Source organism: Sphaerodactylus townsendi, unplaced genomic scaffold (genome assembly GCF_021028975.2).
Source record: "Sphaerodactylus townsendi isolate TG3544 unplaced genomic scaffold, MPM_Stown_v2.3 scaffold_26, whole genome shotgun sequence".
NCBI lineage: Eukaryota > Metazoa > Chordata > Lepidosauria > Squamata > Sphaerodactylidae > Sphaerodactylus > Sphaerodactylus townsendi.
In genome coordinates, this window is record NW_025950429.1 from 685,012 (window position 1) to 749,452 (window position 64,441).

Genomic DNA, 64,441 nt, shown 5'->3' on the forward strand with positions numbered 1-64,441 from the left:
CCTCCCTCGGACCCAATCTCGGAGCATTAGGAGCTGCAGTGGGCACAGCAGAGGCCCAAGGAGATGGGCAGAGAAGAGTTGGCTCCAGCCGGTCTCTCTGGAGTGGGGGGAGCCCCCATCAGGGGCCAGCTTAGAGCAGAAGCGAAGGAACCTGGAAACCAGCCTGGAACAGGCTGAAGGGGAAACGCCTTGGGAAGGTGGAAGGATACTGGACTCCCCCTGGCTGTAACTGGAGTCTTCTCCACGGCTGCCCCATCCAGAAAGACCCAGGTCGCCAACTCTCGTTGGAAGGCCTACCTGGGCTTGCTTGAGAAAGAACCCTAACTCCCTCCCTCTGACAAGCAGCGGGGGGGTTCTCCAGGCAAGAGCTTTCTATGCCTTGGGGATAAAGGCCGGCAGGCCAGCCCCGAGGCATCTCCAAGGGTTGCACTCCCACTCCCTCGAGTAGCAGAGCCCTCCGTGTTTCAAGGACATGCTTGAGAGTCTGGGGGCTGCATCACACATCCCGCGGATGCAGGACAGCAAAGAGGTTACCCACAATCCCAGTGCTTCCAGGCTTTGAAGGCCCTGTGCAGCTGGGCCTCTGGGAAGGAACCAGGCTTCCAGGAGCAACTCTGTCACGGTCAAGCAGGCACGTCTGGGGACAGGGGACACTCGTGGCTCTCCTTCCCCCGCTGACCCCCCCAAACTTGCCTCCTGCAGGACCAGAAGCGCCATCTGGAGTTCCTTGAGGCCATAAGAACCACCTGCCAGGGAGGGCGGAGAAGGCTGCCGTTCTGCAAAGAGGTGGTGGGGGAGGCCATCAAGGTGAGTGAGGGCCAGCCTGCTGGTGGGGAGGAGCTGGGGGGCAGGCCCCGGGACTGAGCTGTGAGTGGGGGCTTCGCTGTTCCTTCTGACCACTGTTCCTGGCTTGGTCTTCAGGTTGATCTGAGATTGCAAATGCCTTAACAGACCAGGTGATCGGGAGCAACAGCCGCAGAAGGTCATTGCGTTCACATCCTACATGTGAGCTCCCAAAGGCACCTGGTGGGCCACTGCGAGAAGCAGAGAGCTGGACTAGATGGACTTTGGTCTGATCCAGCTGGCTTGTTCTTATGTTCTTATGTTCTTACGTTTTGAGTGTTTAAAATTATTATTACTACTATTGTTTTTGTCTTTTGTATGCTTGTACGTGTGTGTTTGTCTTGTCTTCTCTTGTTTTAACCAAATAAAGCATTTTTTTAAAAAAAAATTGTGCCTGATGTGAATACTTTTTCTGTTCCAGCCAGCACCCAGTGTGTGTTGTAAAGCAGGGCGGCCACATCCCCTTTCAAATAGCCCTCCTGGGAAAATAGCTGAAATTATCTCTGCCCTCACTTTGGTCCGTACCCAGGGCGGGGGTGCTTTCACTGCCCGCCCGCCCAGATTGCTTCACCGATCTCAACTTGTTGGGAAAGGGTGGGGTAAAAGTTATATAAATAACTCAAGATTTTCAACCTCCATCTGGCCAAGAAAACTTGCTCTCGAATCCAGATGTCGAAAGTCTGGCTGGGCTTGCTCAGTGGTGATGGCAAGGCGTTCTGTTTATGCTCAGACACATTGTTAGCCAGTAGAAAATTAGGCAGAAAACAAGATAAGTTGAAAAATTATCCCAGTAACATCAAGGAACATTCACTGAATGTTTAGAAAAGACTCTGTGCCGGGAGTCCCCAATGCATCGTGCCCAGCAACACCTTTGTTGGTGCACACCAAGTGTTTTGAAGAAGGTGGGTGGGGCTTGGTAGTGCTGTCACCCAGCAGGCCTCGTTGTGATTGGCCACTGAAGATCCGGTCAGCTTTGCACATTCAAAGATGTCTTTTCAGAGGCAGCTGCCACTCATGTTTGTTTTATTCTCTCTCTCTCTCAATCCACTTCCCATTCTTTCCATCCTTCTTCTCCCTTCTGCTTCTGCTTCCTCTGTGTCTTTGGCTCCGCCTCCTGAAGGAGCCATTTGGCGGTTTGTCTCCACCTCCTGCAGGAGCCATTTTGGCTCAAGTGCAGCACACTAGATCCAAACTCCAAATGGGCCCCCAGGCTTCAAAAGCAGGGCAGTCTTGCTCTAGCTGTTCAGACAATAGCAGGGAATACTTGAACTGAGGTGTGGAAGTCTTGGCACGGTTTCCTGTGGCTGCTGTAAAGCCCCCAAATGCCAACCAACCATTACAATTTCCAAATGCCAACTGGGCCTAATGTTTTATTGGCAATGGCACGCGTTTACTATTAATCTTAGGAAATGAGAACTATTTAGAAATTACAAGTATTAGAAGAAAAATCAAGTATGACAACATTTTCTGTTTCCACACATTGTGAATGGCCTTGATGGGGCGGGGGGGACATGAAGCACCTGGCTTCTTAACTTTTGCTGTGGGGCTGGGCTGTATCCTGGAGACTCCTTAAAGCAAACTGCACCTGGGATGCACGTGCCCTGCGTCCTTGCCTCAGCCGTGCCCAGGAATGCCCCGCCCTGGAATGCACGGCCACGCCCCCGTCATGCCCCGCCCAGACCCATTGGGGCTACGCCACTGTTTGAATCCCACCACCATGGGAACCTGTTACTAAAATTTTTGGATCCCACCACTGATAAAAAGGATTGGCCAGGAAAGGATCAACAACCAGCTATAAACAAAACTGGGGGCGGGGGGGATTGAGCGGGCAAACATAGACTTCCCTAATTGCCTTGTGTTCTATAAAAAATACCGAAGGCATAATCACAAATGAGGACAAATACTGGATTTGTGTCTCTGTCTCTTCCACCCCCAAAGGCAGATGGACTCTCTGCAGGAATGTCAGAGAAATCCATGAACCTTTCCTAGGAGGACTTTCCTACCTGCCATGATGAGCTCAAATAAACAGTATGGAAAGTCCTAACCAGACCAAATGGCCAGTGAGGATGGTGTGTGGTGTTGTGATGCAAGATTGTTTACTGCCATCACTATGGAAGCGCCCAGACTTCAGTGTGGGGCTAAGCAGATCTCCTCTGATGTCTGGAGTTAAACAGGGCTGTGATCCCACAAGCTGATGCTTGGATGGACAATGTCAGAAGTGTGCTAAAGTTGTGCAGTTCCGAGGGGGAATGGGTGCAAGCCTCCCAAGCCAGCTGACAGTTTTTTGCTTCACCCTGGATAGGAGTTGAAGGAAGAGGGTTGGGCCCTCTTCCTGGGGTGGTCTTGAAAGTCCTGTCTGTAAGATGCGCTTCATCTATCAGGGGGAAAAAAAGAAATGGATGGGTGGGACATTGAGGTGGTGAACCTTCAGAGGACCCTCAGCAACACTCAGCTGACAAATAAAGACCGCCTGAATCCCTTGCAGCTGGGAGGGCTCTCACCTTGCTCGACCTCCAAACTTAACACAACACACGATTTGGCTAATGTGGTTCACCCATGCTGTGGCAGGAGGGCTTCAGGCTGGAGTCTTTGCTGCTAATATCCATTTGAGGACTTTCCTACCTGCCATGATGAGCTCGAATGAACAGCAAGACCAGTCCTAATCAAGGACGTGAATGGCCAGTGAGGATGACCCAACAGAAGTATTGTGATGCAAGATTGTTTTACTCGTCATCGTTATGGTAACACCTACACTTGAATAGCCTCAGGTTAGCCTGATCCCCCCCAATCCCCAACTATACCCAGGCATCTCTGGAGCCATGGAGACTGGTCCTGGCTAGTACTTGGATGAAAGGATTTCAAGGAATACCAGGACAGAAGTGCAGGAGAACGAGGCAATGGCAAACCACCTCCAAATGTCTCTTACCTTGAAAACTCAACCAGGGTTTGCCATAAGTCAAATGTAATTGACAGCAAAAGAAAAATTTTAAAAGCTGTGAAGAAAACATATGCCATATGGCACAAGCATGTGGAATTTTTTGCACTAAAATAAAAGAGAAAAGCAAGGTAGATCTAATGCTCTAGAGTCTAGGGGCACATCGTGGTATGACAAACTAATTTACAGAAGACCAGAAGCCACTGGGAGATATTAGCCCACAACAAGGTCCCACCATAGAGGGGAGGAGGCATCTGAGATTGCACCAGCTTCCAAAAGGAGGCTCAGATTCCAAAGGGGCACCTTAAGAAAAATGCAACGCTTAGACCACTGGTCAGAGAGGGTCCATGAGCCTTTCCTTGGAGGACTTTCCTGCACCATGACGAGGCTCAAATGAACAAAACCGAGAGGCGGGATGGGAGTGACAGCTCTGAGGAGAGATTATTACCCGTGGGAAGCCTATAAAAATTATATATATTAGTATATTTTGCTGAAGAAGTAGTAAAAAAACGCTGCTTGTCCTTAAAGCGTTTCCTGTTTGTTTTTGATATGAGTACTTTTAGAGGTGTGCTGCAAAAAATCGGATAATGATGGAATAGAGCATATATATATACTTTGGTGTATGTGGATGACTGAAAAATAATTTTGTTCTTATATGAATCATGAATTTGGAAGTATGAAATATGGGTGACCGGATATCCTTTTATGGATTATGGATTTATGTATGTAATATGATGATATATGAAATGAAATAAGATGACAAAACTGGATACATAATAAAGTAAAAAGAACATTTTTATTTCACATCAGCTTGGGGGCAACAGTTTGTTGTAGTTTTGAGGTAGTGCATGTTGCACTCAGTTTGTGTAGGTGTTCAACAGTGTTGGATAGTGTTGAGGTGAATTATGGTGGGGACCCCTTTGAAGTGGTCGAACGGTGACCCTTTCCACAGGGGTTGCCTAAGACTTTTTTTTGCATCAGTGTTCTCCATCTAGAAAAAATGGATAAATGTGTTAGGGTTAGGTGTCCACCACAACATGAGGAACTGTATTAAAGGGTCAGTGAGCATTAGGAAGGTTGAGAACTCACTGGCCTAACCCCTCCTCCAACCTATCTAGGGTAGCACAAAAAACTTTCAGCTGGCTTGGGAGGCTTGCACCCATTCCCGCTCGCAACTGCACAACTTTAGCACACTTGACATTGTCGATCCAAGTACTTGCCAGGACTGGCCATAGCAGCTCAAGATATCCAGAGGGAGATCAGGCTAGCCCGGGGCTAATAGATACCAGCCCACAGCAAGGTCCCACCGTAGAGGGGAGGAGGCATCTGAGATCACACCAGCTCCCAAAAGGAGGCTCAGATTCCTAAGGGGCCACTGGAATGATGCACATTTGCTCTGTCTCAGGAAGAAAGAAAAATAATCCGGACACCCCCGAAGGGTGACATGGACACCTAAAATGAAATTTTCTTACAGTGTCACCTATATGCATGTAAAAATACCAGAAATTGCAACTGTGGAAGCCAAAAAAGCTAACAGTTTTGAGAAATAAGATCTCACTCCAGAAGGCCAAAGGAGAAAATTCCATCCCAGTATAAAAGGGTTGGCCTGGAAGCAGAGGAAAACAACAGAGCAAGGCAAACAGGCAAGGAGACCTCTTTAATGCGCCTTGCATTCTGCAAGAAAACCAAGGCTATGAAATCCCATACAAGGAGGAATGCTGGATTTCTGTCTCTGGCTTCCACCCCCAATGACAGAGGGACTCTCTGCAGGAAGGGCAGAGAAGTCCATGAACCTTTCCTTGGAGGACTTTCCTACCTGCCAGGATGAGCTTAAATGAACAGTATGGAAAGTCCTAACCAGACCAAATGGCCAGTGAGGATGACCCAACAGAGGTGTTGTGATGCAAGATTGTTTACTGCCATTGCTATGGAAACACCCAGACTTCAGTAGCCCCGGGCTAGCCTGATCTCCTCTGATCTCTGGAGCCAAGCAGGGCCAGTCTTGGCTAGTACTTGGATGGACAATGTCAAGTGTGCTAAAGTTGTGCAGTTTCGAGGGGGAATGGGTGCAAGTGACCGCCCATTTGGGAGGGGGCATCCAACTCAGGTTTTGCCCAGGGCTACAGTTTGCCTCGTTACGCCCCTGGGGGGGGGGGGCGAAGCGGGGGGGGGGGGCCCTGCTGGGTCACTGGCCGAGACTGACAAACGGCGGAGTCCCATTGACAACTCCAGCGGACACGCCCCTTCGGGAGCCTAATCTGCATAGGTGCTCGCGCCGCAGCCAATGGGGAGCGCCGTAGGTTGGGGGCGGGGCTTGAGGGGCGCCGGTGGCTGGGATCGCCGCTGTCCTGCCAAGTGAGTCCGGGGCCCGGGGCGGCCAGGTGAGGGGGGAGGCAGGTGAGCCGAGGGTGGCGGCGGCGGCGGGGCAGGTGTGTGTGTGTGTCGGTGTGTGTCTGTGTGAGAGACGGCCCTGGTGAGCCCGGGGGTGCTGCATGGTGGCCGGCGGGGCCGTTCCCTGCTATGGAGGGAGCTGTCTGGAGACTTGCCCGGACGTGTTCCGCCGCCGTGGGCCTTTCCGGGGGGGGGGGGGTTGGGGCGCCCAGGACAGAGCCCCCCAGCGCTGCCCTCGCTTGGCCTCGGCCGGACTGAGGTGGGCGGGGGGGGGGGGGAGAGACTGGGGCGCGGGGGCTGGCTTGTCCCGGGCAGGCGATCCCAGCGCCGCCCACGTGGGTGTCTCTGCCGCTCGGGCATGTTCGGGCTTGCCGGCTCTGCCCGGCGCCCCCTACCCTTAGCCCAGACCCGTCCCGGGGCGAAGCGGAGCAGCCCGTCCCCGCGCGGGCCCTCCCGTTAGATCCCGGAGGTCTGGCCTCGCCCCCCCCCCGCAGGTGCCCCCCGCAGAGGGTCGGTCCAAAGAGGGCTTGGGGATACCCGGGGGGGGGGGCGAGGGGGGCAGCAAGTCTCGGGCTCCGCTGAGAGGATCGCCGGCTTCCACCGGGCCTGGGCGCCCCCGCCGGGCTGCCCTCCTTGGGGTCCAGATTTGGGGCGGGGGTGAGATGAAACACCTGCTGGGAAGCCACCTTAAATAGGACTCCGGAGAGAACGGAAAATGCCATAAATGAAGACATTTTGACTTGGTAGGAATGCCAGTGAGTTCTGCTACAGGAATAAGAGCCCTGCTCTCTGCATCTCCACCTTCAGAGGAGGGGGGGGGGCATTTTCTGTGGTGGCCCCTTGCTCTGGAATGCCCTCCCCTTCCAGGCCCACCTGATGCCTACTTTACAGACTTTCTGGCCATTTATGTCCAGGCTTGTAATGAGGGACTTTATCTTTCCAGCTTTTAAAATGGTCCGTTTCCATATTGTTTGGGGACTTAGTGGCTAATTTGATGTGGTTTCTGTCCCGTGGCATGTTGTTTTTATGGTGCCAATTTATCATTTTAATTGCAAGCTGCTTCAAGCAGGTCTCCAAAAGGCATAGAAATGTCTTAAATAAATGCACGTGGACTCCATCCTGCCTTGCAGTCTGTTTTATTGGAGCCTGCTGGTTAAGCCCCTTGTATCCTTGTTTCTTTTGTCTCATGATTTCAAGGAGCTACATTCGCAAGCCGACCACTGCAATTTTCAATTAAGAAACCACTAAGCTCGGAATAAATTAACACGATGGGATATGCGCCACTGCTTATGTTGCTGCTTGTCACACAGGTATGAATCTGTTGCAGGGACATCTAGTTCCTCCACTAAAGTATTCCAACTCGTGAATGTGGGCAGGAGCACTGAAAACTGCCTGCCTGCCTGCCTGCCTGCCGCTATGCAGCAATGCACAGAGACCACTTCCAAATCAAAACACAATATGTGGAACTCAGCTGGGAGACTCTTGGCTTTTGTTTTTTTCTAGGATGTATGTTTCTAGCTTTTGTGCCTGCAGGGATGGTTTTTCTCTTACTGATCTCTTAGCCTAGAGCAGTGGTCCCCAACCTGTTTGAACCCATGGGCACCCTTGGATTTCTGATGTGGTACTTTGGGCGCAGCCACAGAATGGCCCCTAGACGAGGTAGAGCCAACCACAGAAATGACCATTACACATAAACTGGAAAAATGCATGTTCAGGTCATAGTAAGGAGAGCGCATTCCTGGATACGCTAAATGACTGTGGCTTAGAGCAGATGGTTGTGGAACCAACCAGGGGAGAGGTGATCCTAGATCTAATAACTATCTTAGAAGGTCACCAGTAATGAAAGCTTGGTGGGATGTCTTTCCAAAGTCCTGCTTCCATCCATAATCCTAATACACGTTAAATGTTATCAGTTGCTGACATGCATTGAGGCAGAATTCTTGCAACTCGCTCCTATAAGATGATGTCTGCTAGTGAACCAATGTGTGCTCTTCCAGTTGGAGAATCTGGGCTTCCAGGTTGCACCTCTGGCAGGGCAGAATTTTATATCCATTGGGTTCTGCCAGGATTCCAGTCTTAGGAACATGGCACTTTAGTTTTGGAAATGTCCGTGATTTGTTCAGGAATGTGCTTCACACAGGAATCCCTATCTTCACTTAAAGGCCTGTCACTGAAGACCATTAAAACTTCTGTGAGAGATTTCTTCTTGATCTTGCTGAATTCCGCAGCAGAGTGCGGAGAGTCCCTGCAGTCTTTATAGCCTCTGCTGGGATGTTGCTTGCTGCAGGCCTGGGCAGCTCCTTGGGATTTGCTTCTGGAAAGCCCACTGGCATCTAGCAGCTTTTTCCCAGCCCAAAGAGCAGGGCTTTGTCAGGGGAAGGTCTTGGCAGCAGTGGCATAGTGGCGAAGAGCAGTGGCGAAGAGCAGGTGCACTCTGATCTGGAGGAACCGGGTTTGATTCCCAGCTCTGCCGCTTGAGTTGTGGAGGCGTATCTGGGGGATTCAGATTAGCCTGTACACTCCCACACACACCAGCTGGGTGACCTTGGGCTAGTCACAGCTTTTCGGTGCTCTCTCAGCCCCACCCACCTCACAGGGTGTTTGTTGTGAGGGGGGAAGGGCAAGGAGATTGTCAGCCCCTTGTGAGTCTCCTGCAGGAGAGAAAGGGGGGATATAAATCCAAACTCCTCCTCCTCCTCCTCCTCCTCCTCCTCTTCCTCTTCCTCTTCTTCTTCTTCTTCTTCTTCTTCTTCTTCTTCTTCTTCTTCTTCTTCTTCTTCTTCTTCTTCTTCTTCTTCTTCTTCTTCTTCTTCTGTGCCCTGTTATTGGACCTACAGGGTCACTGGTTGGCCACTGTGTTGGATGGGATGATGGACTACTAGATAGACTCTCACTGGTCTGATCCAGCAGGGTTCTTTTTATGTCCTTCTAGGTGCTCTTTCTTCTGTACCAGGATTTATTTTCAAAGGAGTTCTCAGTTTTGCTAAAGTCTGGAGCGTGAAATACATCTTGGTTTTGTTTGCTTTTTCTGTCTATCTCTGCAGAACCAAGGCTCTGCCTGTCTGGCTTGCAAGCCAGCCTACTTAAGTGCAGCTCATTGGGCCTCTAATGAAAATATTAGGTGTTTGTTGGCTTGGGAAATGTACAACCATCTCTGTAGAGGCCTACTTTAAGTGTCTCACAGCTAAAAACATCGAGGCATGATAAAGCTACTAAAAGCAATCCAGTTCATAAAAACAGCATAAACCACAACACTGATCGAACAGTCCTCACAGCAGAAGTAGACCACATAAGAGAGAACCTCATGCTGTTGTTGCCTTCTTTGCAACCTGGTTTCTTCTGTGCCCATCAAGTGCAGTGTTTGTTTTAGGAGTCAGCTGTGCTGCAGAAGGGTTATAGGTCTCCCCACCACCATCAGTAACTGGCTCTGGTGTCCCATACCTCAGTTTGGTTTGCTGTCTAGCACCAGGTCCTGCGCCAGCAGGATAGATGTTAACAGCCCGCTCTACAACTACAGCTAAACCATTCGGTCCACTGGTACACAGTTTTCTCTCCATAGCTTACCCGGGCACCACACCCCCTCGCCAACCCCGTGGAATGCCAAGCAAGCCAGTACCTGGATGAGCACGGGCAGTGCGCCCCCTGCAGGGCATGTGGACCTGGACTGGAGCTTTCCAAGGTAAGCTGAGTCTTGCAAGACTACAGGCAAGGTCTGTGGGGGCTGGATCCTGGGCACAGGACAGCCCCTCTGCACTGGGGTGTTCCCAAAGTAGATTGATCTGGAACCTCTCCTCCACTGGCAGGGGCTTTCTAGGGTTTCAGGAAAACCACAGAGGTGGGCCTTCTCCCATTCAACTAGAGCACATTCCCTCTTGAACGCACATATTTCAGAAACCATATGGGAATGCCATAGATGAAGAGTTGCTGAGAATAAACACAGCTCGTTCCCAAAGAGTTCAGCCTCACCACTGAATTCTGGGCATATTAATCAGCGGCTTCGAACCAAGTTGGCCAAAGCCCAGAGCAGCTTTGGTTCACTGCCAGCTCCCCAAGGCCTCAGCCTGAGATCTTTCCCACTGCTCTTAACGGGCTCCTTGGAGACCAAACCCAGCCTCTCAAGGCCTGCCTTTGGACAAGGTCCTGCTGGATCACCCCAGAGTTCCATCCCCACCAGCCTCCGACATTGCAAAGGCAGGCCTGCCATTGGCTCCCCAGCAACGAACATTCAGAGAGGGGCTCCTGCACACCTGAAATTTCCAGGTAGCCATCATGTGGGTAGTTTCTGGGCCTGGCCAGCCACCCCTCCATTAATGTGCCTGGCCTCCTTTGGAATTCAATTGCACTCTTTTCAGCTCAAGAACAATTCCAAGTGCTGATCTGGACCCCCCCAGAACCCTCTTTGGCTTCAGGACCCTCACATCCCTGTGTCCCAGAACCACTTTCCTGTCTAGCTGAGCGTGCCTCTTGGTGGTGCCAAGCCCCAATGCAGTGAGACCTTTTGTGGGGCTGCCTTCCATTGAATCCCCCTTTCCAAGGCCCACTGACATGGCTCAGCTCTGGAAGCATGAGTGGGCGCACGACTCTGAGTAGCTGTTCCATTACTCAGGTGCTGGGATGGCATTTCTAACTCTGTCCAGTTGCTCCAGTTGTGGCCTGAGAAAACCTTCAGCCGCAGAACTCAGGAGGTGAGGCAGGTGGAGGTCCCTCTTCCTCCTGCCCCACACTTACTTACTTACTTACTTACTTACTTACTTACTTATTTATTTATTATTCAGCTTTTATACCGCCCTCCCCTGGAGGGCTCAGGGCAGTTTACAACGGAAAACAAACGACATCAAATAATAAAATAAACAAACACCGTACATTCTGTACTGGTGTACATTAAAACAGCGTTCCATCCTAAAATACATTAGACAGCGTACCATCCTAATAAAACATTTCAAGCAGAGGATAGTGCCCAACAACTAAACTCCTCTAAGAGAGAACAGTAGGGCCCCAGTTGTCAAAAAAGGGAAGGGGAGGGAGGGGGAGGGGGCTTCAGCGGCTGGCCCCAAAAGCCCGGCGGAATAGCTTGGTCTTGCAGGCCCTGCGGAACTCATTAAGGTCCCACAGGGCCCGGACAGCTGGCAGAAGAGCATTCCACCAGGCAGGGGCCAGGGCTGTAAAGGCCCTGGCCCGAGTGGAGGCCAGCCGCGTCATAGAGGGGCCAGGGACCACCAGCAAATTGGCCTCTGCCGAGCGCAGAGGCCAAGATGGGACCTATGGGGCCAGACCGCGCAAGGCCTTGAAGACGATTCGGAACTCAACTCAACTTGACTGTGCCTGCCCTCTGGCCCCTGCCGAATTCCCTTTCCAAGCTTGGGTCCCCTCCCTCCTTGTGACCTAGAGCTCCTTCTGGCCTGGCTTGTCTTCCTACATAGCTGGGAAGAGGGCAGCAGTTGTGGAGGGTGGGGAGGAATGGGCAGGCCGTGTGCTAGCCAGGGACTCCGTGGGAGCTGCCACTTGGGATCCCTGGCTCTCAGGGTCTGTTTTCATGCAGGGTGAATGGCCTCTTTTGACAAGCGCCTGGCTGAAGATGGTGCACAGCTGCTGCACGTCATTTTTTGCCTGCGATGGCCAGCTGTGGCATCACGCTACAGTCACCCGTTCAACTGGACTGTTCTGCTGGATCTGCCATGTCTCTTTGCAGGAGTGCGGCTATAGTGAAGGGGGTGATTCCCAGTGTCTGCCCTGCCGTCCCAGGAGGTTCAAGGACAGCTGGGGCCATCAAGGCTGCAAACCCTGCCTCTCCTGCAGCCTAATCAACCGGATCCAGAAGGCCCCGTGCACGGCCACCTCGAACACAGCCTGCGGCGGATGCTTCCCTGGGTAAGAGCAATGGGAGTCACACCGCAGGGAGCTGCACTGTAAACATGGCTGGCATTCACTAATTTGGGTGCCAGTTTGCTGTAGCGTTGGACTCAAAGCTATGGGGCCCAGGTTCAAATCCTCACTCTGCCAGGCTGGGGTTCTGCGGCACAAAAGACAGTGCGGATAGGGATTGTGAAGATGGAAAACTTGTTAAATTCCAGGTGGTGGTGGGGTGGGGAGCAGTTTGCTAGATGTAAATTGCAGCCATTGGCTCGCTATCCCCGCTTGTGACTCCTCAGTCCAATCCTCAGCAGAGTTATAACCCTTTAAGCCACAGGTGTCAAACTCGTGGCCCTCCAGATGTTATGGACTACAGTTCCCATCATCCTCTGCCAGCATGATGCTGGCAGGGGATGATGGGAACTGTAGTCCATAACATCTGATGATGGGAGCTGTAGTCCATAACATCTGGAGGGCCACGAGTTTGACACCTATGCTTTAAGCCCATTGACTTCCGTTGACTATGAGATTGCAACTGTAAGCAGGTGTGTTTGATGTGGCTTACTCCCAGAACAGAACAGAGCCCTCGGGACTGCATTTTGTGAGCTGGAGCTTCACCTGCCAGGATCACGGGTATCCCTGAAAGACAGTTTGCGTGACCAAATTGGTGGGCTGAAATCAGTAGTATTTCAGAGTGCAGTTGCTTTGACGTGTAGCCCTTTCAATGTCACTCACAGGAGGTGGCGATGGCCACTAACCTGGGTAGCTTTAAAAAGGGCTTGGACAGATTTATGGAGGAGAAGTCGATCTATGGCTACCAATCTTGATCCTCCTTGATCTCAGATTGCAAATGCCTTAGCAGACCGGGTGATCGGGAGCAGCAGCAGCAGCAGAAGGCCATTGCTTTCACCTCCTGCACGTGAGCTCCCAAAGGCACCTGTTGGGCCACTGCGAATAGCAGAGTGCTGGACTAGATGGACTCTGGTCTGATCCAGCAGGCTAGTTCTTATGTTCTTATGTTCTAAACCATGGCCCCAATCCCACTCCCTCTGCTTTGCAGGTTACGTGCGGCTAGGGCACAACATTCTTCATGGCTGGGTCTGGACTGCCGAACACTTTAGAGGGGAGGCACACACAACAAGATGCCAGTGGGGGTGGTGGGGGTTGTGGCATAAGCAAGGCCGGGCGATTCCCTTCCTCTCCTCCCTCCTGTTGCTGAGCTGTCCATCTTTCATGTGTGAAACCTCCACGCCTGCCCTGGCACAAGGGAGGTCTTGTCTCGTCCCATTTAGCAGACCCGTTCAGCATCTGCTTCCTCTCTCTTTGCAGCTTCTACAGCAAAACCCAGATCGGAGGACTGCAGGATCTGGAATGTGTTCCCTGCACCAAGCAGACTCCCCCGTCTGAACCACAGTGTAGGTCCACAGCGTAGGCTTTTTGACTGGCTGTCCTTCCTAAGCTGCTAAATCCCAGAGTAGCTGCATTCGTCACAGAGAGAGGCAACATAATATGATGACTGCTTTGAAAATAAATTAAAAATGCGTACCCAGAAAAGCTGGATATTGGAACCTGTATAAATTATTGCTTTCTTTGGTCAAGTTTATTCTGGTTCTGCTAGTGATGGGGAGGAGTTCTGGAAGACCCAAACAACTGGAAGTCCATTCCCACTTCACACCAAGTTTTTGAGATTTCCCCGGGCAGAAGAACCTAGGACAGTGGTGGCGAACCTTTGGCACTCCAGATGTTATGGACTACAATTCCCATCAGCCCCTGCCAACACGGCCAATTGGCCATACTGGCAGGGGCTGATGGGAATTGTAGTCCATAACATCTGGAGTGCCAAAGGTTTGCCACCACTGTCCTAGGACAACAGTTGGTTTTTTGAAAGGAGCGATTTCTACAATCCTCGATTCCTTATCCAGGATGAGGTTTTCTGCTTCCCCAGAATACCTATAGCTTTTAAAAACATATTTCTTTATTAGCACAAATGATCTCTCTTGAGATCTCCTCTGACTTTTAATGTGAAGAACACCATAACCTGGGCTAGCCAGTGGGAGGAAATCCTTCTGATGGCAGCAGTTTCATCTATCAATCTGTGCTGGCTTTCGGTTAATGCTGTGTAAAGGAAATAGGATCATTTCCTACATGGGGGCGCTCCTTGTCGCTTCACAGTGAGAATGCCCACACTCTCTCCCCCTAAACCTCGCAGAGACACAATTCAATTTTTTTACAAAGCTGGAACTACACAATTGCATATGACATCATACTCTTTCTGCCAAGCCAAAATGATTGTTTATATGGTTATGGGTGCAGTCCAGGGGGTAAGTGTCACTGAATCAAGTGGGACTTACTTCTGAGTAGGCACATTGAGGACTGGTGCCTCCACGTGTTCATCTGCATGCATCTCGCTGATCCTGTGACTGTCATCTTTGCAGGCCTCTCGAGAATTAGCCAGAAGGTAGAAAATCCTGCCAGGCCTCCACTTGACAGCAGCCCCCTCGTGGTGCTCACCAGCGGTGCCCTGGTCATCGTTGTCTTGGTCTCCTTCCTCTCTCTCCTCTACTGCCAGCAGTTCTGGAAACACCAGTGCCAGCGCGGTGAGTCAGCAGTGGGCCTCTGCCACCTCTTAGTTTCCTGGGCTTTGCTGAGATGGGCAGCATCCTCCTTTCTCTCCTTTGCATGGCTCTGCTGCACCTTGGCTGCCTACAGAGCCCCTCAACGGAGCTTGCCCTCCTCCTCGTGGAGGGACCAAAGCAAACCCAGATGGCACCTGCTGCTCTTTAATGTTCTCCATTGGAGCAATGGGCTGAGTGGCTCCGTATGCAGGCAGCCAGTTTCACCTGGATGAGCTGCTGCTTGGAGGAGGACTCCGGCAGCCTCCATTGCCCACCTTTTCCTACATCATCAGCATCCACCTGCGGGCCTGTTTGCTGCCGCTGCCATTTCCATGGCGAGGCAGCTGGTGCTGGTCTTGGGACTGCAACCCCCTCCCTCACCCCACCCCACCCCCTCTCTGGGCCACTGGCTTCCAGGCTCTGGTGAGCCAAAGGCATCAGGGTGGGGCAGGCACCATCAACAAGAAGAAATTGAGCCTGCCCCCCTCCCTCGCCCCCCTCCCCACCAGCACATGCAGGCCCTCCCATTTCCCCTGGCAATTCTGATCAGCCAGAGGGCCTCTAACCAGGAGTTCCGGGCATCCTGTCCCCTGGGTCTGTCTCCCCCAGCATGGGTGTCAGAATCTGCTGGGTGTTGGGGTGCTGTTCCCACCATGTCCTGGGCATTTCCCCCTGTGGGTCAGGGGTGGGGTCAGCCACACTCCCAGCCTTGCTGCATGTGCCCCCTCCCCCCCAGCTCCCCCCCACCCAGTGAATGTGGGCTGGGGCTGCCAGCAGCAGCCTCACCAGCGAGGGATCTGGACGGAGCCTGCTGACTCTTTGGAAGGGTCCCCTGGGCCCCTTGGCAGGGCTTCCCTCTGCCGCTCACCTGACTTGTTTCTGCCCACCATGGCCCAGGGCAGTGGTGGCGAACCTTTGGCACTCCAGATGTTATGGACTACAATTCCCATCAGCCCCTTCCAGCATGGCCAATTGGCCATGCTGGCAGGGGCTGATGGGAATTGCATTCCTTAACATCTGGAGTGCCAAAGGTTCACCACCACGGGCCCAGGGTATTCCCAACAGCAGTGCAGACTGCAGCACACGCACACACACGCACACACACGCACACACACACACACACACACGCCCCTTCAGTAGGACCTCGGGCAAGTGCCCTGCCTGCCCTGCCCTCCGTATGACTCTGAGGTCATGTGTTGGACTAGGGCCTACAAGCCCTCCAGCCAGGTCTTCTCACCACTGTGGAATGCCTGGAGGTTTTAAGCAGGTCGCTCTCAGGAATCCTCCCTCCTTAGCAAAACAGGAATTAAAAAAGACCTACTCTGCAGGGTTGTTGTAAAGACTTGATGATTATAAAGCACTTCAGACAGTTCCAAAGATCCTATTCTTTGCAAATTAAAAAATAACTGAGCTAGAGATAAATTATCTTCCTTTCCTTCAAGCTGTTACTATGCACAAATGATTAATAGTTGGGGCAAGAGAAAAATGAACTGTAGACTAGAAACCCTTATGGACTTTTTTGTTAGTCTAAACCAGGGGTAGGGAACCTGCGGCTCGAGAGCCGCATGCGGCTCTTCTGCCCTTGCACTGTGGCTCCACAAGTCGAACCACCGGCCCCATCCTTGCCCGCCCTGCAGGCAGCAGGGCGGGAGCACCAACTGCCCACGGTCGGCTGGGCCGTGCTGCGGGCTTCCCCTCTCATCCGCCCCATTCGAGCGGGGCAGGCGCTTTCCCGGCAGCCGACGAGTCCGAGCCGCTGGCCCAATCCTTGCCCGCCCTGCAGGCAGCAGGGCAGACGCATCCATGCGCTTCTCAGAATGAGTGGAGTAAAAGGTAAAAAAAAACCCAATATATAGTGTTATCTTTATTTTAAATGTCAAAAATTATTTGCGGCTCCAAGTGTTTTCTTTTCCTGTGTAAAACGGGTCCAAATGGCTCTTTGATTGTTAAAGGTTCCCTACCCCTGGTCTAAACAAACAAATTCCTTCCATGCCAGACATTTCACTGGCCTGTCATGCACTTGTGGTCTGCCCTGCTGTGAACATACATTTCCTTTGAGGCAAATTCTTGGTTGCGCACACATTTCCCCCCCTTCAGAACTTGATGTGAAAAGCCCCGCAGCTTCCAAGACCTCTTTGAGTGTGATTTTTAAAACTTTGTTAGCTGAAAAAGCAGAGAGCCATTGTGTGTTCTCAGCCCGCTGTGGCTCTGCTCGCCCCTCCCCTTCTCCACCCACCTAGCAGCAGCTCCTCCCACACTCAGCCAGCAAAGCGCCCAAGGTGTGTTGTTATTTTTTTAAGAGGCAAAAAAGTAGCAGGCAGCAAGGCAAGCAGCAGGTAAGGTAAATTGCAGGTGGCTTAGCTCGGGAAGCTTCACAGTGAGAGAATCTGTTGTTAGTGTAACCTCTATCTGTGGGTTTTGTGGGGCAGAACTTGGAATGAGTTTGCAACAACAATTTTTTAAAAAAAACAAAATGGTTTACTTTCTTAACAGATAACATCAACATTTAACATCACATTTCAAGGTCCTGTTCAGGTTGCATTTTCAAGTCCTTATGTTTACAGTCTACTGATATGCCAAGTCCAATTCTTCTCTGCAAGTGGGTTGGCTCCTGAAGACTCCAAGGGCTTGATGAACAGGATTCAACGTGATGAAGGTTTCCAGGAGAACTCTCACCCATTACAACCACAAAAAGAAGCCCTGAAACAATAAACTCCAACATTTACAACATAGCAAAAATAAACAACTACCTTCTTAGTAGTTCCCAACAATATTGCAGTTACCTTAACAAGGTGTTCAGGGCTTATACCAACCAAGGTCCGAGTCTGGTAGCCTCGTCTCCTCCAACTACATGAGGTCTGCTGCAGCCTCTGGCTGCTTTGAGTCTCCACCCCTTTCTGGGTCAACCCATTCAGAGCATGGAGGTTACATTAGCACTGAAAATGGAGGAAAACCCACTCCAAAGAAAAGAGTCGCAGGGGAAACCTTACATTTGAAACAGGCCCCTGACTCCAGTGTGCTTAATTCCTTCTGTCTCCTTTGCCAGTGTTCCTGCGGAGACGGGATTTCTCCACTCAGAGCGTGACGTTTCAGGCTTCTCCAGGGCCTGAGCAACTGCTGGATCCCTGCTGCTTGGGCATCAAGCGCTTAAGCCCTGCACAAGAACCACTGGAAGGTGACTCCCTAGCACTTGAATCCTTGGGCTTTGAGTGGGGAGGGCAAGACACCCCTGGAGTTCATTTAAGCTTGTAAATTCACAGACTCCTGTATGCTGAGGGAGCTGGTTGACAGGCAACTCTCGCAGATGCATTATTTATTTATTTAAACCATTTATTTCTTAATTTCTGAGAGAACCAGTCCTTTCTTTCTTACTTGCAGAACTCAAGACTACTTGCAATGTAAATACAACAATTATTTTTTAAAAAGCAATCAAAATAAGTCCAGCCGTGGATGCTTGTGTGCTTGGGGGCAATCTGGCCACAATTCAGCATTTGGCATGGGCTTTTTTAACAGGAGAGTCTCAAGCACTCCCTTCACTCCTCTGGTGAAATCAGTGGGACAGAAGCTCTTCGGGATGGCTAGGTTACACCCTGTGTGTTCATAACATCTGGACGTAACTGAGCTGTGTGTTTGCCTGACAGCCTGCTGCTCCGTTTGCCCCTTCTCTGTGGCAGTGCATAGACAAGACGCAGGGAGGCCCAGGCTCATTTCCAGAGGTATGGAAGCAGTTCTTTCAGAATTTCCTCCAGGTGACTGTCCTGAGAGGCACAGCCCACTCTTCTTTCTCTGAGCTGGAAGTGGCTGCCTTGACCTCAAGCATACACTGGCCACTGGCTTGGAGAACCAGCAGGGTGTAGTGATTAAGAGCAACAGACTGGAGGAGGAGGAGGAGTTTGGATTTATATCCCCCCCCCCCCCGGGTCTTACAATCTCCTTTCCCTTCTCCCTTCACAACAAACACCCTGTGAGGTGGGTGGGGCTGAGAGAGCTCCTAAGAACTGTGACTAGCCCAAGGCCACCCAGTTGGCATGTGTTGGAGTGCACAGGCTAATCTGGTTCACCAGATAAGCCTTCACAGCTCAAGTGGCAGAGCAGGGAATCAAACCTGGTTCTCCAGATTAGAGTGGAGAACTGGGTTTGGTTCTTCACTCCACCACATGAAGCCTGCTGGGTGACCTTGGGCCAGTCATAGTTCTCTCAGAATTCACTCAGCCTTTGTTTTTACTTTATTTTTGGCTTATATCTCACTGTACCCCAACCAAAGACTGGGCTCAGGGCAGCTCACATACTGTCAGGAGGCCTGGTATTATGGGGATTTTGCTATTGCTGCTTTCTGTGTGCTGGGGGTGGAGGGAATGGGTTAATTGCTTTCTAACTGACTTCCGACTGTCTTCTGTATGGTGTTATACTGTACCAGGTGCTGCTCAAGGTCAGTGCCTGGCTGTCTTTTCCGTTATCTCTTTCACAGTTCCTTTTGGGTGCGCTTTCCCAGGATGGGGGGTTTAAGCTACTTTAACTACTGGGTTTTGCGTGGGCAAACCTCAGTTCTGGCATGACCAGGGGAGATCCTCAATACTCAATAAACTACTGTGGCGTAGGAGGTTAAGCGCTTGTGTATCTAATCTGGAGGAACCGATTTTGATTCCCAGCTCTGCCGCCTGAGCTGTGGAGGCTTATCTGGGGAATTCAGATTAGCCTGTACACTCCCCCACACACCACCTGGATGACCTTGGGCTAGTCACAGCTTCTCGGAGCTCTCTCAGCCCCACCTACCTCACAGGGTGTTTGTTGTGAGGGGGGAAGGGCAAGGAGATTGTCAGCCCCTTTGAGTCTCCTGCAGGAGAGAAAGCGGGAATATAAATCCAAACTCCTCCTCCTCTTCTTCTTCTTCTTCTTCTTTTTCTTCTTCTTCTTCTTCTTCTTCTTCTTCTTCTTCTTCTTCTTCTTCTTCATTTCAGTTTTTGGGATTCTGACGCATACAGACAATAATAAGACAATAAGTTCAGCCCAATAACAATTGAAACCCAACTCTTAACATATCTCACAGGGTGTCTGTTGTGGGGAAGGGAAGGGAAGGAAATTGTGAACTGCTTTGAGTATACAGTAGAGGAAAGCGAGATATAAAAACCTACTCTTTTTCTCCACTGGGATGTGGGGGTTATTCAGATAGCGGAACTTGGGTTTTCTGGACAGTCATGTCTGAACAGAAGAAAACTGGGGCAGGGAGAGGGATCAGGGGGTCTCTGCTCCATTCATCAGTTCTGTCGGCAGGAGTGGCCAGCCCCTGTAGAGGGATATTTCTTGGAGAAGGAACTGGCTGTCCAGCTCCACCTGTGGCTGACCAGTGGCTGGGAGGCTCCAAAGGGAGACTGTCTTCCTTGTAAGGGAAGAAACTGGAACCCAGAGGAGAGGGAGGCTGCCGTTTGAAGGCTTCTTGCTTCTCAACTATAACATTTCTGGCTTTAGGTCCTGCAGCAGCTGCCCAGTTCTTCTCTGAGGGCGAAGTGCTCCGTTTCCATCTGCCCAGTCAGCAAGCGAATTGGGACTTCTCCAAACTGATCACAGCTGGCCCCAAAGCCCTGCAGGCCGGGAGCCCCCGGGAGCCCCGACCCCTGCTCCGGAACTCTGGCTGTAGCGACTGTTCCACCAGAGCCTCTTCCTTCACGGAGCTCCAGCCAGATTCTGCCAGGGACACCGATGATCCGGAGCCTCTCTCCTCATGTGCCACGGAGATGCAGCATCAGTGGCCTCATGCCCCTGTGGAATGCACCGAGCTGGACCTGCGGAACTTCTCTGCCCAGGCGAAGCAGCTGCACCGAGAGGATGCCAAGGAGAGGGATGTCCGGGTGAGCTTGAGAGGTGGGACTGAACCAGTTCCTGCCTCATGCGTTGGCCAAGCATCGCAGGCCAGGCTCACCTCAGGATCTCCCCACAGCTCTTGTTCATCCTTCCGAAATCCTGTTGCTGAGTGTGGGGAGCAACTGGTAAGTTGCACTGGACACTGTTTCTGTGGGCTAGGAGGGACTGAGTGGAAGTCAGCTACCCCATCTTTCCTTGTTCAGCAGCTATAAAATTTAGGCAACACATGGTGGTTATATCCTTTCAGCCACAAGTTGCTCTTGAGGTGCGCTCACAAGTGTTCTGGACAGACTCTTGTTTTTACTAAGGGTTGAGATCACTTTTGGAAGTTTGCAGTGTACCGTGTACAGAGCCAATTAGCAGTGGCGTATCTGCCTAGGGACAAGGGGTACCCCTTGCTCCCGGGCGCCATTCTTCTGGTCACATGGGGGGGTGTGCAAGATCGGCCCCCCACGTGACCAGGAGGATCCCTACTTTTGTTTCCCTCGTTTTCCACGTGCCTCGAGGCCGTCCAGGGCATGCAAAGCTGAGAACTTCCCTGCTGCCTCCAAAGTGCCCTCAACCCCACCCCTGGACTCCCCCCCATGCATGCCATGCACTTCCTTCCCATAGCTGGGCTCCCAGCAGGTAGACACAGTCTCTTCCCAGCCTCCACTCTGGGCAGGCCAGAAGAGACTGCAGTCCCAACCTCAGAGATCTTCTTTTATAAACACTGGGAGGCCAGGGGCAGGAGGCAGGGGAGCAGGAAGTGCCACCCCTTCCTGCTCCCCACAGCCCCACCCCACCCCCCCAGTGGCATAGAGTTATAGGGCTGGGGCTGCAGTCTCTCTTCTAGCCTGCCTGGGAGGTCAGAGACTGAACTTCGACTGGGCTATGTGGGGGGGGAGTGGGGGGGGCACCCTAGACCTTGCCCATGTCCATGGTGACATGGATGGGGTCGAGGGCAGTGGGGGTGGAGCCGGGGTGGGGGGGGCAGAGCCTGGGGGGTGGGATGGGGGCACAGCCTGCGGGGCATCCTGGAGACAATTTGTCTCTGGGGGCCATTTACCCCTGGTACGCCTCTGCCGATTAGCTGGGCCTGGTGTCAGGAACGTTCCACCCTCCTCTGCCCCCAGCTATCCTCCCCAGCAGTTTCGCAACTAATTTTAAGTGGATTGGGCTTTTTGGTTTTCAAACAGTGGGAATGAATAAATGTTTCAATGAATAGGGACATAAAAATAGGCAGGATCCACCTGAGGCCCAGGAGCAGGCTCTGTCTGACTGCGGGGCCTGGGTTCAGTTTGTTGGGGTGCAGATGGCCCAGCATAACTGGGGCTTCTGCCGCAGGAGAGAAATCTGCCCGGCCTCTTGTTTAACTGTTGAGTGTCTAAACTCCTCTCTAATGCTAGATTTCATTTTTCTCCAAAGAGAGAGGGGAGGTTCTTGGGTATCCACAGTTCCTTTTATTATTTTTATTATTTTTATTATTATTATTATTATTATTATTACTATTACTATTACTATTACTATTATTATTATTATTATTATTATTAATTCAATTTGATAAACCACCCTACCCCCGAAGGGCTCCTTTGGGACAGGCAGGCAGGCGGACTCCCTGCTTGCAACCTCTTGGGTCCAGGGATCAGGACTTCCTGCTGACGGAAGGACTGTTCTCCACTCATGAATCTTCTTGGTGGCTTTTCTTTGCAGTGTGATGATGGTCGCGGCTGAGGCCTGAGATGTCGCCCGAGCGAGTAAGTGACAAGAGTGCCGTTCGCTCTACCTGCAGCTGGGTCTCCGTGTACAGAGCTGAGGTTGCTGTCCAGTGACCTATGCAACAGGACCGTGTCTGTGCCATCACTAACTCTCTCGGTAGCCAGCATTCCGCTGGCCTTCCTGTGATCCCCTGCCCACTGTTTGGACCCAACTGTGCCTGGGATCAAGCATTTCGGGCACGTGGAGGTGGATTTGGGCCTTCCACACCACCAGCTGAACCTGTTGCGTGGCTGCCCTCCTGGATGTGGACACTCTCTGCTGTGCTCACCTTGGTCTGAACTCTCCCTTATTGCTGCCTGGCAACCATTGCCCAGAATTCCCAGCTCTGGGCTGCAGAGAGCCACAGTAGCTGGAGGGCCAAACTGGGCTAAAATTGGGCTCCACTTGTGTAGTGATAAGCATCAGAATGTGGAGTGAAATCCTTGAAGCAGCTGGATGACGAAACCAGGTGATCTACCTCTTGCCGTTCGCCTTTTGGATCTTCCTAATAGTCTTTGCAACAGCAGGAAGATCCTTCCAACAGCACCTCAAGGGCTGATGGCCAGAAGTCCACTAACCACTACAGACCTGAGCTCCTTCGGGTGGTCCTCTGGTCTTGCAGCTTCTTTCTGGGGTTCAACCTTTGTGGGCTGCCTTGACTTGAACCGAATGCCTGAAGGCATTTCCAGGATGTGCTGTGATTTAATGCAAGAGGCTTCTGACGTCCCTTCAAGGGGGAAACAGTGTTGCTGCTGCTAAGACCGCTCACTCCCAACACTCTCGTTAACAGCTTGATGTTTCTGTGCTCCGCACCTCTGTTGTACTGACTGCTGGGGTCTGTGGCAGTAATAGAGGGTTGCATTTGGCCAGTGGTGCCATTTTACATTTGGGGGTGGGGTGTGTGTGCAGCTTCCTCTTGTTTTTTGAGATGTAATTGTAGAGAAGAGCCACCACCCTTTCGGATAAAAGCTCTTATGTGTGCCATTAAAATGGTGGCATTTTCTGTTTCCTGACAAAGTTCACTTTTAGGGAGTTAAGGGAACTTTCATTTCAGAAAGCTTTTTCTGAGTAGATAGGCATGGAAAAGCCTTACCTCTGTAAAGCCTGCCCCTCCCCCCCCAAAACCCCATCCTACAATCCTGCTACACACCAGAAGGCTAGGCTGACCAGACGTCCCGCTTTTGGCGGGACCGTCACGCCTTTAAACAATTTGTTCTGCAAATTGTCCCGATTTTTGGGAGGCTGCCGCATTGCCTTCTGGGGTGCAAGGCAGTGCGGCAGCCTCCCGCACGCCCAGCTGCAGGAGCGTCCGGCCTTCTGGGGCTTGCTGTTTGCCGCCCTGTGACAGGGCGGCAAATGGCAAGCCCCAGAAGGCAGTGCGCGCAGCCGCTTCCCCGTTCCGGATCACAAAGGTGACCATCTGGTCACCTTACAGAAGGCCCACTGCAAAGGAGGTGGTGGTTCTTTTTGTGGGTAGAAGAGAAAACATGGAGGGGGGGGGACATTTTGTCTGGAATTGGTGAAGACAGCACTGGTTGAAATGTCCTCTTCTCTAACGTGCCACAGGAGTGGGAGCCTCCTCCCTTGAAGGCTCCAGTCACTTTGGGCAGACGTCCAGCCCAAGGCCACGGGTTCCAGACCAGAACCGAATACCTCAAATATCATTTCCAACTTACTGCTGCATCTGGTGGATAGCACCACTGAGAAGGTTTGCGTGCCTTGTTATTACCTTCCAACACAGATGCCCAGAGAGCGGCTTAGTTCCTGGAATGCCCCCACCCCGCCCCGCCCCTATATAGGGTGTAGCCGAGTTGGGTGTGAAAATGTTGCTTTCTCTATTGTTCTTTTGTTTAATGATTGTAACCTACAGATCTAGCAGCACGTGACCTGTTGGTCTGACCTTGTTCACTTCCCAGTTTCTGAGGCACATAACCAAGGCGACTTGCTTACATTTGCTCCTGAAAGCCTCCAGGTTTAGCCTTGGTATCCCACAGCTCTTTTGGCCTCAGGGCAGATGGCCCACCTGGATTGTGGGGGTGGGGGGCTGTGTGGCACATTTCCTGTTGCATTTCAGCACAGAGTAACAGGAGCCCTGGTCAACTGATGTGGCCTGGCTTCTTCCCAAGAGATGAAAGCGTGACCTGTCATAGGCAGCGCCAGTGGCGTAATGCCCATTGGGCAAGGTGGGCAGCTGCCCAGGGCATCACCTTGTGGGGGGCATCAAAATGCTGGGTTCATTTTTGGGTATTTTTAGTGGTTTTCCATTTTTGGCCTGCAGGGGGCGCAGAACCAAACCTCTCCGAACTTGGGGGGTAGCATAGGGACAGTCTCCTGATGATATGCTGAAATTTTGGTGCTGATATGTCTAAAAATGCACCCCCTGCAGGCACCAATGTCCTGGTGCAAAAAAAATTTGGTCATGGTGGAGTGGCCGCCCATGGGGGGGGGGGGGGGCATCCAACTTTTGCCCAGGGCTACAGTTTGCCTCGTTATGCCCCTGGGCAGCGCTGGCCTGAAGGAAGTGGAGGGGGAGGGGGAGGGGCATGCTAGGCCCCTCCCTCAGTGGTGCTAGGCCATCTCATGCCTGCAGGTCTGTGAGGAACCTGGCCTAAGGGCTTGCCCAGAAACTGGCTCATGGTATCAGGTTCCCCCACTGCCACCTGTAACACGCAGGGCAGCTAACTTTGGGTTCCAGCGCCTTGCCTGACTTGCCACTCCTGCTTCAGGCCACTGACCACTACGAGCGAGGCAGGAAAAACAGGGCACTGTGTCAAGATGCCGGGGGAAGGGAAAGCTTGGCATGGGGCTGCCATTTCTGGTGGCAGCCCTGTGATTCTAGGACTGCCACGGTTAGTCCGATTTGTTCTGAGTGTCTGTCTTGTGGAGAGGGGAAAAAAGAATCCATCTCCTTTCTTTCTGGCAGGTCTCCTTCAATCCTACCCTTCTTTACCTCCACGCCAGGTGTTTTAGAGGAGTTGGCTTTTCCTTCCGTGGCTTTGACTCCCCAAACCACAGGCAAAACTGCCAAGCTGTACAAAGCTCCCCTTCCAGTGCTGCACTTGCTGCTCCTCAGACGTCCGGGGGGCAGGGGTGGAGGGGACCGGGTCGGGCACAGGACAGCGTCTGCCGGCTGCACCCCCTTCTTCCCCCTCTAAACAGCAGCAGCCGCCTTTGTGCTTATGAGTTTGCTCGTTTATTATATTAGACTACTGTTAGATTTGAGTCTACATTTTTTGTCAGCTGCCTTTAAGACGAATAAGCAGAAAACTGGGGCGGGCGTTTTCTAAAATAAGTGCGAAGAGGCTACCTGGGCCTCCATCTGTGGATCTGTCGGGCCGGGCTGAGGAGCAGCCTTGAAGTGCCTTTAGCTCCCCTTGATTCCCCCGCGACTGGATCTGGACCATTTTCTGCTCCGCTGTGCTCTCACTGGCCTCCGCTGCAGCCTCACTTGCAGCTCCTGAGCTTACAGTTCCAAAGTGTTTGCATTTCAAGAAGCAGGGCCAGGAGGGGAGTCGGTCTGCCTTCTGCTCGCTGGAGTCAGCCCTTTATTACAGCCGTTGCATGCTGCTCTCGCCAGCCAGAAGTGGGCTGACTTGTTAGCTCTGTGGTGGGTTGTCAGGCAGCTGATGTACTACATTCATCAGCCATGTGAGTTTTGTTTACTGTTGGGTAATACAGATCAGAGAGAGAAGAAGAAGAGTTTGGATTTATATCCCCCCTTTCTCTCCTGCAGGAGACTCAAAGGGGCTGACAATCTCCTTGCCCTTCCCCCCTCACAACAAACACCCTGTGAGGTGGGTGGGGCTGCGAGAGCTCCGAGAAGCTGTGACTAGCCCAAGGTCACCCAGCTGGCATGTGTGGGAGTGCCCAGGCTAATCTGGATTCCTCAGATAAGCCTCCACAGCTCAGGCGGCAGAGCTGGGAATCAAAATCGGTTCCTCCAGATTAGATACACGAGCTCTTAACCTCCTACGCCAGTTTCCATTCCCTTAGTTTGGCTGCAGGTGCCTTTTCTTACCAGGCCAGGCATATAAAGTTGCCCGAAAATGCAGGTAGGATAGAAAATTTAATGTGGTTGTTAACATAAAGGATCAGATACTGTTGGGGAGCGACTGCACTTCTCTGTGGCCATCGCATATGGAGCTTGAGCAGCTTTCCAGGGAGAAGGAAGTGTGATGTTCTCGGCTGAACTATGTCTTCCATTCCTGGCACAGTTTCTAAGATCAGTTCGCCATATTTTCAGTGCAGTCTGTCAGGGGCAGGGGGCAGGGGGAAATCTCTTAGGAGGTGGCGTGACCCCTGTGCCAGTGTAAACACCACTTGTGCTTGTGTCAGGGTGTGAAGGGCATTTGCACATGCGCAGGGCAGTTAGGCAGATGCCAGGCACCTGTCTGCTGGCAGCACTCCTCTGGCTTCGACACTGAAGGGGGCATTCCCGGGGCGAGGTCACCTGTGGTTGGCTCCCTGAGCCCTTTTGGCCTGGGAAAAACCCCATTTGCCTGGGCAGAGTTAGGCTGGCAAGATCAGTGGCACAGCCCATTGAGCTGCGTACCACAGAGGAAGGGGCAGTGCTGCTGTTGGCTGCCAGGAGACGACGTGGCTGCACCGTGGCTGCTCCGTCCCTGGCTGCAGTGCAGCTCCACTCCCTTGGAACTGAACTGCCAGCAGTTCTTGCTTTGAAAATCCAAATGGTCAAGTCTGGTTCGGTTATATGGCAGGGATTTGCCAAGTCTCCTCCTCAGGTAAATATTGTCTAAGCCCATGGTGGCGAACCTTTGGCACTCCAGATGTTATGGACTACAATTCCCATCAGCCCCTGCCAGCATGGCCAATTGTAGGGGCTGATGGGAATTGTAGTCCATAACATCTGGAGTGCCAAAGGTTCGCCACCACTGGTCTAAGCTGTTCCCCCACTTCCTCCCTGTAGCAGCGCCCTACGAGCCTTGAAATGGCGCAGTCGCATGGATGAAAAGCCACACAACACAGGAGGCAGAGGGAGAAGGCCGTGTGGCACGGGCTCCTCTTCCTCCAGCAGTGGTGCGTTGGCAGAGCCACTGGCAGAACGGGTGACTCTTCCAGAGGTTTCCTGGGCTGGCCAAGCAAAGGGCAGGAATGCCTGGATGCCTTCGTGGCTTCTGCTGGTGCCTTCAAAGAGGGTGGCTGCGTTCCAGGTTCCGCTGCCCGGCTGGCTGGTCCTTCATTCTTTGGATGAGAAAGTCTCCACTCTGCTGGATCACTTCCTTCAATGACTGTCGACCCACCTTTGAAGGGAGGAAGTGCTCTCCGCCTTTTGAAGGAGATGGGTTGTTTCTGAAAATGCCTAACTCTGACCCCTTGGTCTTCATGGCATCAGCCTTTGCTAGTGGAGACAGCCACGGTGCTGCTCCTGATCTTCTCTCTTGAGTTCAGGCGATGTGTGGGATGTCTCGGGATTAGTGGACATGGGACCCAAATTTGGGGGAAGATTCCTGAAAAACCCTGAATCCCCAAGCTGCTATAGGTTTTCCCTGTTTTTCTGGAAATTTGGATTTTTTTCCACTTATGAGCAATTTTTCCTGGTCCCTGGGCGGGGGTCTGTTCTTCAAGGTAGAGACACCAAATTTTCAGCTTACCTGCCAGGGATTCTGGTATGAAGAACCCCAGAGTTTGGGAAAGATTCCATCCTCTATTATTTCCAAAGGAAAAGAAAGTGAGGGCCCATAAAATTGGACCCCCAGACCCAATCTTTACAAAACTGGGGGGTTCATGTAAGGAGAGTCACCAGCAGCTACCCTGAAAATGTGGTGCCTCTATTTTGAAAAGCAGCCCTCCCAAGCCCCTGCAAAGATATGCCATAGATTACAATGGAACTGCTTAAACCTTCCGTTTGCATTCTTGCTTTTAGATTTTCCAGTCTGACATAATTCTATGGACAATCTCTGTGGAGGTCTGGAAGGGGCTATTTATTAATGTAGAGGTACCAGATTTGTAGCGTAGCTGCTGGTGACTCTCCTTAGAAGAATCCCTGAGTTGGGTGTGGGGGACCAATTTTTATTGGGCCCCATCCATTCAGCATAGGGGTTTCTATTTTTTGGTTCAGCAAAGCAAGTTTCGCACTCCATTGATGCTCAGTGATCACTCCAGAGATGCCTACCATGAGGAAAAAGGCCTTCTTCCAGGAGATGTCCCCTTTGGCTTCACTCATCTGATGACTGATGATGCCCTTCCATAATCATCTGATGAAACAAACTCTCTCTCTCTCGCGTGTGTGTGTAGCTGTTCTGTCTCCACAGGTGCAACCTGAGCCCATGCCTGCCCATGCAGAAGCTTGGTGGGGCTTCCTGGTGGGCAAGCAGCCTAAAAGGCAGTGGCCACGATCCACAAACACAGTGTCCATCTGAGACCTTTGATTACAACTGAATCTCAGGAAGTTCCTGTAATACACCTCCATGATGATACTACAGAGATATCAATGTATTAAAAGTGATCTTGTGAAACCACCCTGATGCGTCACTTTTGCTGGAAATAACCCCCTGCAACGTCTGTGGGATGTCAGGGTGATCTTGTTGCATGCATTTACAATTTTTACTTCAATATGCTGTGAACAAAACATTGTACTTGGAATCCTGCCTTATAGGAACCCCCATTCTAAGCATCCCCGTTCTAAAAGCTTGCAATGTGTGTGGTCTCCAGGGAGCTGGGTGGTGCATCTGACATCCGTCTACAGCTACAATGGGGTGGGGGCAGGTGTGGCGTTGTCAGCCCGCGCAAGAGGCAGGCTGCCCTTCTCTGTGAGGAACGGGTGGAAGTCGGCGGTGTTCTGCAAGAACATTTGCTGTGTCATTCTAAGCCGAACTCCTGAGGAAGTAACTCTGCTTGGGGTGGCACAGTTGGAAGTTGAGAGGGACTTGATTCATCGTAGTTCACCACAGAGTATGAAGGAATGGCTGCCAAGCATCAGGAATGTTTTCCAGAGGCTTGGATTGCAACAGTTTCAGAATGCTTGGAAAAACCTTTCACTATCTTGGGTGTGGTGAATGAGCAATAATCTATGAGCGTTAGGCTTAATTTCAGTGGGTTTTTTAGGGCTGTATAGGCTGTTTGTTTCCTTTTTTATAATATTAAATTTTATTAAATCTTGAATGATACATTTACAATCAACAATCTATATGGTTACATTAGTAAGAATACATAGTAAACAAAACACAACAGCTGTGTCATAATAAGCATGAGTTATCATAAAAAAAGCTAATAGCGTTCAAGGCTCGGCTGTTTGTTTCCTAAAGGGTGGATTTCTTGAACAGCTACTACTAATGGAAACTGTCTGTTGTTAAAAGGGAGGTGTTGACTTTCATACAGGGAAATACCTTTGGGTGTGTGGGGAGGGCAACAATTCTTTTATATGTTTTGAATACTGGGGTATTAATGTATCTTTTGAGAAACTGGTAGCCAAAGGGTGGGATGGGGAAAAAGAGAGGAAACTGCCAGATCGACTACCCCCCCGCCCCGCCCCTAAACCCTGGCTGGTCCTGGGGTGCAGGGTGGGATGGGGAAAAAGAGACACAACTTCGCCCAAGGTTCAGCCTCCTCTCGGGACAGATAGGGAAAAGTCACAGCCAGCTCATCCTGCACCAGGTCATTTCAAAGGGGATTGGGGGAGAGAGCTAACTTTGCCCATGGATACTGGAATCCATAGGCAGAGTGTAAGGAATTCCATAGAAGCAGAAATAAAAGGCTTTTTGGGTGTAAAAGACCGTTTATTCAGACATCCTAGAAAGCTCACGTACACGCAGTGGCAGGAATAAGATCTCCCGCCAGAAGCACAGGTTATAACTCTGTCCATCCCATCCCCCCTCCCGGATTCCCATGGGAACGGAGGTCTCATCTCCCTCGCAGAGATAAGGTCTCCGCCGAAGAAGCTGGCCCATCGCCCGGGCTGTGGAATGTAGTCAAGGCCGGGCGGCTGACCCGCTCATCAACACCATTGAATCCTTTACACTCTGCCTCCCTTAAAAAAGACCTCTCCCCCCCAGGTTTGTGCGGAAAGGTGCGGTGGAAAGCAGAAATGAGGGCGGGGGCGTCAATATTTTCGGAATAAACCCATTGATTATACCCAGAGGAATACCCCACCCAAGAGACTAAATATTGTATGCGTTTGCGATTAAAGCGAGAGTCCAGGATGGCGTCAATTTCGTAATGCTTGTGGCCATCAATAATAGTCGGTGGGGGTCTCTCCGGCGGGTCGTGCCAGGCATCGGAAACGGGAGCCTCCTTGAGTAAACTGGAATGGAAGACAGGATGGATATTACTAAGAGAGTTAGGCAAATCCAATCGGGCAGTGACATCATTAATCACTTTAGTAATCTGAAAAGGTCCCACGAATCTTTTGCCTAGTTTTGAAAATTTATGCACGTCTCTGAGATTTTTGGTAGACAAATACACCCAGGCGCCCACACGCAGAGGGAAATCCGAGCGGTGCTTATCCGCTTGCAGCTTTTGGGAGTCTTTAGCCTGTTGTAAGGCAGTCTGGACCATTTTCCACCCCTCGGCCAGAGATGAAATCCACTGCTGAAACTCCGGAGGATCCAATGCTTCCGCAGGTAGTTGCGGCAACGGCAGGAAGGAGCGACCGGGCACAATTTCGAAGGGGGTCTTTTTTGTACTGCTATGAACCGCATTATTATAGGCGTATTCTGCAAACGGAATTAGTTCGCACCAATTGTCTTGGTGGTAGTTGGTGTAACAACGTAAATACTGCTCTAGGGTTCTGTTCGTTCTCTCTGACTCACCGTCACTTTGAACGTGGTAGGGGGCGGCAACCGCCGGGGCGGCCCCTAACAACCCTAGAAAGGCTTTCCAGAACTTTGAAATGAATTGGGGGCCGCGGTCGGAGACCACCTTAACGGGGGCGGTGTGTAGACGGTAAACATGCTGAATGAACAGACGCGCTAACTTAGGAGCGGAGGGGATGGAAGCACATGGGATGAAATGGGCTTGTTTAGAAAATAAGTCCACCACCACCCACAAGACCGTGTTGCCATGACTTTCTGGCAAATCTGTAATAAAATCCATGGAGATGACTTCCCAGGGGCGGGAGGCCACCGGGAGAGGTTTCAACAGACCATGGGGTTTTCCCGGAACGTTCTTGGCTTCAGCACAAACAGAGCAACCTTTAATATACGTCTCAATGTCCTTGCGCATCGCGCGCCACCAGAACTGACGGCGGGCCAAATGCAGAGTTTTTAGAAAGCCAAAATGTCCAGCCGAGCGGGCATCATGACAGGCCTCGAGAACCTGCTTACGGAGGGGGGGAGGCACGTACCAACAATCCCCCCGCCGCCAAATGCCATTCTCCAAACGCAATTGGGAGTCACCTTCCTCCGCCGGAGGCTCGTGCAGCCCCGCCTCCTCGAGTTCCCGTAGGAAAGGGGAGACCAGGCTGGGAATGGGCGGAGAAGGAGGAGTGGATGTCTGAGATCGGGTGACAGCCAGCCCCAATTGGGAGGGGGAGAGAACAGTGCGCGGAATGTCCCGTAAGGCAGCTCCACCCCCCTCCCCGGGTAGGCGCGAGAGCGCATCAGCCAGTTTATTGGTTTTTCCGGGGAAAAAATGGACCGTGAAAGAGAAACGAGAAAAGAAATCGGCCCAACGAAGTTGCTTCGCGGACATCTTGAGGGGGGTGGAGAGGGCGGCCAAGTTCTTGTGATCCGACCACACTTGAAAGGGGTGTTTAGCCCCCTCCAGCCAGTGGCGCCAAGTGGAGAGTGCTACTTTGATGGCCGCAGTCTCTTTATCCCCTACAGTCCAGTTGAGTTCAGCACCGGAGAATTTCTTTGATAAATAAGCACACGGAACCAGCCTATCATCTTTATTTCTCTGCAACAGGGCTGCCCCAAGCGCTTTGTCCGAGGCATCCACGTGAACCACAAACGGGAGTTCTGGGTCAGGGTGCTTCAGCATAGGTTCGGTAGTAAAAGCAGATTTTAAAAGCTGAAAGGCTGTCTGACATTTTTCAGACCAGGAAAGGGGGGCCCCGGGCTTGGCAGTCAGTGGATCTTTACCCTTAGTGCATAAGAGGTCTGTGAGTGGGAGAGTCAGTTCAGCGAATTGGGGTATAAAGTCACGATAGAAATTAGCAAAACCTAGAAAAGATTGGAGCTCTTTTCGGCTGGTAGGGGCAGGCCATTGGAGGACTGCATCAATCTTAGCAGGATCCATTTTTAGCCCCTCGGAAGAGATCCGGTAACCCAAATAGTCAATAGAGGTTTGGTGGAAACAGCATTTGGAAAGTTTGGCAAAGAGGGAGTTGTTGAGCAAACGTTTCAATACTTCCCGAACCAATGCTTCATGCTCCTCCATGGTTTGTGAATAAATTAAAACGTCATCTAAGTACACCACTACTCCCTTGTACAATAAATCATGGAGAACTTCGTTGATAAGGGCCATAAAAGCTCCGGGGGCCCCACTTAACCCGAATGGCATTATTAAGTATTCAAACTGTCCAAACTTTGTGTTAAATGCAGTCAAGTGTTCATAGCCTTCAGCAATTCTGACTCTGTAGTAAGCTTCTCTCAAGTCCAACTTAGTAAAGATGCGTCCCTTGCCCAATGCGTCTAAAAGATCCTTGATTAATGGCAAAGGGTATTTATTGGACAGGGAGACTGCATTGAGTCCTCGGTAATCTGTGCAGAGCCGTAAAGACCCATCTTTCTTTTTTACAAACAATACAGGAGCAGCATGTGTGTGTTTGGTAGCCCGCCGTATGAACCCGCGAGCGAGGTTCTTGTCTAAGAAGGCACGAAGTTCCTTCTCCTCATTGGGACTCATGCGGTAGATTCTACCTTTGGGCAGTTGCGCCCCTGGCTGTATTACGATTTTGCAGTCAGTGTCTCTATGGGGTGGCAACTGATCGCATTCTTGCTCCTGAAATACTCTGGCTAAATCTTGGTAAGCCGGTGGAATGCCGGTAGAATCGGGAGCAATCGCTGATGAAGCGGGGGGGGGTGTGTCAGGAGAAGCCGAGTTTTCCCCCCAATTCATGTGTTCACCGCAGGGAGGGTCAGTGAATTCTAAGATCCTTTCTTTCCAAATGAATTTTGGCTCATGCAACAACAACCATGGCATGCCCAGAACTATGGAGTGTTTGGCCACTGGCGCCAGAATAAAACTAATTTTCTCCCAATGGTCGGCGCAGCGGAGGAGAACCGGTTGCGTTTTGAACTGGGCCGGTCCTTCGCTCCCGAGAGGACTGCCGTCCATTTGGGTGAATGGTATGGGCTTAGCCAGGGGGACTTGGTCTAGACCTAGCTCCTCCGCCACCTGGGGCCGCATTAAGCAATGGGAGCAGCCAGAATCCACAAGGGCTGAGGCTATAATACGAGTATGCTTAGCGGGGTTGGCCAGAAACGCTTGGATTGTAATGGGAGCGCTGCCTTCACTCACCGCGTCTGGAGTCGAACCCATGTCCATGGGGGCTGAAGAAAGGCAAACAGCTGCTTCCCCCTCCTCTGGGTCGCCTTCGATAACTGCCTTAGACGAGCCTGTTGGGGGCGGCCCGGATTTGCGTGGTGGCTTGGCAGATGGGGTACACGCGGCCGGAGCGGTTGGCTTCTGCTTTTTCGGGCAGTTGGCGGCCAGATGACCTGGTCCTCCGCAGTAAAGACACAATCCCAGTCGGCGACGGCGCTCGGAGGTGGTCTCGGTAGGGGCGGCTGGGCTTGGCTTGGTGGTCGCAGTGGTGGTCGTAGTGGCGGGTTTTGGGCGTGGGCGGCCTCCGGCACGAGCGTACTCCAAACGAGACGCCACCTGGGATCCCAATTCGATCCAATCAGCAATAGTGCGGGGGATCCGAATTAAAAACACCGTTTCACGCAGCTTGCCGTCAACAGCATCCGAGAAGTATTCACATTTCATGCGCTCAGGCCACTCAGGAGGAAGTCGGGCAGCCGCCGCACGAAATTCATGGGCAAATTCTGCAAACGAGCGGTTGCCTTGCTGAATAGATTTGATGGTGCGGATAGCTTCATTTTCAGCACCCGGATCTTGGAAGCGAGCCCTTAAGGCTTGGAGGAACGCGGGCACCGTGCGAGTATCTTCATCTTGTAGGTTCAAAAGAGTCACAAACCAGTCGGCTGCTGCCCCATCCAGGACTGAGCCGATGTCCCGTATTTTTTCGCGCTCAGACCGGTATAAATCGTCATAGTCCTCCATGTGGGCATCGAGTTGCAAGATGAAGTAGGGAAGTTTGGAAGCGGTCCCATCGAAACGGGCAGGTATTGGAGGTCTGTAATATCCCCTCTCCACGGCCCTAGGCGCCCGCAGGGGCGGCGGTTGCACAGGTTGTGCAGGTTGAGGCAGCGGTTGCGCAGGGGGGGCCGGAATCGGTGGAGGTGGAGGTACCAACGCCGGTGCCGCTGGCGTTCTGGTGGGAGCCGGTCCTTGGAAGGTGGCAGGACCCAGCAGCGTCGCCCCTCTGGCGCCGGCTGTACCAGTGACAGCGTAGACTCCAACTTGGGTTGTCCTGTTCTGCTGCTTCTTCAGTTCCCTCTCCAAGGCGGCCAGCTCTCTCTCCTTGCGCGTCAACGCATCCTGGTGCGCATGCAAAGCTGCTTTCTCTCGTTCCAATTTGGCCAGTTCGTCTCGTTGAACAGCTGCAGTTAGTTCACTTTGCGAACGTAAGGCCTGAACGCTTTCGCGTTGACGCTGTAAGTCCAGTTTGGAGTGTTCCAGGACTTTATCATGGACTGATAGGTTCTGCACATATTGCCGTTGCAGCGCGTCTTTGGCACGGTCCAATTCGAGTTGGATTTCTTTGCGCTGCTGTTCCCGGTCTCTTTGCAGGTTTTCACGCTCTTGCTGCAGCTGTTCTCGTTCCTCTTCCCATAGCTGGCGTTCACGGGCCCATGCTTCTTGGGCATCTCGCAGTCGGCCCACTTCCTCATCCCAGCTCTCTTTCGATGGGAGAGGGAATAGATCCGGCTGGGAGTGCAGGCTTTCTCCGGACTCCTCTTCATCTGAACGCAGGACGTCGTGCCCACCGGTGGCTCCACGGGGCATCTCAGGTGCAGCCGCTGGTCCGGGATCTGGGGGGTCCGATCGGAAGACGGTACGGATACCCCTCCCAATCCCTGGTATAGTCCCAGTTTCACCGGTGGTCTTCGGACGGGCCCCAGTGCTATGCCACGGTGGATCTTTGGGAGCATCACCAAAATACGAGTCCAGGAATCGTTCAATGGACTCCTGTGTTGCCGCATGAAAGGTGGTCAGGCCCGTCTCCTCCGTGACAGGTTGCATCTGAGGTTTGTAATCCATACGAAAACGGGTAGATACCCGATCCACAGGCGCTCGATCCATAGACAGCGCCCCAAACGACTCATGTAAGTCCCCATGGTCGTCTTCTCGTCCCTCGTTCCAACGGAGTAAGGGAAGACTCGTGCTGATACGAGGACGGGAAAGAGTCACCAGCGAGACCCGCTCTCCCGCCGGTTCCTCTAAATCCAGAAGGGAGAGCTCGGAGCCCTCTTTGGGGGCTACCGAACCTTCCACAGGAACATTCAACCTCTCCATGCCGAGACACCAGAGGTCCACTGCACTAGGAAGATAGATGAACGATAGATTCCTGCCACAATGTAAGGAATTCCATAGAAGCAGAAATAAAAGGCTTTTTGGGTGTAATGGGGGGGGGTTACCAATCTTGATCCTCCTTGATCTGAGATTGCAAATGCCTTAACAGTCCAGGTGCTCGGGAGCAACAGCTGCAGAAGGCCATTGCTTTCACATCCTGCATGTGAGCTCCCAAAGGCACCTGGTGGGCCACTGTGAGTAGCAGAGAGCTGGACTAGATGGACTGTGGTCTGATCCAGCTGGCTTGTTCTTATGTTCTTATGTTCTTAAATATGCTGGCCGCTAATCTGTGACCTGCAAGAGTGAACATTTATGGCACTGTAGGAACAGCAAGTTGAGAGTGAGTGCCTTGGAATCCAGAGACTTTGCACCTGCATTAGTTTTGCCATTAGTGCCCCTATTTTAATGTGGATCAGTAAAAAGATGTCAATTGACTGCCCTTTGGCACCTAGTTTACACAAATCACTTTTTCAAATAAAAGGAGGCTGGTGTTTTGACATCCACAGAGCAGCAAAGAACCCACAAATTATCTTGGTGTATTTGCTTCCTGTCCACTCTGTGTCTCTCCGCCAGACATCTGCGGACACTCTTTGTTCGCTCATTACATTAATTAAGCCCACGTCTCTGGGGAAACCGAGTTCTTATTCCGAGCCTAAGAGTGAGGCAGAATTCTCGGTCCCTAGCTCACACTTCTGATACTTCAGGGCAAAGGGCGGCTACAGCAAGGAACCCACCTGAGCTCTACATCGCCGGCTGCCATGCAGCTCCCCTCTGTGTCAGATGCCCCCGAAGAGGTAGCGAGGAGCAGCGAGGAGGCCTTGGGGGTGGACAACACGGAACAGCAGCAGGTGGCCATGCAGCAGGAAGAGAGCCTGCAGAAAGAAAAGTGAGTCTGGGGGGGGGGGGCAGAGAGCCACTCCCGTTTGGGAAAGCCAGAGGGGTGGTGCGGATTCAGCGAGATCCCCATTCAAACCCCCTCTGGGCTGTAAAGTTCGTTGGGTGACCTCCAACCCTTTCATTCCTGTGCCCTTGGCCTAAGCTTTCCTTATATGGCAGTTGTAAGAACAAGTTGGGTGGGAGAACAGTGAACGCTGGTCCGAAGTTCCTTGGAAGAAATGCAGAGTAACCATGTGAGAGAAAATACAAGTTAGAGATACAAAATCAGGAATCTGCATTAAGGCTGCGATGGACTGTCTGTTTCGTGTAGGGAGGTGCAGTTGTCATCTGCTGAAAGTGGAGCCTTCTCAGAAGTGGCTCCCGGTTTGTAGAATACTCCCACTCAGAGGCGTAGCTCCAAGGGGACAAGGGGGGTGCAACACACCAGGTACGCTCCCCTGTGGGGGCAGGGTGGGGGTGGAGGATGCACTGGGCGCTTTCCCCCTTGCTGCGCCTCTGCTCCCACTCCACACCTAGAAGTCCGTATGTCTTCTTCCCTTCCTCTTTTCATATAAACGTTTTAGTTGTTAACGGCATTTGGGGGTTAATGGAGATTCTCGCTGTCCTCATTAGTTTAACTAATTTTTTGGATTGGGAATCTTATACATTATCTTCAACTGTATTACTCTATAGTTGTAGGACGTACAGATACATGGTAGGTAATAAAGTGAACTTTGACTCTTGGAAGCCTATATCCTGGAAAATGTTACAGGTCTGCAGAGTGCGACCAGACTCAAATCTTGTTGGTCCTTGTGGAATGACTCTGAAAGTAAGTTGGTAAATATTATTGATGTGTAGTGCTTTGCAGGAGCAGCCTGAATCTGGAGTCCCAGTGCGTAAATATCAAGCGCTGTGTCTTTGACTGAGATGTTTCCATTTTTCTTTATTAGAGATTGTTGTGACCTACAGTGTTACGGTTGTTTTTCCACATATAGGCCACGGCTTCCAGGCTTCCTCTCAAGGCTGCCGGCTTCTCTCCTTCCCTAACTCTAGGGGGGTTTTGTGCTTTTTCACCTCAGGGAAGAACTGACGTTCGAGATGTTGGCTCTGGAGCCAGGCGCTTCCGACGATGAGACTCTGGAGTCTGAGGCCTCTATCGGCACAACGGACAGCTCTGAGAACTTGAACTTCGAATCCGAGAGCGCCGTCTGCGACAGATCAGGTGAGCAGATGCTTTGTTCGGACAGAAAGCTGTGTTTTGAATGCTTTGGCCGGATTCTGGAATTAAGTCTTCTTCTGTCCCTTGCCCACCACCAGGACTTCTGCTCACTCCTTCCTTTCTTCCTGCCTCCACCTCACACCCCTGTGCTTGCCTGTGAATCCTTCCCCTTCCCACTCACAACCCCTCCCTCCCACCCACCCCCCTCGCTTACAGCCACTTACATGCCCTTTGCTCAGTTGCAGGAAGGAGAAAGGACAGGGAGGGTGGGTGGGTAGGAACGTACGTATGTATGTATGCATGTTTATTTACAGTTAACAACCAGTAATATAATAATTAATAAAAGGACAAATTCCACATTTTTTCAAACAAAGAGGTAAAAAGCTAAAATATAAAACAGAACTTATTTTAACATTCCTCTAAAGAACGGAAGGTCCGCTGTCCACCTGCTTTCCTGTATTCATTTACTAAAACACAAAACCAGGCTACATTACTAATTCTTTGGTCCCTACCCAACAGCAAATAGTTCAATTTCCCTTTATTATCTTTTCCAGCCCATTCAGTCAAGTTAGGTCCCAGGATTTCTTCTCTGAGCTCATCATATAGAGGGCCCTTAAGCAACTTGGGACAGTGATTTTAAGCCATTTTGAGACTCCTTAAAGGTAGGAAGAAGCCAGGTATAAAAACCAATTCTTCTTCTTAGCTCTCAGCTCCCTGAGACCCCTGAAGGCAGAACCACCAACCGACCTCGAAGGCACCTGAGGACGCAGTCAGACCCTTTGGATTCCGTGGACGCCTCTGTCGCTTTCCCCTCGCTCTCGCCTTCCTCCTCCTCCTGCTTACCTCACGTCACTAGGAAACGGTTCCAGATATGCTTTAAATCGCCTTTCTCCCGGGCCACTCCCTCCAGGGGCGCCACTCTGCTCAAGCGACCCCCGGGGCATCTGAAGGGTCCAGACGACAGGCCCCAGTTCACCGCCGGGGGGACTTTCAATCCCAAGAAGGGCCAGCAGAAACTGAAGAATGTGAAAAACTCTCCCCCGAAAGCCAAAGAGCCCTCCCGAAGGGGCTGCTGGGCCGGGCCGCAAGAGGCACCCTGACGCTGCTGGTGGTGGTAGCCCCCAGCAGTTGGGACTCCTCGGGTGCAATGAGTTCATGGTGTGAGCTTGTCAGCGACAGCCAAACGAGAACGTCTCACCTGCAGTGTTTCCACTTTGATGCTGCCGCCGCTGCCGACCAGCTTTCCGGCTGCCTGCGTCAACTTGTCCTCCCTTCTCGCTGAGGACACCAGTGCGGCCTCGCTGGTTTTGAAGAGCAAAGGTGGGGTTCTGTACGAAAGCCCCTGGCTGGAGGTTTCACTGTGGCCTCGTTTGTCTTCTGCTTCTGGATCTCAGAACCTTCTCAGGCCGTTGTGTTGGGGATTTGTGACAAAGCCAACGAAGCCAGGGGAACGACGGCTGCTGTTTCTTGAATCTCTCGGGGCCATTTTTGAGGGCCAGGGAACGCTCCAACTGGCCGGGAACACCAGGAAGGACAGCTGGCAGTCAAGGGAGCTGCTCTTGGCCTTCATTGTCAACTTTGAGGTGGGCGGATTGGGGTTTTTTTTGCACTGGGATATAAGCACGGACCTCCGTAGAAGGAACCACAGCAAAGAAGAGACCGTTCTCTTTGTTCCGAGCTATTTAGAACGCAGTCTGTAGTGTTGACCGATGATGCAGAAATGCTCTTTTTCGTTCAAGCACTTGTCAGACCTGCCGCCAGGTTCGTGATCCTGTTGTGGCAGATGGTTTGTTTGTTTTGTCTGAGGCGATTTGTTGTTTCTTTGAGCTTCAGTTGTTGACTGTCGTCCGAATTCAGTTGTTGATAGTTCCCCTTTTGACTCCAGGTCAAAGGGGGTCTCCCTGGGTCTCTTGCCCACCTCTCAGGTGAGACAGTGTCCCTTGGTGGCCAGAGCATCCCATACCTATGCCTTTGACTTCTTGCCTCTCACCATGCTGTGGACAGGCGGGGCCAGGAGGCAGAAAGCTAGCTGATCAGAGCTGCTCTTCTCCCTGTGGATCAGCAAGTCCAGCCAGGGAGACCCTGGGCCAGCTGGATTCCTTGCTCTTTTGGCTTAAAGAGCTAAGAAGGAATTCCTATACAAATTGGTCTGAATCTCCTTTCTTGGTTTAGGGAGAAGGGATTCCTTGCCCTTTTGGCTTAAAGGGCTGAACGGGAATCCAGGCAAACTGGTTGCAAATTGGTGCCATGACTCGGATTTGCATATAGTTCTCTGGCTCTTCCCCCAGCCCCGGTCTAGTGGGAGCACGCCCCTTCCTTCGCCCCTTTTGGGCTTAGGGCCCACTGAGTCCTGGCTCAGGGGTTCCTGCCTTTGGGCTGCACCAAACCGAGAGCCAGCTGGTGTCACGGGGCCAGGACAGCTGCCGCCGGCTCTCTACATCTCCCGGGACATCGCTTCAGGACCACTATCCTCCTCCACAGAACAACAAAAGTCAGGTGCAGTCTGCTCTGTGTTCCTGTCCGTGTCTTTCTTGTGTGGTCTCAATAAAGGCTTCAGCTCTGTTTTGTGTTGTGTGGGGTACCCCTAGGCCACCTTTTTAGCAAAAGCCCAGACGTCTGAGGTCCCGTGCTAGTTTGCTTTAACAGACAGGTTAGTGTTGGTACCTGATTACACTAAAACAGGCTGTTAGGGCTGCGTGGGATTTTCCTCCGTTCTCAGATACCATCATGTTTTGGCCTAGCAAACTGCGAAAGGTTGAGAAGGAGGATCCCCAGTCGACGGACTCAGCTCTTGCCTGTGTTTTACACAATTGGAAAATTCTCAAATGTAAAGATAAGGGGGGGAAAGGAAAAATTGGCTGAATGGTGCAAGGCAGAGTGGCCCCTCTTCTATTTAGACGGTGGCATCCGCTGGCTACCGGGGGGGACTCTGGACCTATCCACCATCCAAGCCCTATGTCAAGTACTCATGAACTCAGGCCGCCCTCTGCAGGGGGCAGCCTTAAAAGCCACGTTTATGGAAATCAGTTTATGCCCAGGTTACTACACCATCCCGGACGGTTCTTCTTTGGTGGTTGAGCGACCTCCGCCTACAGCCCCAGGGACTGGCCCTCCCCGCCGCTGCTCGGCTCCAGTCCTCCCATCTCCCCCGGAAGAACTTTACCCCTCATTGACAAGGTTTAATATACCTCCAGTTCCGCCACAACCAACACCCCCCCCCTTCCCCTCAGCCAGATCCTGCCCAGCCAGATGAGCAGGAATTACTGCTACAAGGGGCAGACGAACTCAGACGAGCCAGGGAAGCCGCTGAAGCCGTTGCCGCCATCCAGGCTCGCGCACGAGAACAGGCAGAAAGGGAAGCGGCGGCCGCGGTGGCAGTCGCGGCAATGCAAGCAGCAATTGATAAAGTAGCATTAGAACTACAGGGTGACAGGGATGGGGATATCGGTGGAGAGAAAGGGGCAGTAGGAGCACGGTATCCCCCACCTCGCCTCCCTGCCGGTCAACACGCACGCATAAGCCGCCTGACCAATACACTACAGGGGTTTTCCCCTTACGGGACCAGGTCGCTCTTAACCCTGAAGGGGAGTCCCGCACTCTACAGGTATACGTACCTTTTCAAACCACTGATCTCTATAACTGGAGGAACCAACAAGCTTCTTATTCAGTTGACCCTTTAGCTATAACCAATCTTGTCCGTTCCATATTTAGCACCCACTCCCCCACTTGGGCGGAAGTGCAGCAGCTCCTCCAAGTCCTCCTAACCAACGAGGAGATCACTTTAGTCATGAGGGCGGCTACAGCTGCTGCAAACGCTGCCCTCCTGGCCCATAGAGAGAGGGACAACACAATTACTGTAGCCCATATTATCCCGACTGAGGCGGACCCACAATGGGACATTAACGACAACGCCCAGCGAGCACGTTTAGCGACATACCGGGGGTTAGAGAATGGGATTCCCCGTCAGAACAATTTGTCAGCCCTCCACAAGTTGATGCAGGAAAAGGACGAATCCCCCTCTGCTTTTATGGAACGGATTAGGGCCACTTGCCTTAAGCATACAACCTTAGATCCCACCCATAGGGATAATCGGAATTACCTTAATGGAATTTTTTTTGGGGGGGGGGGTCGTCTAGTCTGGATATACGGAAGCGACTAAACCGGTCAAAAACCGGTCAAAAACCTTCCGGGCAAACCACAGGGACTGTTGCGGCCTATTCCTGCCCTGGATGGTCCCTAGAAAGTGATTTCTATGGATTTGCCAGAAAGCCATGGCAAAATTGTAATTTGGATGGTAGTGGACTTGTTTTCCAAACAGGATCATTTTATTCCTTGTTCTACTATCCCATCCACACCAAAATTGGCTCAATTGTTCATCCAGCACGTATACCACTTACATTCATATACCGCCGTTCATAGTAGCACAGGAAAACACCTGTGTTTTGAGGTGGTTTCTGGCTGGTCAGCTAAGCCCCTCCCATTCTTGGGGCAATTGGCAGTTGAACCTCCTGATCTGCAGAAATGGATACAACAGATTGTGGAGGGATGGGACCCTATTCTATGAGCTAACGCCTCAGAACAGGCTTTTGCCTTTCACCTGTCATCAGCAATAAAACCTGTGAACTTTCAAGTGCTTCATTGTCTATGCAGGGACACAAGACAGGTCTCCTGGCTGCGTGGCTGGGCCCGGCCTTGGGTTCCAGCGAGTGGCGCCCCAGCATAGGGGGAGCCACCAGGCGCCAGACAGGTTGCTGCGCTGTGGGAGAGGCCAGGCGTGGGGACCCTGCCAGTGCCCAGTGATCCCCCCCACGTGACCAAAAGGCATGCGCCCGAGGACATGGGTTATCCCATGTCCCTATAGGCAGTACACCACTAGGTTGAATGGAATTGGCATCTGTCCCTCATTCTCCCGGAGCATAACGCAGCCATTATGGGCTCCCCATTCCCAGGAGCATCACCTGCTCCCAGAACTAGGCCAAAAAAGTACGAATTGAAGACCGCCAAGAGCTTCTCAAGAATGGTTTGGATGCATGGTGAATGACCTACAACAACCTACGTTTGACAATTATACTTGCCTTCGGCAGGCATTATCAGAAGTTGGTTATATGTTGAGGATTTTTTCAAGTCTGAATTCATACCCCAAAACTCTGATAACAGCCCCTCCCAACAGCCCAGTTGCTAAGCAGTAGTTCCCACCATCTCTAGCTGTCTCAAGCAACGCACCCCCCTTCAGCCGGTGATAAGACACAGACATCAGACTCAGGGAAGGTCATTTCACAAAAGCTGGCTCAGAGTGGCCGTTATCAAAGTGAAGCAATAAGCACAGCACATTCCCAGCACACAAAAGTCCACTGACTGGTTGTCAGCACTCCCACTCCCCCCTGAAGACATATTGCGAGGCATACCAGGTCTTGGCATTTAGTTGCATCAGGTGTTTTTGACATGCAATTGTGATGGGGTTGTGGTGAGCTGTCCTGTCTGGGCTTCACCCAATATCTTCAAGGTGATTCCTGGAAGCTATCGCAGTTCGGACTCGCTGAATTTCCTTTGCCCTCAGTACAGCCAGTGGCGTCATGTCCATGGGGCAATGTGGGCAGCTGCCCAGGGCTCAGGAATTTTGCAGGGCATGCTCCTGCATTTTTATTTTTTGGTGTTTTTTCACATTTTGGCCTGCAGGGGGTGCATTTTTAGAGATATCGGCACCAAAATTCCAGGGTACCATAGGGAGACTGTCCTGATGATGCCTCCCAGGTTTGGTGCAGTTTGATTCAGGGGGTCCAAAGTTATGGACCCCAAAACAGGTTGCCCCATCCCCCATTGTTTCCAATGGGAGCTAAGGAGATGGGGGCTGCCCCTTTGAGGGTCCATAACTTTGTCCCCCTGAACCAAGCTTCACCAAACTTGGGGGGTCATCAGGACAGTCTCCTGATGATACCCTGAAATTTTGGTGTCACTAGCTTAACAATTGCACCCCTGACAGGCACCCCCAGAAATTTGCCCAAGAATCTTACTTCTGCATTGATTTTTTTCCATTGATGTCAATGGGGAATTTCTGGTGCAGCCTGTGGGGTGCACATTTCTGAAGGCACAGTCACAGAACCTTTGGGGTATCTTCAGGAGACTGTCCTGCTGACACACACACACACACCCCAAGTTTGGTGAAGTTTGGTTCAGGGGGGCTAAAGTTATGAACCCTCAAAGGGGCAGCCTCTATCTTCTATTAGTTCTCATTGGAAACAATGGGGGATGGGGTACCCCTTTTGGGAGTCCATTAACTTTGCCCCCCCCGAACCAAACTTCACCAAACTTGGGGGGTGTCATCAGGATGGTCTCCTGAAGATACCCTAAAATTTTGGTGTCACTAGCTTCAAAAATGCTGGTGTTTTTTTGTTGTTGTTTTTTTTGTGGAACCCAGCAGGCTTCATGTGCTGGAGCAATGATACCCTGAAATTTTGGTGCCAATATCTCTAAAAATATGCCCCCTGCAGGCTGAAATGCGAAAAACACCAAAACGCATCCGAGAACTTCCAAGTGCCTCCGAACCGGCTTAGCTCGGCCTGATCCACGGATCGGGCCCAGCCGAGCCGAACTGCTAAGCTTTGCTGCCTGTACTCCACCGCTGTGTCCTCGGATGGATCTTTGTGGGGTGGCAGGACTAGCAGTCAGGGGTGCACGCACACCTCACTCTCCCCTGGATATGGCCGCTGCCCGCCACCACCACCCCGCCCCTCGCATCTCATGCCCTTTTGCCAGTAAGGGGGACGCCTAAGTTCAGCCAGCAGGGAGGGGGGAAGTCACAAGCCACCAGGGGAGGAGGACGGGAGAGCTCCACCTCCTTCCGCCGCCCATGGGGGGGGCATCAGGTTTTGCCCAGGGCTCCAGTTTTTCTCGTTACGCCCCTGAGTGCAGCAGGATAGAAACCGATGTGCACGTAGCATGGAAGCTTGTTCCATTTAGTGGCACAGGTCTTACTTTCAAGTGAAGATGGCAGTGAGGCACCGCGGATTTTTCACCGATTATGCCTATCAAACAAGGTGTCCCTAACTGTGTGGTCTTGGAGGCACACAACAGGTGGAACGTGGCCATGCAGTGCATGGGATTAGATCGGAGCAGCCACAAAAGATCTCTCCTTCCTTGCCACTGGTGGAAAGGGTCCCCCAAAGAGTATTATTTTAGTGAGTTGCAGCCAAAATTAAGCAATCTGAAAGCCAGGTTTGTTTTTCTTCAAGTCTGAACTGCTGCAAGTAGTTTTGGGGTTTACCACCTTGTTTTCAATGGTTGGTTTTATTCATAGATACATTATCTGTGCCTGAACCGGGAGTTCAGGCCTTCCAAGGCTCCTGGAGAGAGTGATGTCCTCCTAAGTCCATGGGAGTCAATGGAGTTCTCAGGGCGGACCTCTGCTTAGGATTTCCCTGACATTCCTGTAATGGCTGGTTGTGGTTTCTCGTTCTGCTCAGGCCCGTACATCTTTCATGCAAAACTGAGGGCCAGTCAAGCCCAGCCAACAGCTGCTCGGAGCTCCTGGATTCCAGAACCTCCCAAGCAAAGGAGGAGGATGCTATCCTCCACCCCCACCCCCAGACAGACACCCGTGGCTCTGATGGTAGCCCCCTTTTCTGCACAGTTAAGTTTCCATCCCTTTTACGGAGCACAGACAAGCAGCTGCACTTAGGGTGGGAAACCTTATTCTTCCCATTCCAAAGACTCCGTTGTCGAAAATTTCTGGGATGAGGGCATGTTTCTCTCCCCTTTGGGACTTTCCCAATGGCTAGCCCTGCCATTTGCTCTACTCGCTTCCATGGGACAGAGAAAAAGAACTGTGAGAACAGGAAGCACCCACTTTTGCACCTAGAAGAAAGGCAGTAGGCCGAAATTGGTCTTTGCTCATATGGTTGTTTTCTGCTGCTCCAGAGATGAGGACAAGGACTAATGGGTTCAAGGTGGAGGAACAGAGATTCCACCTGAACATTAGGAAGAACCTCTTGACGGTCAAGGCTGTCCGATAGTGAAATGTGCTGCCTCGGAGGGGTGGGGGGGGGGTGGAGTGTCCTTCTTTGCAGGGTTTTTAAAAAAATAATTGTTGTTTTTCAACATTTATTAAACATACAAGAAGAAAAAATAAAAGAAATAGCAAAAAACAGACATAATTACATCAAAGAAAAGGGAACTCTACCTCTTGTTATATTAAGTACATATTATAATATAATATTATGCAGCAAACAATTCAGCAAACAATCATGGAAGCAACGCACAAGCATGTCACATTCAAGAAGCCAGAAAAACAACGCTACTGGTTGTCAGAACAAACCAACAAAATTGCAAACCATAGAAGAGCAGAAAAAGCAGCTGACCACAAAGATGAAGTGCAGAAGCTGAATGCTGATTTTCAGCGAGCAGCAAGGAAAGACAAAGAAGCGGACTGGAATGAACGTTGCAAGCAACTGGAAGAAGACTTTCCGAAAGGCCACAGAAGGGGCCCCTTCTCGCAGATCAAGAAGACATGAAAACCTTTCATGGCCCATAAAGGAAACATCAAAGAGAAGAACAGAAAGGAACTAATTGACCATCCTAGTATCAAGGAAAGGTGGAAAGAATACACGGAAGAGTTATATTCTTGCAGGCAGAAACGTGCTTCCATCTTTTATGCCTCAAAGTGGCGCTGCGAGCCAGGAGCATTCTCTGCCCCAGCCTAATAAGAAACCCAGCTCAGGCCAGAGACTGGTGCGAATCATGCGCTCTTCTGTCCTCCTCTTCCCTCCCCCCCTCCGCCAAACTGCTCGACCAAGAAGCGAAAAGGGGGAAAGAAATTCACACCCACCCACCGGGTACTCCTTCAGTCTGCCTTCAGATCTCTGGAAAACGACCACCTTGCCCAAATGTTTGGGGTTCTGCAATACCAGAGGCCAAGTTCGCACATGCGGCCCCTGCCTGGCTGGACACAGTGGCTGTATCATCCCCGGATGGAAAACGTGAGGGCCACTTCCACTGGCTGCTGTCTGACGTCTCCCGAGGAGGCAGCAGGACAGCTCTGGCGGCGGCACTCGACCCGCGACCCCCGTTTGCAAATGTGCAGATGCGCCAATGAGCATGCATGATGTGCCAACTTCCGTTATCAACAATGGTCCTGGGTACAGTCGCCAGGGCTGGCAGCGCACGCGGGTTCTGCACGGGCATGGCAGCGGGGCCCAGTCAACCCAGGCCGGGACGAGACAGAGGCGCTCTGTGCACGAGCAGAGACGCTCTTGCCTTCCTGTCCCCTTGTTTTCCCTGCCACCTCTGGGCTGGGGGGTTCCTTCAGATGCCGAGGGGGGGGGGGAGCGGCTGTCCCCCCACCCCCAGGAGCAGCCTGCACCAAGGCCGGCGCCCCCTCCCCCTCCGGCCGAGAAGGGCAGCGGCGCCCGGGCTAAAATTAGGCGTCCGCAGCAGCTGTCCCGGCGCCTCTCCGCCCGCTCCCCCGACGGCCCCTGCCTGCCCGCAGCCCCGTGTCACAGAGCCCGCCGGCCACGTCGCTCGGCGCCCGGCCCTGGCCCTCCTCCGCTCCCCGGCCACTCGGCGACCCGCCCGGCCGACCCGCCCGTGAGTACCGTCCTCGCGCGCCCTCGCCCTCGCCCTCGCCCCGGCCCGCTTCACACGTGCCGGACGGGCAATCCATGTCGCCCCGGGAAGCCTCGCTTCGGACTGCGCGGCGCCAGGGCCGGGGGGCGGGGGGGGGGGAGAGGGCGCCCCGGAGGGCTGCTGTCTGGACTCGCCAGGAGCGGTTGTCTGAAAGTCGAAACTGTAATGGCACAGTCCTCTCTGGACTCTACCATCTTGCGTGTCCAGCCCGGCTGCCAGGCCTGGAGGGCGTGTGCGGGGGTGGGGGGGAGGAGGGGTCCGCCGACAAGAACGGCGAAAACCCGCGTGTCGGCGCTGGGCCGATGCAGTCGTTTCAGGCCGTGCGCACGTGCACGCGCCGCTCTCGTGTTTGGGGAGACGGGTCGTGCGGCCCGCTTAGGAAGTGTCTGTGGATGTGCGAGGCTTTCCCCGCGACGTCTGTGGCTTTCACACGTGACGCGAGAGCGCCGCCTGTGGGATTTGCGTGCCTGCGGGGCTGTAGCGCGAGCCGCCCGAAACACGCGCTGACACGTCCGTCCGGGTGAACCCTTCTCCTCCACACGAAGGGAGCCTCGGGCGAGCAAAAGAGCTCGCTGGGGGCCCTGAACCTCACAGGCGTCTCGCTGCAGAGGTGTCTGTGGATGCCTGAAGCGGTGCGCTCACCTGGCAGGTGGGCACAAACTCCCCGAATTCAGAGCACCTCCCCCTGGCTCCTCCTCCACTATTTTATCTTCACAACAATAGCTGTGAAGTACATTAGGGTGAAAGAGTCATTGGCCCAAGGTGACTAACAAGCTTCTATGGCAAAGTGAGAATTCAAGCCCAGGTCTTCCAGTCCTAGCCTAGCCACTTGGCACACTACCTGTATTGCTTAATAAACCCTGTTCAAAGGAGAGCCATAATGCTTGCCAGGTTTAATGTTATGCCTTCTGCCTTGGTACATGGCAGATTTAATAAGCAAGAAAAGGCTAAAAGATTGTGCCCACGTAACGACGGCTCAGTTGAATCTCTGGCCCACCAATTACGACACTGTCTCAGATTCAAGGAAATCAGATCCAAGTATGTGAATCTTACCCCTTTACATTTACCAGAGCTCCCCGATTTAATTAGATTACACTACTTGTTGGACAACCCTGATCCTTCTCTCTGTACGACAGTGGCAGACTTTCTCCTGGAAATTACTAAACGCCAGTAGATTTCCTTCGACCTGTATTGTATATGCTTTTTAATCTGTTTTTATTACTGTTGTACTGTTGTCTATGCCAATAAAGGCTTGCTTCACCTCAGTCCTAGCCTACCATTCAAACCACTCCACTGTGATGGCTCACCCACGCGCACACGCATACGAAGGGGGCCTTCTCAGGCTTCCCGGATGGAAGGAAAAGTTCCTCCTCCTGCTCCTCACATCCTCAAACTTCCTCTTCCAGGGTTTTGCAAAACCCTTGGCCATTTCTCCCCTCTGCCTCACCCGACTGACCTTAACCATTCTGTGTCTGCCCAGCCAGCCTCGGCTCGCAGGACCTTCTTCTCCCTTGCCCTTTTGGTTGCTTTTCAGAATTATATTTTTCATGGTGGACGGGTGGAGGCCCCCCGAGCATGGAGAAAAGCCACACTCACAACTCGGGGTTCGGGCGGTATCCTAAATCCAATAAATAAACTCCTTCCTCACCTGTGAGTTTTCCGCCTCTACAGACAGTCACAGAAGTCTGGACACAGAGTGATACACCTCTGAAGATGCCAGTCACAGATGCAGGCGAAACGTTAGGAACAAGATCCACCAGACCACGGCCACACAGCCCCCCAGAAAATCCACCAGAACCAGTCACAAAAGAGGCAGAAGGCTATGAAATTGTGGCTTTTTGGACGTGATACTCACACATACGTAAGACACCGTCTCCAGCAGGGGTAAAAGCAGCCCCAGCCGTCTTCTGAGGACGTTCAAAGGAAATGAAACCTCCAAAGTGTAAAGGGATCCCCTTGACTTTTTTCTTTTTATAATATTTCTATTTTAAAATTAATTTTCTTAACTATAATTCAACAACAGAAAGGAAAATATAGAAAAAGAAGTGGAAAATGTGTACCCATAAACTGTGTGTGTGTATTCAGAAAGGACGTTACATAGTTTTAAAACTCATTACCTTCTACCATTTCATTCCAAAAGAGCAATAATTATCTAGTAAGCAGTTACTTATATCTTAGTCAATAACAAGTTAATATTCTTACTATTATTATTCTTGCATAATCAATTCAGCCTCAAATAAGAAATGCAGTTCCCATTTCTCATCAAACTCTTGACTGTCGATTTACAAGACTTGTTCGGTTGGCCATTGTCGCGGACCCTCTGACTCTTGTCTTCCCAGAGTTCTGGGTTCAGATGTCTTTCAGTTTTCCTGTGGAATGCAACTATTCTCCTTGCAGCTGTTCATAAGTGCCAATGTAGTCCATGAAGCATGCGGGAACCCCTTCTTCTGATGGAGCCTGGGAAGGTGGGTTCGGGGCAGGAAGAGAAGGGAACTCAGCATCCGAGGGAATCGATCTCTGCAGTCTGGAGATCATCTGCAATGTTGCCAGACCCCACCAGGAGGTTGGCAACTGCCCCTCAGGAGAAGGGTACTTCCTGTCATCTGGAGATTGCTTGTAATTCCTGGAGACATCCGCCTGACAGAGGCAGAGCGCATACGAGGACAGGAGGGGTCACATGTCCCTGGGTGCACGCCAGCTGGTCACATGGGGGGTGGAGAATTGCCCTCCCCCCGCACCCCACTTACCTTGCTCGTGGGAGCCTGCCACGGGCTGAGGGGCACCTGCTGGCGGCCCAGCCAGGCTGCTTCTTCGCCCAGTGGTGCCAGCCAAGGGAACAGCCTGGCTGGGTTGCCGCCAGGTGCCTCACAGCCCACAACAGGCTACCGGGGGCAGGGGGGCACCCAGTGCAGGTATTGCCCCGGGCACCATCCACACATCCCTCACGCCTCTGCTGCCTGGGGTTTGTCAACACTCAACTGTCTTCTTTGCATCTCCTCCCCTTTGGTATTTCCAAATCTCTTATTTCCAAATAATTTGCGTGAAATGTCGCAGTATTTGTATTCAAGGCTGAAGGAGCTTTCCTTGTGCTTGCAAAAGGCCTCCCTTCATCATCACCGGGACTTGCCGGAGGGGCCGGCGGCCTCTTTTGGAGGAGGGTTGGGGGGAGGGGCTGTGGAGTTGGCAGAAATCTTGGGGTGTTTTGGAGATGGAATGTGTTGCAGGGTCTTTTCTTACTGTTCCCCCCAGCTTCTGGCATTTCATAGCCTGGCAAGTGGGGCTTGACATTCCTTCCCAGGGAAGATCAGAAATGGCCTTGCATAGTTTTCCTCTTCTAAGTGCCTCTTGCTGCCAGGAATATATCCGTTTGTCCTTCTCTCCATATCTTAGCTAAGTGGGGTGGAAGGAACCTCTCTCTATCTTTCGTTTGCCCGTCTTGTTCTTTTTTTATCCTGCCCTCTTTTGAGGGAACTCAGGTACTCGATTCTCCCTGCCCCGTGTACTCTTCATAACAACTCCATGAGATTGAACAGCTTCCCGACGTCACCCTGCGAGCTTCCTAACGAAATGCAGTTTTGAAGCTGAATCTCCCCAGTCGTAGTCCAGCACTCTAACCATTACACCGCGCTCCCAACCCAAGAATCTACCTTTATTATTATTATTATTATTATTATTATTATTATTATTATTATTATTATTATTATTATTATTATTATTATTATTATTATTATTATTGTTGTTGTTGTTGTTGTTGTTGTTGTTGTTGTTGTTGTTGTTGTTGTTGTTGTTATTGTTATTGTTGTTGTTGTTATTGTTATTGTTATTATTATTATTATTATAATTATAATTATAAAAATAATAAAAATTATTATAATAAAATAATTATTATAATTATAATTATAATAAAAAAATGTATAGGCCGCCTCATCCCCGAAGGCCTCGAGGCGGCTCACAACATAACTGTTTCCAGAACAGTAAATCAATATAACATAAAATCTAACTCATTAAAATTCAGCAGCAATTAAAACAATAAATACAGATTAAACAACAAAGGTTGTGTAAAAACACACACACAGGCGCCCGGTCTAGAGGCCAAAGGAGAAGGGAGGAGAGGCAGGGCCCAGGATGGAATCGGGCCCAGAATGGAAAAGGCAGCTTAGTCCCGGTTTCAATGGGGGGCAATAGAACCGCGGCCGGCCCCTCCAAAAGCCCGGTGGAACAGCTCCGTCTTACAGGCCCTGCAGAATTCACCAAGGTCCCACAGGGCCCGGACAGCTGGAGGTAGAGCATTCCACCAGGCAGGGGCCAGAGCCGTAAAGGCCCTGGCCCGGGTCGAGGCCAGCCGCATCCTCGCAGGGCCAGGGATCACGAGCAGTATTGAATCAAACCATGGGACCATCTAAGCCAGCACTAGCCACTCAGACTGGCAGTGGCTCTCCAGGGTCACAGGCCGAGATCTTTCACATCACTTACAACCTTAGTTGCTGGGGACCCACTGAATGTGAGACCTTCTGCCCAGCAGATGATCGACCACTGAATAGACCACTGAGACGTAGCTGCTCCTCTATGGGCCAGCTGTCTTTCTAATGTAATGCGGTTTTCTCCAAACTTCTGCTGTTTCAACACATGAAAAGGTTGGCTTTTGGGAGGAATTTAAAAATAAGAGCCTGTCCGATTATTCTTCTCCTTCCACCTGATTCTGCATGAATCACAGATCAGGGAGTAACTCTAATTAGAAGGCAGCAACGCTACATTCCACAGAGACTCATGCAGAGGCACGATGAGTAGCCTTATCTAGGGGGGAATGATCCAGCTGCGTCCTGCAGCAGCGCGTCTTCAGCTCAAGCCCCCCCCCCCCCTCCATTTTAGCTTTTAAAGGTTGAGAATACACAAGGCAGGGTGGATTTGATTTAAATCAAATTGATTTAAACCACAATTTAAATCACTAGTCAATGACTTGATTTAAATCATTGTTTTTTATATAAAGACACATTCTTAGTGGCATAATCTTAATATTTACAACTATACAAAGGTTTCATTTTTAGGCAGAAACTTCATTAAAATATTTCCAAACTTGTTAATTTTTATGGCCTGCTACTATTGTTGATGTTCTCCTCCAGGTGGGGAATATGATAAATCTTGGCTATACACACAGAAATCCAAAGACTTGTGGAATATTCTGCTCAAAAAGTTTCACTTTCATTTTTACTGCATGCCTCCTCACACTTAGCTCCCTGTGCAGGTCTACTCAACTCCAGACAGTCTTCTATTCATTGAACTTCTTGAAACTTAGCAGTTAAGAGATAAGGGGTTGATTCTGTGTCCATAGATTTGCAAAGGAACAATTGGATTCAGGTCTTTTCCTCAACTCTGTATGTTTCTTTTATAACATTTTTATTGTGAAGAAAAAGTATATTATCTCTGCAGACACAAATTCACAGTTTTGAGAACTGCAAAACCAAGCATATCTTCCAGATGGAAAAATTGCCCAAAATGATCTTATAGAAACCTCTGGAAGAGTGTGACATTGTGAACGGATTAATGGAATTCATTTGCCAAAAAACATAAACACTGCATTTCCCAGTCTTGCACGACATAATTAAAAATCAATCCTTATTTCATGATGAATAACCTTTGGACTATAATGTAAAATAGTTTTTAGATATATTTTTCCCTAAAATCAGGGTTTGTTCTTTTGTTTAATCAGTTTTTATCTGCTTTGATACAAGACAATTCATTCATGGATCCCCGGCAAGCTACACAGTTTGAGAGCATAACCATCTACTCACTTGGGTGGATCAAGGCAAAAGAAGAGAAAACTTTGGGAAGTGTAATGGTTGGGAGTGGGGTCAGACCACATTCTGAAAAATGTGCGTGTGTCTTCCAGGGACACAAAAGTGTCCCTGTTTTCATCTGTGTTGGGTTTTATCTCGGGAGAAAATAGCTCCAGGCACCAAGTATGTCTTAGGTGTGTTTGTGGCAATCACCTGTGCCTGGTTGTTCCTCTTCGGACTGCAGTGAGGGGTGGAGGGGGACACACAGTGGTGCAATGCCATGGGGGCGGGGGGGGCGCGACACACTGGGCGCAAACCGGTGTTGGGGGGCGGGGCGCATGCATACCACAGGCACCATTCCCCCTCGCTCCGGTCATGGGGACACATGACTGAATATTGCTCCAGCCAAAATACTTTGCCACGCTTAAGGAACTAGTTGTTGGGAAGAAATGTTCTAGTCTCATTTTGCATATGAAGGGAGTTTTTAAAAATTGTGTGTAGAGTCTTCAGTAGCAACCTTACCGTGGTGCAACCGAGACAGCTTCGATGCTCCCATTTCCCAGAACTTTACGTCTGGTGGTCTTCATGTTGGTATCACGTATGAATGCGTGGAGAAGCGCAGAGCTCTCTTCAGAAGCAGCGGGCAGGCAAAGGTTGCTTTTAACAGGATGTTGTACATCCGCGTTCTGTGTATGCACACGTATGTGCGTGAAAAGGCATCGGCTGTTCTGTTGCAAATAAAGCATCCTCCTCAGGGGCTCACTGTACCTTTTCCTCATGTCTTCCCCAGCCCAGATCGGACAGGCTTCATGAGTTCCATGCCCAGAACTCAGTTCCCAGGTGTGCAGGGGCCAGGTGGAGGAATTGTGGAGCATCTGCTTCTTGTCACTTGTTGAGTTAACAAAACACATCTCTTCCCCATCATGCCTGGGACCTAAACTGTGCACTTATTTTAATTCATCACAGTATTCCTGCATGTGAATTCTTTGATTTCTCTGCACTCGATGCGTGAACATACTGTGAGTCCAAAGACATTTCTGTTTGAGAAGAGGGGAGGTGAAATCAGGGTTCTAACCCCTGCTGTTTTGAAGATTAGAGTTGAAGTACATACTGGAAGATCACAGGGTCCCAGTATGTAGTTTAGTCTTAGCCAGTACCAAAGAGGGTAAATGTAGAAGTCCACCCATAATCTAATTATGGGATGATGTAATGGTTAGAGCACCAGACGAGGATTTAGGAGAACCAGGTTCTAATTCCCACTGTGCCATGGAGTCTTGTTGGATGATCTTGGGCCAACCACACACTCAGCTTAACCTGTCTCACTGATTTGTTGTGGTGAGGAAAGAAGGGAGAAGAGGAGAATTATGGAAGCCACCTTGGGTCCCCACTGGGGAGAAAGGCAGGATGTAAGTGAAGTAAAATAAAGAAATGAAGTAAAAAATCTCAGGACCCAGCATTGTGGCCACCCCCTCTGATGCCTGCATCTGTCAGCCAGGAGGACTCCCATCTGATTGGGTTTCAGCTCAGGGAAAGTTTGGCATGATCTTCAGATCTGGACTCTATTCCTTATTCTCCTTCTTGCCTCGTAGCTCTCGAGCATCACCCAGGTCATGATGAAAGTCATCCTCAAGAGACCACTCAAGATGAGCCTGCTGGATATCACCAAGATTTTTTCGATGCTCCAGCCTAAGGAAGATCAAGAAGGGGATGGAGAAAGACAGGAGCTGAATCTGGCCGTGTCCCAAGATAACTACCAGCTTCTGGACCAGCTGCTGTGCCAAGCGGGATACAAGAGATTTATCAACAGTCGGAGCGGGTGGGGAGTGCCTGGGACACCGCTACGTCTGGCAGCCTGCAAGGGCCACGTGAGATGTCTCAAGGTTCTCCTGGCCCACGGGGCTGAAGTGGATAGCCTGGACGTGAAGGCCCAGACTCCACTGTTCACAGCGGTCAGCAGCGGCCACCTTGACTGTGTGAGGGCCCTCTTGGAGGCAGGAGCTAACCCCTGTGGGAGCATCCACAACAACTGCACCCCTCTGCTGACGGCTGCGAGAGACGGAGATGCTGACATCCTTCAGGAACTCTTGAAGCACGGGGCGGACATCAATGTCAAAGCCAGAGTCCCAGATTGGGCGGCCAACTCGGCTTCCTGCTCCGGCCCATTGTACCTGTCGGCAGTCTACAGACACTTGGAGTGCTTCAAAATACTTCTGCTCTACGGGGCCAACCCAGACTACAACTGCACCGACTGGAAAATGCTTGCTCGAATCAAGAAGCCAGCCACGCTGCTGGAAACCTGCTTGAGGCATGGCTGCGGGGCTGAATTTGTCAAACTCCTGATAGATTTTGGAGCCAACGTGTACTTACCAGATGTCACACTTGATAAGATCTCTACAAATTCTGAAGTGGTCGATCTTCTGGCCAGGGAAAGAGGTAACTTCTTTTTGGTTTGGGTGGGCAGCCCTGTGTGTCTGCAATAGAAGAGGAACCAGGATTCACAGGAACCAGGGCTTGTTGGTTCTTGAAAGCTTATAACCTGGAAATCGTGTTGGTATTTAATTTGCTACTCGATTTGAATCTAACTCGGGAAAGGAGGGCAGGGTAATGGTGCAAGAGAAGATTTTATTGTTTTTAAGGTTTGGTGTGTTTAAAAAAACCCATGGCCAATCCCTAGGGTTGCCAGCATTCAGGTGGGTCCTGGTGATCTCCTGGAATCACAACTGATCTGCAGACTGCAGATACCCTTGGAGAACATGGCTGCTTCAGAGAGAGCTCTCCATGGTGTTGCATACTGCACTGGCATTCCTCTTCTCCCCAAGCCTTGCCCTCCCCAGGCTTCACCTCCAAATCTCCAGGAACTTCCTAACCCAGTTGGCAACTCTACCAACTCCAAATTGGGGGGGACGGGTGGGGGGGTCATTGACAGATGGTGTCCAGTGTAACGGGGACACTTATATTCAAGGGCGAGGGAGAGATATGATCCCACTTCTACCACCAATTGTAATGGAGTCTTACGTTCTGGGCTAGGGAGAGAGATATTATCCCACCGCTAGCTACCAATTGTAACAGGATGGGTGGCCTGCAATCAAGGTTCCCACTAAACTGACCAGTGGGATTTCCTTTGCCACCCGCAATATCCCAGGCTAGTGTTCAGGGATCTTCTTTTTACTCTGCTGCCACCATAAAAGAGAAGGAACTAGGAATCCCAAAACTGCTGCTGGCTGCCAAATATATAAAAGATCCCACCTCACATTCACTCTTTGACTGAGGGGAATAAACTTCAGAGCCCCTAAATGAAAATGGAGGGAACTCGACCTGGTTGGGATTCTAGTCTCACAGACAGGCACTTCCCCACTCTTACACACACACACGCAGGCTGGCTCAAATGGTAGCTTGAACACAACGAATGAAATTTATTTTAAAAACAAAAGAGAGGCTTCTTAAACTGGCTCAGAGAGGGACTAACGCTTGATGGTTTCAGAGAGGTTCTTTTCACTTAAAAGTTACAGAGCTTCAGATATAACTTAGGTTTCTCAGATCTAACACACGCAGGTGTCTCATAGGCTCCTTCCGCACATGCAGAATAATGCACTTTCAAACTGCTTTCAGTGCTCTTTGAAGCTGTGCGGAATGGCAAAATCCACTTGCAAACAGTTGTGAAAGTGGTTTGAAAACGCATTATTTTGCGTGTGCGGAAGGGGCCTCAGAAACAACTTGGCTTTAATATACTTTACTTTTCCTCACAGACACACCCTTGACCTCATTTCTTCCGCTACCCACTGTTTCACACACCCTCAGTCCTGGCCCTGTGAGTTTCAGGCATTACACAGCCTCCCTCACTCACACACACCAAACCCTCTCTGCCTAGAGGTTTGGGGGCTTCCCAGACTGGTGTTGTACAGGGGCTGGACAGACTCCTGGGTCTGGTCAGTGTCTACCGACAAGCCTCTGGCCAGCGCTTCGCTCTGCACCAAAAAGCCAGTGCCTTCCTTCCCCTCACAAGCTTCCTTCACTTGAGGAGAGCCACCAGAATCCTGCCAGCTGAGCTGGACCAGAATCCCTTTTCCCCAGAGACGGAGTGGGGAGACCTCCCTCCACAGACTCTGCTCTCAACTGGACACCAGCTGCTCTCTTCAGAACTCCCAATGAAGAACTGTCTGACAGGCTCTCTCTGTCTTTCTGTTTTCTAGCAGTGTTTTAGTGCCCCCTTACATTGGCTGGCAACAGTGCCTTCCATCAACCAATCATCTTGCTTTTATTTAAATTAGGGCCTGCTGCCTTACTCAGTGACGTAGGTATAGATTTTTTTAATGGGGGGGGGGGTTCGGGGGTGAGGCCTTGCCCCCACCTGCCTGTGGGGGCGTAGCCATGCCTCCCCAAACCCCACCACCAGTCTAAGTGCATATAAAAGCAGCTCTCTGAGGCAAGGGATGGCAGACTCCCGTGACCTGCCCACCCTGCCACCCCCACCGACTGGGCTTCCAGCTGGCAGCCGGCAGTCCCTTCTCTCTCCCCTCCAGGCAGAGGCGTAGATAGGGAAAATGGAGCTCGGGGAAAAATGTGAGGTTTGCGCGCGCGCACCCCCCCCCCCCCCCCGCATGGGCGACTGCTGTGATGCTGGAATCCACCCCCAAACAGCATCACTTTCAATGGTGTATATATTAGGGAGCCCAGATACTCCTTTTAAATCCACCTTAAAGGGAGAATCTGAGGTCCCCTGATAAAACAATATTGAAAGTGATGCTGTTTTGGGGTGGATTATCCCCCACCCTGAAACAACATCACTTTCCATGTTTGAACTGGGGACCTCAGATTCTCCCTTTAAATCCATGCTGAAGGGGGTGGATTTAAAAAGAGAATCTGGGAAAATTTGGGGGGTGCCTGCTGTCAGGGGTACAATTGTTAAGCTAGAAGCACCAAACTTTCAGGGTATCTTTGGGAGACTCTCCTGATGATACCACCCAGGTTTGGTGAAGTTTGGTTCAGGGGGTCCAAAATTATGGACTCTCAAATGTTTAGCCCCCGTCTCCTATTAGCTTCCATTGGAAACAATGGGGGATGGAGGCACCCGCTTTGGGAGTCTATAACTTTGTACCCCCTGGACCAAACTTCACCAAACTGGGGTGGTATCAGCAGCAGACTATCCCGAGGCTACCACCTAGATTTAATGAAGTTTGATTCAGGGGGTCCAAAGATATGGACCCTCAAATGGGTAGACCCATCTACTATTAGCTTCCATTGGAAACAATGGGGGATGGAGGCACCCGCTTTGGGAGTCCATAACTTTGTACCCACTGGACCAAACTTCACCAAACCAGGGTGGTATCAGCAGCAGACTATCCTTATGATACCACCTAGGTTTAGTGGAGTTTGATTCAGGGGGTCCGAAGATATGGACCCTCAAATGGGTAGACCTATCTACTATTAGCTCCCATTGGAAACAATGGGGGATGGGGCACCCCTTTTGGGGGTCCATAACTTTGGACCCCCTGAACCAAACTTCACCAAACCTGGCTGGTATCATCAGGAGTCTGAAATTTTGGTACCACTAGCCTAAAAACTGCGCCCCCTGCTGGCCAAAAACCGAAAAAACCTTTAAAAATACAAAAACCCACAAACCGGGGGGGGGGGGGCAGAACTTCGGACATGCAGTGGGGGGGGGGGTCTGAACCCAAGAACCCCCCCCCTTACCTACGTTCTTGGCCTTACTTTCAGTGTCACCCAGGCCTCTTTAAGCAGGCCTGCTTCACACCAGCCCTTCAGGGCAAGTCTGTTATATCCAGCAAGCTCTCCTTTGGGCATATCTGTGATTTGGACAAAAAAGTGATTTCCAGGTAGATTCTCTAGGTCAGCACTGCCAAATTCTGTCCATTTTTTCTCTCTGCTTACAATTACATGTCTGTTCTTGAGCCCAGATGCAGTTTGGAAGCTCAGCAGTCTTAGGAGTCTCCTGTCCCCTTTTTGTCCCCCCCTCTGTACAGCTCACCCCAAGCCCTTGATGTCTCAGTGCAGGCTGGCTATCAGGAAGTTCCTCAAACTGGCCCACCGGCCACATGTCATCGATCAGCTGGACATCCCGCCTGTATTGCTGAACTACCTCAAACACCAATCCTAGCCGAAGGTGGCCTCTGGAAGTCCCACGGTTACAAGCTGATGTAACTGGATGAGAAAAAGAGAAAAAGACTTCTACGAATAGCAGTCTGTGTGGTTTGGTAGTTTTGTGTAGAACAGCTTTAGAGAGTATGTGTTGCTTATCTAAGAAGCCCAATCCAGAAAATCTGATTCTTTTTAATGGAGAAGGGGACCCAGAGATGGCCAGACAGTCCCAGTAATCTCCAGTTTGGAGTGAATGTTTCAAAAATATTATTAGAATTTCTGTGATGCACCAATATGTTTTAAGTGTTCAAAGTAGGAGTGTGATGTAGCGGTTGGAGTGTTAGACTAGAACTGTGGTGGCGAACCTTTGGCACTCCAGATGTTATGGACTACAATTCCCATCAGCCCCTGGCAGCATGGCCCAAAGGTTCGCCACCACTGGACTAGAACCTGGGAGACCCAGGTATGACTCCTCAGCCTGCCATGGAAGTGTGCTGGGTGACCTTGGGTTCATCACACATTCTCAACCTAGCCTACCTCACGGGGTGGTTGTGAGAATAAAGCAGAAGGGAGGAGGATGGTGTAAGCATGCTATAAATGAAGTAAATACATAATTAAATACATTCAAGATCCATTAGTAATTTACATCCAGTCCATTCCTCCTTCCTCCAAGGAGTTAATGGTTCTGCTCTGCTACTAACGACAATCCTGTGAAGAAGGTTAGACTGAGAGTGAATGACTAGGCCCCAGGGTCATCCCGTGACCTTCATGAGTGAGTGAAGATTTGAACATATGTCTCCCTGATCCTAGCCCAACCAGTGCACCACATCACACCACACTGAATTAACTGAGCTGCTGATACTCTCTTGTATTGCAAAGTATGCAAGGGCCAAACTACACATGGCCGTTTCTGCACGGCAGCAGAAGCGGCTGTCCACATGCATAATTAATGCTGGTGGAGCCGCAGGACCATTTGCACGGTCTTGTGCGCGCAGCCCCAAAGCTGCAGCGAACCACAGAGGTGGGTCTGCATGGAGCCGCCTACGGTCTGCGTCTTTTGTTTACCTTGTCATTCCTCCGAGGCTCCAGGGGGAGGACGTGGCATGCCCACGTTGCCCTCTCAGCCATGGGGGTCGGAGGGCAGTGTGGGCGTGTTCCTTCTCTCCCCGAAGCCTCGGAGGGAAGACAAGGTAAATTGAAAGCTGCCCTCACGCCAGTGCACTTCGCATGGCGCCAGCAGGAAGACAATGCTTTCCAAAAAACATGCTCATGGAGCATGTTTCGAAAGCAGTGTTTCACACCATGGGGGGGCGGGGGGGGGGTTGAGCATGACGCTGTTGTGCTGCAGCAGCGGCAGGTGTGAGAACTGAGCCCCTCGGGTGCAGTTTTGGGGCCTATGTGTTTTTGCTGCAAGTGAAGACTGGGTTCCCACAACAGCTGCAAAACACTGACTTAACCAAGTGCTGAAGGGCACTGGCAAGGAGGGGCTCCAGCTTTCCCTCACCTCAGTTGTTTGCCAACATGGCTGAGTGTAGTTGGACCCCCAGTTCTGCAATTTGTGGAAAAGTCTCAGGAATGTTAAGCAATGGCTTTTTTCCCTTTGCAGATCCAGTATCAATGTGCATGGGTGCATGGGCAGTGCATGGTGAGAGGAGGGAACCCTTAACCCTTCCAATCCTGCTGTTTTCTAAGACACCCACTTCTACTGTGTACATGTGTGTGTGCGCGCCGTCAAGTCACAGCGGACTTATGGCGACCCTGTTGGCTTTTCAAGGCCCCAGACTTCAGAGGTGGTTTGCCGTTGCCTGCCTCCATGTGGACTGAGAGAGTTCTGAGAGAACAGTGACCGGCTCAAGGTCACCCAGCAGGCTGCATGTGGGAGAGTGGGGAATCAAACCCAGTTCTCCAGATCAGAGTCCACCACTCATATGGAGGAGCGAGGAATCAAAACCGGTTCTCCAGATTAGACTCTGCCACCCTTAACCACTACACCTTGCTGGTTATCCTGATTCTACTCTTGAGGGGGGAAAAACTTACAGTACCTATATTTTTTGCCCAGCAGGGATAAATCCTGTTGAATAGCATAATTTTCCAATGAGAAAACAGCGGGTGAAGTAAAGGTTTGTGTTTCCCTCTGGCTCCTGGTTAACCACTGGCTGAATGGAAAATGTCCTCCCCCTCTACCACGGGCTTATTGATCACCATGCCATGAAAATATTCTAGGCATTTATTTTTTCCCCCCTTCAGGCCAAAAAATGAAGGGAACCCTGTAAGGAATTCCATAGAAGCAGAAATAAAAGGCTTTGGGAGTAAAATGGGGGGTGGAATGCACTCAAGGTTACTTCACCATCAACACCATTGAATCCTTTACAAACCCTCTCATGCCCTTGTGCCTTTCTTATCTGTGAGGAAGCCATCCTGGCAGCTAAAAGGAACATGGAAAAAACCACCAAGGACAGTTGAGGTAGCCCATCAGAAATGTCCCAGAAGAGGCCTTCTGATCACTGTCCTCAGTTAAATACGAGACATTTTCATAAGTTATGCTCCAAATACATTTGAGTCTGTGTTGCATCTCACCGGAAAGCTCATGCAGCAGCAGAGCAAGTGGAAGAGAGCCCTTTCAGGTCAGAGGTATTCCAATGAGTCATGTTCGCCCCCCCCCCCACCCCAATGAATCTGTTTTTGGTGCCCTGTACTTGGCTAGGACAGAGTGGGGGAGATACAAGCCAGGTTCAACAGTTCAACAATAGGTTTATTACTTAGGAGAATCAAGACCCTTGGGTCTGTCTAAATCAGAGTCCTTGCTTGTCTTAAGCAGATTTGAAGCGTTAGTCTGTGTCTTCTCTTGGCTGCTTTCAAGCAAGTCCACTGTGTCTTGCTTCCTTTTAGTTCTTTCAGTCTTTGTCTGATTCTAATTGCTGTTAATCTTAACTTGTGTTCTATGGGCCACCACATACATCACGAATATTCCAGTCTCCAGCTACCCTTGGCACCTCGCTCTGACTGACTGGCTAGAACTAAAACAGAGGATTGCTGGGTAAAAAAGGGAAACTGCCTATTGGGAAATGTCTTAAAGGGACAGGGGCTAACTAAAATACCCTCCCTTAGAAGACTTAACAATGAACTAAAACCATGCTAACTATGGGGAAACTAAAGCCTAATGGGGAAATAACAAAAGCCTCTGTGGGGACATGACAAATAGAGTATATTGACATTAGTGGGAAATTCAAAAAGTTGATTGACATGCCTTGGAAACACCTTGAATTCTATGGGTGAAGACATCTCATGTATTTTTAAGGTACCAGAGTCAGCTAAGCATCACTGCATTCAGTATATACGTGCTTTGTTTTTCACAGCTCTGCAAATTTGCCGTTTGAGGCGAGCAGGTAGCTGTCGTCCCACTGCTCTGGAATGTCTCTCTGTGCTGCCTCCTTCATTTTGGTTTAACTAGAACAACTTCCCAAATTAATTTGAAAATTGAATAAGCCACAGTTTGTCACAGTATGTAGTTGCTGCCTACTCCTTTGCAGCTTTTCCTTGGTGCTGTTGTGAGGTTTGTTTGCGGTGGGATTCTGGATGAGCAACGACAACCCGACCTGCAGGGTTTGGCACTGGCGCAGCCTCCTGGTTAAGTGGGGCTGCTGTCTGCACAAAGCAGCGGTCGAGCCCCAGGGACAACTGTTCGCATTTCAACCAGCATCGCGTTGAGATGCAGCCAAATATAACTACCTCAATTCTGTATGTGCACGTCTGGCATTTTTCTATTGACCATGTGATGGTAAAACATTTCACCAAAAGAATATGGATGCAACTGTTCATAAATCACACCAAGACTGATGTGTTGTTAACTTGGATCAGTGCACATGTGTGCACCAGTAACACAGTGGGTGGGTCCTTGGGTGAGGGGGAGTGGAAACATGCATCTGCTGTGGAAACTGAAAGCTGCAGTGAATTGCACTCCCAGTCCTCTGCACCAAACCTGGAAGAAAAGGTGGAACAAAGGAGGACTCCAAATGCACTGATTCCATCTCAAAGCAACACTGTTTCCAAAAGTCATTCCAGTTCAAAGAACTATTTCGAGTGAAATGTGGATGATGAGACTGAGATAGATACCTATAAAAACTGGACAAAGCTGATTGGATAGGATCTGTAATATTGGGGGTGGGTGGTCTATTAAATTTAATAATAATAACAACAACAACAACAACAACAGCAACAACAACTTTAGAATACAGACAGGCAGACAGACACCTGGCACACAACACCCCAGACATAACATTGGTAGAGAAAAAACATGTTTGGATCATAGATGTTGCTGTGCCAGTTGACAGCAGGGTAGAGGACAAAGAGCTGGAAAAGATCACAAAATACAAGGACCTACAAATTGAAGTTGAACAATTGTGGCAAAAAAGAACAACAAAAGACAGCACAAGTGTCTGGAATTCATCTCTGAATATCGAGTTCTTCCCAAGGACCTAGGATATTAGAGGTATTTGCATGGAATATGTGCAGTTCCTAGAAGTACTGCTTTCTGCAGCATGCGGACTGATGTTCTGTCCAAGTTTAGGCTTTCCAGATGTTTTTCAAGATTTCTTGGGATTCCTCCTAGAGCACCAACTACTAGTGGGATTATTAAGAACATAAGAACATAAGAACAAGCCAGCTGGATCAGACCAAAGTCCATCTAGTCCAGCTCTCTGCTACTCGCAGTGGCCCACCAGGTGCCTTTGGGAGCTCACATGTAGGATGTGAACGCAATGACCTTCTGCGGCTGTTGCTCCCGATCACCTGGTCTGTTAAGGCATTTGCAATCTCAGATCAAAGAGGATCAAGATTGGTAGCCATAAATCGACTTCTCCTCCATAAATCTGTCCAAGCCCCTTTTAAAGCTATCCAGGTTAGTGGCCATCACCACCTCCTGTGGCAGCATATTCCAAACACCAATCACACGTTGCGTGAAGAAGTGTTTCCTTTTATTCGTCCTAATTCTTCCCCCCAGCATTTTCAATGAATGCCCCCTGGTTCT

General features: G+C 50.9%; 2 protein-coding genes across 6 annotated transcripts; both read left to right on the forward strand.

Moving 5' to 3' along the window:
* Positions 1-6,102: 6,102 nt before the first annotated feature.
* Positions 6,103-22,538, forward strand: LOC125425298 (tumor necrosis factor receptor superfamily member 27-like). 5 transcript variants are annotated; one of them, XM_048482901.1, is made up of 9 exons: positions 6,103-6,133; positions 7,367-7,479; positions 9,729-9,848; positions 11,859-12,037; positions 13,349-13,434; positions 14,455-14,616; positions 17,681-17,809; positions 20,101-20,618; positions 22,186-22,538. In XM_048482901.1, exons 2-9 carry the CDS (start codon positions 7,438-7,440, stop codon positions 22,204-22,206), a joined length of 1,257 nt encoding a protein of 418 aa, XP_048338858.1. In that variant the 5' UTR covers positions 6,103-6,133; positions 7,367-7,437; the 3' UTR covers positions 22,207-22,538. The 5 variants fall into 5 exon arrangements, with proteins under 5 accessions (XP_048338858.1, XP_048338857.1, XP_048338855.1 ...); XM_048482900.1 differs by lacking the exon at positions 6,103-6,133 and adding an exon at positions 6,134-6,159; XM_048482898.1 differs by lacking the exon at positions 6,103-6,133 and adding an exon at positions 6,147-6,175.
* A 24,924-nt stretch (positions 22,539-47,462) lies between these two features.
* ASB12 (ankyrin repeat and SOCS box containing 12) lies at positions 47,463-59,770 on the forward strand. The gene is made up of 3 exons (XM_048482897.1): positions 47,463-47,506; positions 54,909-55,752; positions 59,301-59,770. The coding sequence occupies exons 2-3, from the start codon at positions 54,930-54,932 to the stop codon at positions 59,432-59,434; spliced, it is 957 nt and encodes a 318-aa protein (XP_048338854.1). The 5' UTR covers positions 47,463-47,506; positions 54,909-54,929; the 3' UTR covers positions 59,435-59,770.
* The last annotated feature ends 4,671 nt before the right edge of the window (positions 59,771-64,441 follow it).

Coding starts and splice junctions, on each gene's coding strand:
- LOC125425298 (XM_048482901.1), top strand. CDS start 7,438: ATGGGATATGCGCCACTGCTTATGTTGCTGCTTGTCACACAG. Junction 7,480..9,728: donor TGTTGCTGCTTGTCACACAG/GTATGAATCTGT, acceptor TTCTCTCCATAG/CTTACCCGGGCACCACACCC. Junction 14,617..17,680: donor GAAACACCAGTGCCAGCGCG/GTGAGTCAGCAG, acceptor CTCCTTTGCCAG/TGTTCCTGCGGAGACGGGAT.
- ASB12 (XM_048482897.1), top strand. CDS start 54,930: ATGATGAAAGTCATCCTCAAGAGACCACTCAAGATGAGCCTGCTGGAT. Junction 55,753..59,300: donor TCTTCTGGCCAGGGAAAGAG/GTAACTTCTTTT, acceptor CCCTCTGTACAG/CTCACCCCAAGCCCTTGATG.